The sequence below is a fragment of the Oncorhynchus keta genome, chromosome 11 (assembly GCF_023373465.1).
Source record: "Oncorhynchus keta strain PuntledgeMale-10-30-2019 chromosome 11, Oket_V2, whole genome shotgun sequence".
In the NCBI taxonomy this organism is placed as follows: Eukaryota; Metazoa; Chordata; class Actinopteri; order Salmoniformes; family Salmonidae; genus Oncorhynchus; species Oncorhynchus keta.
The window spans coordinates 50,641,428-50,713,516 of NC_068431.1; the positions used below are offsets into that span (position 1 = coordinate 50,641,428).

General features: G+C 42.6%; 2 protein-coding genes across 6 annotated transcripts; one reads left to right on the top strand and one right to left on the bottom strand.

Moving 5' to 3' along the window:
* Nucleotides 1-2,269: 2,269 nt before the first annotated feature.
* LOC118390534 (short transient receptor potential channel 5) lies at nt 2,270-36,365 on the top strand. Of its 2 annotated transcripts, none has more exons than XM_035781192.2 (12): nt 2,270-2,757; nt 17,114-17,548; nt 17,781-18,098; nt 18,609-18,812; nt 26,206-26,284; nt 26,621-26,760; nt 26,900-27,222; nt 27,817-28,012; nt 28,721-28,930; nt 30,241-30,282; nt 34,302-34,391; nt 34,589-36,365. In XM_035781192.2, the coding sequence occupies exons 2-12, from the start codon at nt 17,159-17,161 to the stop codon at nt 35,456-35,458; spliced, it is 2,862 nt and encodes a 953-aa protein (XP_035637085.1). In that variant the 5' UTR covers nt 2,270-2,757; nt 17,114-17,158; the 3' UTR covers nt 35,459-36,365. The 2 variants fall into 2 exon arrangements, with proteins under 2 accessions (XP_035637085.1, XP_035637084.1); XM_035781191.2 differs by having other exon boundaries at nt 2,271-2,757; nt 25,948-26,284.
* Nucleotides 36,366-38,584: 2,219 nt separating this feature from the next.
* Nucleotides 38,585-46,536, bottom strand: alg13 (ALG13 UDP-N-acetylglucosaminyltransferase subunit). 4 transcript variants are annotated; one of them, XM_035781195.2, is made up of 24 exons: nt 45,997-46,536; nt 45,572-45,655; nt 45,268-45,318; nt 45,116-45,162; nt 44,886-44,958; nt 44,454-44,535; nt 44,117-44,285; nt 43,854-43,932; nt 43,611-43,719; nt 43,320-43,384; nt 43,109-43,209; nt 42,760-42,875; nt 42,398-42,629; nt 42,075-42,164; nt 41,819-41,957; nt 41,572-41,716; nt 41,441-41,476; nt 41,125-41,180; nt 40,838-40,909; nt 40,429-40,606; nt 40,226-40,345; nt 40,089-40,129; nt 39,320-39,470; nt 38,585-39,134 (listed from the first exon to the last, which is right to left on the bottom strand). In XM_035781195.2, the coding sequence occupies exons 1-24, from the start codon at nt 46,114-46,116 to the stop codon at nt 38,869-38,871; spliced, it is 2,622 nt and encodes an 873-aa protein (XP_035637088.1). In that variant the 5' UTR covers nt 46,117-46,536; the 3' UTR covers nt 38,585-38,868. The 4 variants fall into 4 exon arrangements, with proteins under 4 accessions (XP_035637088.1, XP_035637086.1, XP_035637090.1 ...); XM_035781193.2 differs by having other exon boundaries at nt 41,819-41,975; XM_035781197.2 differs by having other exon boundaries at nt 42,081-42,164; nt 45,997-46,535.
* Between the last annotated feature and the right edge of the window lie 25,553 nt (nt 46,537-72,089).

Consider the following 72,089-nt stretch of genomic DNA (forward strand, 5'->3'; position numbering starts at 1 on the left):
AGTTATTCACGCTCAAATTTTCTGTGTTTTTGTCTTATTTCTTGTTTGTTTCACAATGAAAAATGTTTTGCATCTTCAAAGTGGTAGGCATGTTGTGAAAATCAAATGACACAACCCCCCCCCCAAAAAATAAATCTATTTTAATTCCAGGTTGTAAGGCAATAAAATAGGAAAAATGGCAAGGGGGTGAATACTTTCGCTAGCCACTGTAGTTACATCACACTGCTGATGTCATATATATGCTATTCTCTCTTGTGGTATAGTTCATTGTACAATGGTTTGGAATGGTTATCTAAAAGTCTGTCATTGCATGCTCACGCGTGGATACAGCACACAAACCTACTACTTTCTAATCAGACTTAGCCATGATAGCTCACAATCACCATAGACATTTGTCCGGCATAAGAAGATAATTGATCAATCAAAATAGTGTCTGGGGGGGTTGGGATAGAGCTCTCATCTCATCCTCCTCAAATCCGTGTGTGTGTGCTTTGCTCTCTGCCAGAAGCTGCTTAACATTTTCAGATACTCGTGTACAAACCACTCTAAACCAGCGTAGACTAGAGAGAATGCAGGAAAGCTTCTGTGTACCCATGACAGCATAGCCATTTGTCGCAGTATGCCACACTGTGTTAGCATCTCGTGTCTCCACCCTCTTACAATTGAGAAGAGCTCGGTCTCTATTCCTTTTTCTCTCTTCACTCTTTTTGTCCTCCTCCCTAGATCCCTGTCTTTAAAAAAAAAATAACAGTCAAACTAATAATCTAATAATAAGTCGGAGTTGACAGCATTGAAGAAGCAAAAGATACAAGGGTTATTGATGTTAAATGCGTCTGTTGTTTCAATCTCTTTGTTTACCGAAACAAGTCTTTCCTGCGTCAGACAAACAACGAGAGCCATGGAAAAGCCACATCATGCGGGATTTATTTCTACAGGAATAAATTAGAGAACAGACCCATACATTATGAATGTCCAGACCCACAAGCCGTCGAGACACAGAGATATTAATGAGGAAACGGCACCATGGGGAAGACAACTTAGCCACAGGCCTGGCTGAATCTTGTTTTGAGGACTAAACCACATCTCCCATTTCTAATTACAGGATTGTCTAATTCATCAAGTAATTCAATGAATCACTCTTGACTGGGTGTGGTTGGCTGGATTGCAGATGAACCAGAGATATATATTTATGCTACTGAATAATCCCCAAGTGTGATGGATATTCGATGATAATTGTTAATATGGGTAATCAATCAGGGGTTTAGGATGGAGTCCTTCAAAGAGCGACAAAATGATTACTTTTTGTTGAACGGCAGCAATGCAATCTTTTCATGTTGAAGAATCCCCGCTGGCAGCACATTTGCATTCTTATTAAAGACAGATAATGTATTTAAACAGCAGAAACTGATAATGGTATGTCAGTGAGATACTGAATCTAAATTGGCCTGTTATTGTTTCTAGCAAGTGTGTGTGTGTGTGTGTGTGTGTGTGTGTGTGTGTGTGTGTGTGTGTGTGTGTGTGTGTGTGTGTGCGTGCGTGCGTGCGTGCGTGCGTGCGTGCGTGCGTGCGTGCCAAAGCATTTCTAGAGCCCCTTGTCTCCTGTGTGCTTCATCTGCAGTGCCACAAGCCAGCCATCCCTGTACAGGTAACGTCATCTGACTGGGGAAAATGAACACCACAGTGAATCAATGCTAACCCCCTCTCCCCACACGTCACTCTTGTTTCCCATGAGGTTGAGCACATCGCTGGCACATATCATCTCTCCTGTTGTCACTCCAAGGGTGCTCCATTCAACCCCGCAATGGGACTGGATCCATGTGGAGAGTCACCAGAACACGTGGGGCCTCCTTTCAATTAACATGATTCGGGTAGCAAAATGTGGTTAGTTGCAACTCAAGGTACACTACAACTCCAGACAGGTTTGTGTATTGATTATGCATGAGAACGGGAGACTGCAGCAGTGTAACTCTGCAGGGTTGGTGATAACGGGTGGGGAGGGGTAGGCCATGTCAAATCCCTTGATCCTTGATTAGCCTCGGATGACAAAATTGCACCTGCAATCTGGGGAGCAGGGGAGGAAGGGCTGACATCAACAGCGACGAAACAGGTAGATACTTGAGAAGAATGGGTGCATGGGGAGAGAAGGCTGGTGCTGGAGATAAATGAGGGGAGATTGGGAGGAGGGTGGGAGGGAGAGCAGGAGGGAGGGTGCAGAAAGGAGAGAGAGAGAGAGAGAGAATGCAAAGAGCCAAAGAAGAGAGTGTGATGTGAAGAGCAGAGGAGCTGGCAGTGTTGACAACGCAGCGAGAGACAGAGAGGGGTTGGAGAAGGGCACCCGCCGCCGCCACCGTGACTACACTCCGTTCGACACCATGACAACCGTAGCAAATGCACGGCGAGCCCCCGGCCCTGCTGCCCCACCAATCAGAGGGGAGAGAGTGGCGCGCGGCAAGCTGTGAGGGGAGAGACGCAGCACAGGATAGCAGAGCAGAGGTAGAACACCACAGACCCTCCTACTTACACAGAGAGAAGATACCCAGTCATTTCTCTGCCTCTTACCTGAACACTGGATGCCAGAGAGAACCTCTTGGATAATCAGCTTTGCTCTTGTTATTTTCCCCCAGAGTGGGGAGGAGTGTAAGGATGGATATACTGATTCTAACAGGACCACCCAATCACTATTACAAGCTAGGAGTTACCAGACTGGTGGGTGGGGGGAAACGCAAAGAAAAAGACCATGTCAAAAATCTGCACCAGGTAAGTTTGCCATTATCTTTTCAACGTAAACATTGCATCTCCATAAGTCAAACTAAGTAGGAGCCAGACTCCAGGGTGGACGGTGGGATTTGTGTGTGCCGTTCTCTCTCCGACACACTGGAGACGATGGCACATTTGTACATATTTAGTCTGCAGGAGATAAGTCAGCTGTGTTTGAACTAAATGCACAATCCATGCGGAAAACACTCGTCTGCAATTCTAGTTGAAATGGAGTGTGTATCTCCGTGGAAATCATCAGCCCCTGTTTTATTGGTACATCGCATAATTGCTGAGATATACAGTAAAGGGGCGTCATCTATACTCATTTAGCAGTAAGCCTTTCCGACCACAGACAAGAATCCCACTCACTGTAAAAACAGCACAATGTGTTGAGGGGTTTTGAAGCAAAGCGTTCAGCCAGGCTTCGGCACATTGTGCTTATTTCAACAGGGACACCGGTCCCTCCCAAGAACTTTAACATGGCTTGTCCTCCACCTTTTAAATGGACAGAAACGCAATTCAACAGAGTGCTGGCCTGTGACACAGCGATTGGACCTGCTTGTTATGATTTGTTCAAGGCCACCGAGACACCGCATAGATTTATGGACAGAGGGAAGATATACACAGAGGGGCAGACAGAAGAGCTGTGTTCCTAATTTCTAATGCACATAACCAAACTAGGAGGTGTGGTAGTGTGCCCTTAGCAAGCCCTAATCTAATATCGCTGCGCAGCACTGAATAAAAACAACCAATCCCACATCATGTATTTTTCTTTCCCTAATCTCTTCCTTCAGTGCAGGATATTCAAAGTTCTCAGAACAAATGTAGAATTGTGAATGTATGAATCATCGCTGTTTATTTTAGGGCGGCTAGTAGCCTAGCAATTAGAGTGTTGGGACGGTCACCGAATGGTTGCTGGTTTGAATACCCGGGGAGGAAACAAAGGGACAAATCTGCCGACGTGCTCTTGAGCAAGGCATTTAACCCGCATTTTCTCCAGGGGTGCGGTACTACTATGGCTGACCAGGTAAAACAACACATTTGACAGAACCTAGCTGATGTGACAATAAAACATAATTCATCACTATGTGTAAAATATAATATATATATATATATATATATATATATATATATATATATATATATATCTTCATATGGTTTATTTTCTCAGATTTTTGTGTACCCAATTCCTTCCTGTGTATTGTTAGGAAGATGTCTAAATTCAGCTTTAATGATCGCAATGCACGTATGCCATGGTATCTTCTGGATGATTCCACAGGAAATGCAGTCATGCACGCACGCCCTCACACACAGCACGGAGAACAGGTCAGAAAGAGGAGCAGACTAAAAGTAAAATATCCACGCCTGTTACCCGTCAAAAGAGTCATAACAGCAATGTGCTTCAGGGTCGTATCACGCAAATTGTACGATCCAATGCTGCAGTCTTCCCTCCATCCATCTGTGTGCCTTGGGTGCGCTTTGAAGTCACACCTGTGGTTCTGCACCTGAGACCCACTTTGAATCCTACCCTCAAAACAAGACGCGTGTTAAAAACCAATGATTATGCCTCGTACTGTAATTAGTTCCTCATTGTGAATACGGTGGATGGTGCAGGAGGAATCAAATGTTCAGGCTTTAGTGTTTCAAAGAAACAATCCTCTGTCATAATTCGCTGTCGGGGTTGGATGCACCACACAGAGTTCTGGGTTTGTGGATGGCAAATGAACCCAACGGTGGGTGACGATTAGAGAAAGGAGTGTTTAGAATAACTCATGTCTGTCTGAGGAGGTGTATTAGCATTGTGGTAATAATCATTTGAGTCATTGTTGACAGCACAGAGGATATAATCTGGCTAAATAGCAGCTTTGTGTCTCTCACACAGTTGATGGGCTGGGAGACACAACATCCCAGGTGTAGGGAGTGTGGACGAGTCACATGTAGTCAAGTGGGAGATTACAATTTCTCACAGTGCTGCTGGCGGATTCCATCTCTCTCTCTCTCTCTCTCTCTCTCTCTCTCTCTCTCTCTCTCTCTCTCTCTCTCTCTTCTCTCTCTCTCTCTCTCTCTCTCTCTCTCTCTCTCTCTCTCTCTCTCTCTCTCTCTCTCTCTCTCTCTCTCTCTCTCTCTCTCTCTCTCTCTCTCTCTCTCTCTCTCTCATCACGTCTGGGCTGTAGTAAACAATCACCTTTCCTCCAATTAGCATTTCCTCTAAGTGGATGTGTTTTCTGTGTCTGCTTCAGTATTAACAGCACAGTCAGTGTTGGTGCACATCTGCCTGCGAGACACAAACACACAGAGAGAGAGAACTGATTGCTAGACTTCTGCACTGGCTCCCTATTGTGGAGGTTTACATGCTGTTGCCTAGTGTTGTTGCCTCTCTCAGACTCCGAGTCAAAGTACAAACACGTCTGTCTTTTGCTCAGCTTTCCAACTAATGGCCATTGAAGCTGCACATTCTGATGTATATGATAGGTCCCTATACCAATTGTGTTTTTTTCTCATATTATTACTGATTTGATCATTTTATGAATGACATTAGGCTAACATCATGAGGATATTTTCATCGTATTGACTTGCTGAATTTAAAAGGAATGTCGTTTGGACAGTAGTTGTCAACCTCACTGCCACTCGGGGCACAGACATCGACAACAGATCTCCTTCACTCCCAGATGTGTAGTTCTCACCATGGCGATAGAGCCACAAGTCTCACTCTCCAACTGTCCAGTTGACCATCGATTGACAAACTTGAACACAATCGAAGGCGGTACCTGGAAAACAGGTTCACATTTTTTTTTAACTGTTGTGATGTTCACGTCTTTGATTGGCTCGGCTCCTGTGACACATCCTGAATTGTATTTATAGTACTGAGGTTAGTGTTGCCGCACCAGACCTGTCCACACCCCACCTGTGGACTTTTCTCACCAGCCTCTCCTCTTCGGGCTTAGGTCACCGTTTAAAATGACAGCTTGTGAAGAAATCCTTACATGCAGGTGCATTCTTTGAACAGAAAACCAAACCTCCCTAATTCTGTCACACTCTGCTGGATTTCCAATCAGCCTGAGCCTCCCTACAGCTCTACCGTACTGGTGCAGTGGAGGATGCTCCAGCCTTCAGCAGCTCCAAGGCCTTTGCTCTACGGCAACAGGTTGATGAAGCGCCAGGTATCCAGCCCCCCCCCCCACCCCACGACGGAACAAGCTGAACCGGAGTATCTCTGCATTATTCATCCTGTGTGTGTGCATGGCCAGCGGGCTCCCTCCCTCCCTGCTCCCCCTCACCTTGCCTCGCAGAGGAAGACCAAGAGGAGACAGAGAAATAAAGAACTACCGCGGGGTCCAAGTGTTCATCTTAAGTATGGATGTTCGTTTGAATGTCAGGAGAAGGCTCTTATGTAAGCTAATCAATGAGCGCGATGCCGCTTTTATCACTGGGCATAGCAATGAAGCATCTGCACAAAATATCCATGTCCTCTCCATGGGTTCCCTTCCCCCCCCACCACTCATAGCAGTGGAAGTTTCATCGCTCCTCCATCTTCAAATGACTCCATGTTTAGTTCTTATATCACACAACACGAGTGCACTACCCACATACAGAGCCCCGAGCCCGAGCAGTGAGTGTACGGGCAGGCAGGGCCACTCTAGCAGCTCACAAGACTTCAGAAGCGCACTGAATCCGTGGTGTTAACCATTACATTACAGAGCACCCACAGGTTTGGACGCCCACAGCTTGTTCCATTACACTCCATCATCTCTTTCATCTCCCCCTGCTTCACACATCCTGCACAGCTAATATAATATCCTTTTGTTTTTTTAAACAATCAAGTCATTTTCATATGGAACTGCGGTGTATAGGTATATAGAGCTCTTAGTGATTAAATATATAGTTGTTTGAAGCAGTATTCCCCTCAGTCTTGTTGTTGGTTGAAAAGCACGAGAGAGTGAAAAAAACACACAAAAAAAACAATACATTGTAGGCTATTTGTCTTGCGGTGAATATAATTTCTTGTGGTGCAGATGTGTGCAACAGTCAGCAGAGCAATGAGAAGCTGTGCAAATCAGTGACATGAGGTGAGGTCGTTGACTGGATAAGCACCGGCTATTATCAAAGCTCACAAATAAACGTTCACCAAATGTAAACACCAATGTAGCCAAGATAAACAAGTGATAACCTCTGATAGCGGCATATCTCATATCATCTGACAAAATGACACACTGCTAAACTCAGCTCAGTCATAGAACCAATGTAGCATCCATAGTTACGACTGATGTGGCACTAATTTAATCAAAATAATTTGCAATGCAAACGCCATGGCCTTTCACAACGGATTTACAATTCTTCCAATGGGTGGCGCGCAAACACACACACACATAATATTATTACGTGAAATATTATTACACACACATATATAATAAGGTTCTAACAGAATGTTCACGTTACAGAATTTCGTCTTTTTTTCATCCAACTTTTAACCTAAATCCAATGTCACGGTGACGTCTTTTGCTGATTTTCACGTTGCATTCGTGTTAGTTGCCAACTCAACTCAACCAAATGTAAATCAAAAAGAGACTTGTGCCCCAAGTCTGAGTAGAGAGTGTTGATTGGTGGTGACATTTTGGACGGGCAGACAGTCCAGTGCTGGCTGTTTGCCTGCCTGACGGCTGGCAGTGAGGGAGATGGTGGTTGCCTTGCCTGTCATGAATAAAGTCACATCTTGTATGCTGTGTGATGCCGCTGTCTGGTCTTGACTTTCATTGTGGTCGACCTTCCATTCTTCGAGCCTGCCAAACAGCTCCTTGCATGATAGTTCCAACTTGGAGAGTTGTTTGGGTTGGAGTATAGTGGTGTCCATTTGTCGGGTTGTTTTTGCTGGCTAGCTGGTTTTGTTGAGTCCGAGGGATGCGAGCCCCAATTTAGGAGGATACGCCACACAACATATTTAGTCAATACGCTTGCACAAAATATGAAATCGGCTCAGGCTACTTCAAGACAGGCAAAGCAGCGACGCCTATACCGACCCTGCCGTTGACAGTGACTGGAGTCAGGAAAGCCTGCATGCGTCAAGGATTTTAATGCATTCGAATGGATGGAAAGAAAGGAATGAATACCCTTTATTTCATTTGTTGGGGGGTTACAGGTCCAATATCAATTTCAATTCAAATATGCAGTTATATAACATGTACACATGGGCTGCACTTCAAAAAGGGAAATAAATATAAGAGATACATACAGAGAACTGATCATACTGATCAAAAATGATTTTGTAAGAGTACACTTGGTATGTAAAGAAAAATAGATACTTGTGTACCTGTTTCCTTCCTTCACAAGGTCCTTTGCTGTTGTTCTGAGATTGACGTGCACTTTTCGTTCCAAAGTTCTGCCCACACCACCCTTCTCACCCCCTCACCACTTATCCCCTATCCCCTTGTTCCTTGACTAGCACCATTCATCCTCGCTGTCGATAATTCTAATGTTACAACTTCTAATAGTAACTGTATCCCCTGTCGAATTGGGAGAGAGTTGGGCCACCTAAGAGCCAACGATTTCATCATAACATTTTTACTTTGTGTTAAATACAGTCTGTGAACAAACTTAAAATGGATCAATTGATTGCTCAGATTACAGGATGCCAAAGTAATGGCTAGCTCAGGATATGAGCTTTCCAAACGTTGTGTATATATTATAGAGCTCAGTCCTTTCCGGAGATAAAGCAGGGTCCAAGATGGCGTAGCAGTGAAGACGTGTTTGTTTTGTCCTCTCGTGTACTTTTGTATTTTTTCGTATTTTTTGTATATATATTTCTATTTACTTTCAATCTCTTCTCGATTTTTTTATGCGATTATACCTTCTGGTAACCTGCTTCACCCAATTTGATACGGAATCACTATTATTTTCAATTTTAGAACCCATTCAAGAATCTCCAGAAGCTAACCAGCTAATAAGCTACAAGCTATTTAGTCATTTTCAGCCACTGCTAGCAGCTCTTACCTTCTGCACAGATACCAGCCCTGTTTTTAGCCTGGATAATATTCGCCTGTCTACCAATATCGCTTGTCTACCAATATCGGACTGTCTCTCCACAACAACGCCGGATTTCTGCCATAATCCCTGGACCACTATTTCTGATCTTCACAGCTAGCTTGCAGCTAGCTAGCTAGCTCACAGCTAGCTTTCACTCACCGTGGCACCTAGTACCCAAGCTATTCCCTGAGGCCCACCTTCCGGCCTACTCAGCTGTTCACCCAAACCCCACTCATACACGGCTAGAGCCCAAAACTCCACTGGATCCTTGCAGTAAACGCTGGACCTTGGCACCGGATCACTGCTGCTACCGATTGGATATAGTGGCTAACGCCACGAAGCTAGCACCAGTTAGCCGTGAGCCAGGCACATCTCCCGGCTAGCAAACTAAATTCTACAATACCTCTTTCGCCATCTGGCTTGGATTCTCTGTCGACACGGCGTCCCGCCGCAACACCACGACTGGTCTGCCAACGAATACTCTATCCGCTGTGCCTTCATCCGGCCTCCGTCGGAGCAGACGCTACTAACTTTAAACGCTGTGTCGCTAGTGTAGTGGGGCTCCCCTGTTCCATCTACTACTGCCCCCTGGACACTATGATCACTTGGCTACATAGCTGATGCCTACTGGACTGTCCATTAATTAATCACGGTACTCCATTCTGTTTATTTTATATCTGTCGGCCCCAGCCGCGAACTCAGGCTCTGTATGTAGTTAATCCGACACTCTCTGCCTAGTCATCGCCATTTTACCTGCTGTTGTTGTGTTAGCTGATTAGCTGTTGTTGTCTCATCTGTTGTTTTAGCTAGCTCTCCCAATCAACACATGTGATTACTTTATGCCTCGCTGTATGTCTCTCTCAAATGTCAATATGCCTTGCATACTGTTGTTCAGGTTAGTTAGCATTGTTTTAGTTTACAATGGACTCCCTAGTTCCACTCTTCATACCTCTGATACCTCCTTTGTCCCACCTCCCACACATGCGGTGACCTCACCCATTACAACCAGCATGTCCAGAGATACAACCTCTCTTATCATCACCCAGTGCCTGGGCTTACCTCTGCTGTACCCGCACCCCACCATACCCCTGTCTGCGCATTATGCCCTGAATATATTCTACCACGCCCAGAAATCTTTGTCCCCAACCAGTTTTGATAGCCTTTAGCCGCACCCTCATTCTACTCCTGCTCTGTTCCGCGGGTGATGTGGAGGTAAACCCAGGCCCTGCATGTCCCCAGGCACCCTCATTTGTTGACGTCTGTGATCGAAAAAGCCTTGGTTTCATGCATGTCAACATCAGAAGCCTCCACCCTAAGTTTGTTTTACTCACTGCTTTAGCACACTCTGCCAACCCTGATGTCCTTGCTGTGTCTGAATCCTGGCTTGGGAAGGCCACCAAAAATTCGGAGATTTCCATACCCAACTGTAACATTTTCCGTCAAGATAGAACTGGGAAAGGGGGAGGAGTTGCAGTCTACTGCAGAGATAGCCTGCAAAGTAATGTCATACTTTCCAGGTCCATACACAAACAGTTCGAACTTCTAATTTTAAAAATTAATCTCTCCAGAAATAAGTCTCTCACTGTTGCCGCCTGCTACCAACCCCCCTCAGCTCCCAGCTGTGCCCTGGACACCATTTGTGAATTGATCGCCCCCCATCTAGCTTCAGAGTTTGTTCTGTTAGGTGACCTAAACTGGGATATGCTTAACACCCCGGCAGTCCTACAATCTAAGCTAGATGCCCTCAATCTCACACAAATAATCAAGGAACCGAACAGGTACAACCATAAATCTGTAAACAAGGGCACCCTCATAGACGTTATCCTGACCAACTGGCCCTCCAAATACACCTCCGCTGTCTTCAATCAGGATCTCAGCGATCACTGCCTCATTGCCTGTATCCGCTACGGGTCTGCAGTCAAACGACCACCCCTAATCACTGTCAAACGCTCCCTAAAACACTTCTGCGAGCAGCCCTTTCTAATCGACCTGGCCCGGGTATCTTGGAAGGATATTGACCTCATCCCGTCAGTTGAGGATGCCTGGTCATTCTTTAAAAGTAACTTCCTCACCAGCTTAGATAAGCATGCTCCGTTCATAAAATGCAGAACTAAGAACAGATATAGCCCCTGGTTCACTCCAGGCCCGACTGCCCTCGACCAGCCCAAAAACATTCTGTGGCGTACTGCAATAGCATCGAATAGTCCCCGCGATATGCAACTGTTCGGGGAAGTCAGGAACCAATACTCTCAGTCAGTCAGGAAAGCAAAGGCCAGCTTTTACAAACAGAAATTTGCATCCTGTAACTCTAACTCCAAAAAGTTCTGGGACACTGTAAAGTCCATGGAGAACAAGAGCATCTCCTCCCAGCTGCCCACTGCACTGAGGCTAGGTAACACGGTCACCACTGATAAATCCATGATAATCGAAAACTTCAACTAGCATTTCTCAACGGCTGGCCATGCCTTCCTCCTGGCTACTCCAACCTCGGCCAACAGCTCCACCCCCCCCCGCAGCTACTCACCCAATTCTCCCCAGCTTCTCCTTTACCCAAATCCAGATAGCAGATGTTCTGAAAGAGCTGCAAAACCTGGACCCGTACAAATCAGCTGGGCTTGACAATCTGGACCCTCTATTTCTGAAACTATCCGCCGCCATTGTCGCAACCCCTATTACCAGCCTGTTCAACCTCTCTTTCATATCATCTGACATCCCCAAGGACTGGAAAGCTGCCGCTGTCATCCCCCTCTTCAAAGGGGGAGACACCCTGGACCCAAACTGTTACAGACCTATATCCATCCTGCCCTGCCTATCTAAGGTCTTCAAAAGCCAAGTCAACAAACAGATTACTGACCATCTCGAATCCCATCGTACCTTCTCCGCTGTGCAATCTGGTTTCCGAGCCGGTCACGGGTGCACCTCAGCCACGCTAAAGGTACTAAACGATATCATAACCGCCATCGATAAAAGACAGTACTGTGCAGCCGTCTTCATCGACCTGGCCAAGGCTTTCGACTCTGTCAATCACCATATTCTTATCGGCAGACTCAGTAGCCTCGGTTTTTCTAATGACTGCCTTGCCTGGTTCTCCAACTACTTTGCAGACAGAGTTCAGTGTGTCAAATCGGAGGGCATGTTGTCCGGTCCTCTGGCAGTCTCTATGGGGGTGACACACGGTTCAATCCTCGGGCCGACTCTTTTCTATGTATATATATCAATGATGTTGCTCTTGCTGCGGGCGATTCTCTGATCCACCTCTACGCAGACGACACCATTCTGTATACTTCTGGCCCTTCCTTGGACACTGTGCTATCTAACCTCCAAACGAGCTTCAATGCCATACAACACTCCTTCCGTGGCCTCCAACTGCTCTTAAACGCTAGTAAAACCAAATGCATGCTTTTCAACAGTTCACTGCCTGCACCCGCACGCCCGACTAGCATCACCACCCTGGATGGTTCCGACCTAGAATATGTGGACATCTATAAGTACCTAGGTGTCTGGCTAGACTGTAAACTCTCCTTCCAGACTCATATCAAACATCTCCAATCCAAAATCAAATCTATTTTCTATTTCGCAACAAAGCCTCCTTCACTCACGCCGCCAAACTTACCCTAGTAAAACTGACTATCCTACCGATCCTCGACTTCGGTGATGTCATCTACAAAATGGCTTCCAATACTCTACTCAGCAAACTGGATGCAGTTTATCACAGTGCCATCCGCTTATACCACCCACCACTGCGACCAGTATGCTCTCGTCGGCTGGCCCTCGCTACATATTCGTCGCCAGACCCACTGGCTCCAGGTCATCTGCGCTCCAGCAGGTGTATCTCACTGATCATCCCTAAAGCCAACACCTAATTTGGCCGCCTTTCCTTCCAGTTCTCTGCTGCCGGTGACTGGAACGAATTGCAAAAATTGTTGAAGTTGGAGACTTTTATCTCCCTCACCAACTTTAAACATCTGCTTTCTGAGCAGCTAACCGATCGCTGCAGCTGTACATAGTCCATCGGTAAATAGCCCACCCAATCTACCTACCTCATCCCCATACTGTTTTTATTTATTTACTTTTATGCTCTTTTGCACACCAGTATCTCTACCTGCACATGACCATCTGATCATGTATCACTCCAGTGTTAATCTGCTAAATTGTAATTATTTGCCTACCTCCTCATGCCTTTTGCACACAATGTATATAGACTCTTTTTTTTCTACTGTGTTATTGACTTGTTTACTGTTTACTCCATGTGTAACTCTGTGTTGCTGTCTATTCACACTGTTATGCTTTATCTTGGCCAGGTCGCAGTTGTAAATGAGAACTTGTTCTCAACTAGCCTACCTGGTTAAATAAAGGTGAAATAAATAAAACAATTTAAGAAGATCATTTATTTTGAAATCCCATCGTTGGATTTGTTCGGCGGTTAGGCTATCACATCTGAAACGAAGTACTAAATATAGAAGTATTTGAGATTTTAAACAACAAAAGCGCAAGAATCCTTGATTTAAAAAGAACATTAGATAACAGAAACTTTTCTATATAATAACGTTTTTTATTTGGCTTTTCATAACAGCTTTAAAAAAAATCTGATTATTGCTCGGTAAGCACTGCATACCCTGCCAACCCTGACTTGCATGTCACTGGTGCACATGGACAGGGAGGATCAATAACATACCTCACAGTCTGTAGCCTAATATCACCCATTACTTTACCACCCTGGTCACAACACTAACCGCAGAGTTGAACATTTACTGTGGACACAATCATCCTTCAAGATGAATGTGACAGAGTTATGCAAGGTCCACTATGCTATAAGATGACACACAATAGATGACGAGGAGTCATTTGCTTTCGTTTTTTACGATGACTAACGCGTTTATTTTGCCTTCAACACTACAATTGATGTAGAGGATAGATTATATAATGCAGACATCATCTAGATTCTTCCCAGGGACGAAAGCATCGTGGGCTAAACACAAGGATGCTCACAGCGATGCTCAAGAGGCTCTAAAACAAAGACAATACCTGTATGGACAACTTGAAAAGGTCCAAATCGTTTGTGTTTTTGTCAGCATATTAACACAGAGCACGGTTTGGTCGCTCCTGGTTGATCTCGAGTGTACAGTGCCTTCAGAAATGATTCACACCCCTTGACTTTTCCCACATTTTGTTGTGTTACAGCCTGAGTCTTAAATGGTTTCAATTTAGATTTGTGTGTCACTGGCCTACACACCATAATCTCCAAGTGGAATTATGTTTTTGAAATCTTTACAAATGAATAAAAAAATGAAAAGCTGAAATGTCTTGAGACAGTAAAAGCATTCAACCCCTTTGTTATGTCAAGTTGAAATAAGATCCGGAGTAAAAAGGTTCTTAAATGTGCAGTCGATGTGCAATAATAGTGTTCAACATGATTGTCGGATGATTGCCTCATGTCTGTACCCCACGCATACAATTATCTGTAAGGTCCCTCAGTCGATCAGTGAATTTCAAACATGGATTCAACCACAAAGCCCAGGGAGGTTGCCTCGAAAAGAAGGATACCTATTGGTAGGTACAAACAAATAAATCAGCACTTGAATATCCCTTTGAGCATGGTGAAGTTATTAATTACACTTTGGATGGTGTTTGAATACACCCAGTCACTACAAATATATAGGTGTCCTTCCTAACTCAGCTGCCAGAGAGGAAGGAAACCACTCAGGGATTTCACGATAATGGCTGCGATAGGTAAAAGATGAGGATGGATCAACAGCATTGTAGTTACTCCACAATACTAACCTGAATGACAGAGTGGAAAGAATTAAGCATGAACAAAATAAAAAATATTCCAAAACATGCATTCTGTTTGCAATAAGGCACTAAAGTAAAACTGCAAAACATGTGGCATGGTGGTGGCTGCATCAAGTTATCGGTATACTTGTCATCGGTAAGGACTAAGAAGTTTTTTAGGATAAAAAGAAAAGGAATATAGCTAAGCACAGGCAAAATAGTAGAGGAAAACCTGGTTCAGTCTGCTTTCCAACAGACACTTGGAGACAAATTCACCTTTCAGCAGGACAATAACTTAAAACACAAGGCCAAATTGTACAAAGCTTGTAGAGACTTACCCAGAAAGAATCACAGCTCAGGGAGTTGAATATTTACAGCATCTAATCAAGATATTTATTTATTTATGGGAAAAATGTACACGTTACAATTTTTCTTTAACTTTGACATTACAGAGTACTTTGTGTAGATCGGTCAGATTTTTTTTTTTAAGTAAACATTTTTTAATCCCACCTTGTAACACAACAAAATCTGGAAAAAGTCAAGGGTTGTGTATCTGTGTTTGAGGCACTGTATCTGTGTTTGAGGCACTATATCTGTGTTTGAGGCACTGTATCTGTGTTTGAGTGTGTGCATGTGTGTGTGTGTGATTGTGTATTCTCTCTCCGACTCCTTCACTCTCCATCACGGTAGTGGTGCGTGGGCAAAATCACCATGGAAGCCAAGCCCCCCCCCCCCCAAAGCCCTGTCTCATCCAAGTAAAAGAAAATGATGTTGGACACATCATGGACCTGGGAGGGGGGGCAATAGACATCATGGACTAAGCAGTTCATATTTTATATGGGATGTTAACTGACATTGTACAGGGGGCGATTGATGTAATTGTTTCGAGAGGCTTCAGTCCTCTCCGTTGGGACAGATTGGGGATATGTGCTAAAGATGGACAGAAGGTTGTCTTTGGCTTGGTTTACTCGCATTTAATGCCAATTAGTACTCACATTGAAAAACTGTGCGGTCTGTGCACTGCAGCTGCCAGCTTGGTCTGATGAAGAGATGGAGACCAGCATGGGCGTTTCAGCACAGTAAACAGCCATGCTGGAATGGGTGATATCAATTCTTATCATGAAAGAACAGTGCTTTAGCATTAGATTTGATAGCTGTGTTTTATTACAATCTCCAGTTTGTGTAAATGGAGGTTGATGTCTGTATTCTGCGGCTTGTCTTTGCTAGGTGATACTATACACGTCCCTCCTCATTGACCGGTGACACAGGAACGCATTTCCAAGGGGGCAATTTGTTCGCGAAACAGGATCGAACTCTTGCGTGCCTCCTCAAGATGCCTTGACCAAGAACGTCTCTGTCCATGTGGAGTGGTCCGGTCCAATATGCAGGGAATGTAATACTGGCGTAACGAGGACAGAGAGTCGACACCAGCAGGTCAAACACAGTTGTATTGATTAAGTCAATGGTTGGTTCGATTACCACTTGAAGTGATCAGGGGGCTAACAAGCTTGGCTTCTGTGTGGACATATCCACCCTCTCTGGCTGACCAATCCCTTTGCTGCGTTTGTCAAATTCTAAGTGATTTGAGAAGGTCCCCAGGTATCAGAGGTAGTGACCATCTTGCCAAGGCCATCCCCAGGAGATTAAGCTCCCACCAGCAGCACTTAAACCCAGCCATCCACACACTGCAGAAAATACAGTGGGAGAGTGTTTTATCACCCGTGACTCAGCTTGGAGTGGACCCATATCTCCTGCAGAGCCCCTGAAGCAGAGGGCTCACTCGTGCAAGACAGGCTGAGGGAAAAGCATTCACAGTCCTCATGTGCTCTAACCTCCCTTCCATCCATGGTGTTTTTTATTTTACCTCTATTTAACTAGGCAAGTCAGTTAAGAACAAATTATTATTTTCAATTTTTTCAATTTTCGGCCTAGGAACAGTGGGTTAACTACCTGTTCAGGAGCAGAACGACAGATTTGTACCTTGTCAGCTCGGGGGTTTGAACCTGCAACCTTCCGGTTACAAGACTAACGCTCTAACCACTAGGCTACCCTGCCGCAGTGCCTCCATTCCCTCCCCATGGTGCCATGAATATGGATGTGTCTCAGAAATGGCAGGCCCTGTGGGACTACAGCAATGGCTCTGGCTGGGTGGGTGGTTAATGAGAACCAGGGTGATGAGGTTTGGCAGAGGGGCTAAACTAGATCTGCCACATATGGGCTTCTTCCCCTCGGCTGTCAGTTTCCTGAAGGGGGAAAAAAAACACTGCTTGCAATGATCAAACAGAGAACCCCGTACAATGTGCATCCTACTAATACATTCAGCTGTGTGGAGTGACATCAAAGGAAGAGGCTGAAGAAATGACAGAATTACTATGGGTCCAATAGCCTGCTTGGAACAGGAGTGGAACCCTCTATTGTCATGTTAATAGAATAGAAATCCAACACAGGAATAAAAACATTGCTCACTGTGCTGTTAATGTGGCAATTCAACACCCTTAGGCTATCAACACTAGATTCAGGTGTAATTTGTGGAGAACAAAACTATGCTGTTTTTCTTTCGCCCCAGATTCCAATTCCCCAGTAGGCCGTGAGTGACGCCGACCGTGTGCACATGATGAATCCCATGGCCCAGCTGTACTACAAGAAGGCGAGCTACTCGCCGTACCGCGACCGCATCCCGTTGCAGATCGTGCGGGCGGAAGCGGAGCTGTCAGCGGAGGAGCGGGCGTACCTGACGGCGGTGGAGAAGGGCGACTATGCCGGGGTGAAGCTGGCCCTGCAGGAGGCGGAGATCTACTACAACATCAACGTGAACTGCCTGGACCCGCTGGGGCGCAGCGCGCTGCTCATCGCCATCGAGAACGAGAACCTGGAGGTGATGGAGCTGCTGCTCAACCACGGCGTGCACGTGGGCGACGCACTGCTCTACGCCATCCGCAAGGAGGTGGTGGGCGCCGTGGAGCTGCTGCTGTCCCATCGCAGGTCCAGCAGAGAGAAACAGGTATGTAAAGACTTTAGGTATAGCACAGGCATATTTCAGCTAGTGGGCCTACATGGTCCTTATTGTAACTCAATAAGCATGATTTGACAGACATGCTATGTATAGGTTAGCACGGTTATGTACATGTTATGCACGGTTATGTACATGTGATGTAAAGTTGTACAGGTTACTCTCTTCTCTGGGCCCACTCAGTAATCCCTCTCCTCCCCAACCCCCCTGTTCTCTTCTCCAGGTGCCCAACCTGATGATGGATACCCAGTTCTCAGAGTTTACCCCTGACATCACACCCATCATGCTGGCAGCTCACACCAACAACTATGAGATCATCAAGCTGCTGGTCCAGCGCAAGGTGACCATCCCCCGGCCCCACCAGATCCGCTGCGACTGCGTGGCGTGTGTGTCCAGCTCCGAGGTGGACAGCCTGCGTCACTCACGCTCCCGCCTCAACGTCTACAAGACCCTGGCCAGCCCGTCCCTCATCGCCCTGTCCAGCGAAGACCCCATCCTGACTGCCTTCCGCCTGGGCTGGGAGCTGAAGGAGCTAAGCAAGGTGGAGAACGAGTTCCGTCAGGAGTACCAGGAGCTGTCCCAGCAGGGTTTATAAAGGGCTTATAACAAGTTTATTGCTCTTCCAGGTGGAGAACGAGTTCCGTCAGGAGTACCAGGAGCTGTCCCAGCAGGGTTTATAAAGGGCTTATAACAAGTTTATTGCTCTTCCAGGTGGAGAACGAGTTCCGTCAGGAGTACCAGGAGCTGTCCCAGCAGGGTTTATAAAGGGCTTATAACAAGTTTATTGCTCTTCCAGGTGGAGAACGAGTTCCGTCAGGAGTACCAGGAGCTGTCCCAGCAGGGTTTATAAAGGGCTTATAACAAGTTTATTGCTCTTCCAGGTGGAGAACGAGTTCCGTCAGGAGTACCAGGAGCTGTCCCAGCAGGGTTTATAAAGGGCTTATAACAAGTTTATTGCTCTTCCAGGTGGAGAACGAGTTCCGTCAGGAGTACCAGGAGCTGTCCCAGCAGGGTTTATAAAGGGCTTATATCAAGTTTATTGCTCTTCCAGGTGGAGAACGAGTTCCGTCAGGAGTACGAGGAGCTGTCCCAGCAGTGTAAGCTGTTTGCCAAGGACCTGCTGGACCAGGCCAGGAGCTCTAGAGAGCTGGAGACCATCCTCAACCACCGCGATGACCTCAGTGAGGAGCTAGACCCACAAGACTGCCGTGACCTGGCCAAGCTCAAACTAGCTATCAAGTACCACCAGAAAGAGGTGAGCTGAGAGGGCCGAGCAGAAGGGGTCTAGTATAGTGAACACTGGTAAACCCCCCAACCCCCCCCCCTAGGCAGGTGGGCCCACGGGTCTCCAAAAATGAAAAAGAATAACATTTTACAGCTAATAACCTGTCATTCCCCCCACTCCCCAGATAGCATATGAACACGGACGAAGCCATGGCTAAAGGTGACTTATAGTTTTATCTACAAAAGGTATTGCACAACTAACTTAATTTGTTTTTATCACTTTACACGTTTATTTTTGGGATCCCATCCCTGTAAACGTAATTTGCCTCTCCTCGCCGCCTCTTCTCGATTTCCTTTTAGTTTTTTCAAAAGGAGGCGAGAGAGGATGGAGGAGAGAGGATGCAGGATTTGAGCAAACCAATTCAGAAAAGCCCCCAATTCAGAAAAGCGAAAGAAATCACAGTTGAAACCAAAGATGGTGGATAAATGAAGATAGTTCATTCAGGCCCTTTTTCGATTGAAAAGAAATGGTCAGTTCCGGTCTTCTTAACGGGGTGGGTCTGCCATAGACACCAATGAGATAGCAGCTTGGTCTGGTCTGCTTAGTTAATTGACTTCCATTGAACCAGAGGAAATTAGGGATTAGAATGCCTTGCTTCCTCTATCGTCTCTGGGTCAAACAAAACCAATAGAAACGTCACAAGCCATGACTCAAATGAACCCCTTGTCTCCCAGTCCAGAAGTGAGTCACAACTGGTCTTAGTGGTGTTGAGATTTTTTTTCTGAGAGGGTTAGAGGTGAACTGAGGGCAGCATTTAGTGTCAATGAAGTGCGAGACACAGGCAGGTCAAAGGCTTGGGTGATCAGGTGGTGTAACGGTCGTCGTAAGAAGGAGAAGAGGAGGACCAATGCGCAGCGTGGTAAGTGTCCATATTTAATAGAACAAACTGAACACGACAAAATACAAAAATAACAAAGTGAAATAAGAAACCGAAACAGTTCCGTGTGGAACACACAGACACAGAAAATAATCACCCACAACTCAAAAGTGAAACCAGGCTACCTAAGTATGGTTCTCAATCAGGGGCAACGATATAACGCTGCCTCTGATTGAGAGCCATACCAGGCCAAACACAGAAATCCCAAATCATAGAAAAAAGAACATAGACAACCCACCCAATTCACGCCCTGACCATACTAAAACAAAGACATAACAAAAGAACTAAGGTCAGAACGTGACAGGTGGCTTGTGTTCTCTCTCATTGCCATCTAAAAGGGGTTAATTCACAGTCTACTGTCCTACTGAGAATTCTTCCATTCCATTGCTCCTTTTCGCTCATATAAAATACATGTTTCTTGCTGTTTTTCTTTATTCTCTCCTTGTTCTCCCTCTGGAGAGGTCTGACGCATGCATGCACACTCTCACAAACACATACTCTGTACGTGTGCTCACGCACAATAGCACACACACACACACACACACACACACACACACACACACACACACACACACACACACACACACACACACACACACACACACACACACACACACACACACACACACACACACACACACACACACACACACACACACACCTTTCATCTTCGTCTTGATTTGAACACTGGCATTCTGCTGCTCCTTTGTTGTGAGCTGAAAACTCCATATTTTCCTGCACTGTAATTAACTCAGTCTTCTTGAGCTCTGCGGGGCTGTTCAGACAACCTAACCAACCGAACCTGGGAAAAGGCCAGGTAGAATACTCATGGCTCGGTCATTAAGTACAGACCTTTCATCCTTCATCCTCAGACCACTACAGTCAACAATCAGTTCAGTCAGCCTTCTGACATTTTATGATTGGCTAAAGTTACCTTGTTCAAAACAGCAATCGTTCCAGAGATAGTAGGTTTGTAGAGATGCATAGAGATTCTGTGCAGAACAGGACAGCACAGTCACGTGGGAGTTGAGGGCCTGGTTGTCAGAGAGCGAGCGGGGGAGATGGCGGCCGGGGACATGGCGGCCGGGGACATGGCCGCCATGGACACGGGGGAGAGGACAGTAGGTTTAAACTAGTCTAATTCAGCATATGCATCAAATATTCACACATCAGGAAGGAGGGGGAACTACTGTTTGGGCTTTTATAACCAGCTTTTCTGCTGGGACTGATTACCTAATTGCATGCTACAGTAGGTAAAGTAATTAAAAGCCTGTACTTGGTCCCTCATCCGTATGCATCCACAATCGCACAGGCATTTATGCATAAAACCACCTTTAATTTATTTATTTTCCGGAAAGTAAGAATAGGGCTCATGTAATTTATTCATACCCTTTACCTTCAGAAATGGCAGGGGGGGAAGCACTCTTCACAAAGAGTTCCCGTGTTATCTTTTCAGTGGTCTCTCAGGATCCCCTGTCCAGGGATTTCAATGTCTATGTCAACCCTTTTTTTTTTGTTGGTGGTCTGACAGGAGACTCCATGGTAATATTCGATTATTTCATCCCAAGTGACACTCAATAATACATCTAGATGGAAAGAGGAACACAGAACAATGGAAAGTTAAAGTTAAACAAAACATTCTTATTTTGTCAATATATACTTTCATACTTTCGAAGTAAGTTGAGGTTCTTCATTCTTAAATCTGACAGAGAGAGGGGTTATAGGCCATAGATGGGTTATTAATGAGTTATACATGAGTTTATAGATGGTTTATGTAGATGGGTAATATTTTAGTTTATAGATGGGTTATAGATGAGTTTATATATGGGTTATATATGAGTTTATATATGGTTTATATATGCATTTATAGATGGTTATAGATGGGTTATATATGAGTTTATAGATGGGTTATATGTGAGTTCATAGATGGTTATAGATTAGTTCATAGATGGTTATAGATGGTTATAGATGAGTTTATAGATGGTTATAGATGGTTATAGATGAGTTTATAGATGGGGTTATAGATGAGCCAATGTAGATGGGTTATAGATTAGTTATAGCTGGGTTATAGATGAGGTATAGATGGGTTATAGGTGAGTTTATATATGGGGTTATAGATTAGTTAATGTAGATGGGTTATAGATGAGTTTATAGATGAGTTTATAGATGGGATATAGATGGGATATAGATGGGTTATAGATGAGTTATAGATAAGTTATAGATGGGTTTATAGAGGGGTTATTGATGAGTTTATAGACGTTATAGGTGAGTTTATGGAAGGTTATATGTGATTTTATAGATGAGTTTATAGAGGGGTTATAGATGAGTTTATAGATGGTTAAAGATGAGGTTATAGATGGCTATAGATTAGTTTATAGATGGTTATAGATGGGTTATAGATGAGATTATAGATGAGTTTATAGAGGGGTTATTGATGAGTTTATATATATATATATAGTTTGTAGATGGTTATAGATGAGTTTAGATGAGTTTATAGATGTTATATATGAGTTATCGTAGATGGGTTATAGATGAGTTTATAGATGGGTTATAGATAAGTTATATATGAGTTTATAGATGGGATATAGATGGGTTATAGATGAGTTATAGATAAGTTATAGATGGGTTTATAGAGGGGTTATAGATGAGATTATAGATGAGTTTATAGATGAGTTTTTAGAGGGGTTATTGATGAGTTTATAGATGGGTTATAGATGAGTTATAGATGGGGTTATAGATGAGTTAATGTAGATGGGTTATATGGGTTTATAGATCGGTTATAGCTGAGTTTATATATGGGGTTATAGATGAGTTAATGTAGATGGGTTATAGATTAGTTTATAGATGGGTTATGAATACGTTTATAGATGGGCTATATATGAATTTATAGATGGGATATAGATGAGTTATAGATGAGTTATAGATTAATTATAGATGGGCTATAGATGAGGTATAGATGGGTTATAGATGAGTTTATAGATGGGGTTATAGATGAGCCAATGTATATGGGTTATAGATGAGTTTATAGATGAGTTTATAGATGATGGGTTATAGATGAGTATATAGACGTTATAGGTGAATTTATGGATGGTTTATATATTAGTTTATAGAGGGGTTATAGATGAGTTTATAGATGGTTATAGATGGTTATAGATCGTTATAGATGAGTTTATAGATGGTTATAGATGAGTTTGAAGACATGTTATAGATGAGTTATAGATAAGTTATAGATGGGTTATAGATTAGTTTATAGATGGGATATAGATGGTTTATAGATGAGTTATAGATAAGTTATAGATGGGTTTATAGAGGGGTTATTGATGAGTTTATAGATGTTATAGGTGAGTTTATGGATGGTTATAGGTGAGTTTATAGATGAGTTTATAGAGTGGTTATAGATGAGTTTATAGATGGTTATAGATGAGGTTATAGATGTTATCTATGAGTTATTGTAGATGGGTTATAGATGAGTTTATAGATGGTTATAGATGGGTTATAGATAAGTTTGTAGATGGTTATAGATGAGTTTATAGATGTTATTTATGAGTTATTGTAGATGCGTTATAGATGAGTTTATAGATGGGTTATAGATAAGTTATAGATGAGTTTATAGATGGGATGTAGATGGGTTATAGATGAGTTATAGAGGGGTTATATATGAGTTTATAGAGTGGTTATTGATGAGTTTATGGATGGTTATGGGTGAGTTTATAGATGAGTTTATAGAGGGGTTATAGATGAGTTTATAAATTGTTATAGATGAGTTTATAGAGGGGTTATAGATGGGTTATAGATGAGTTATAGATAAGTTATAGATGGGTTTATAGATGAGTTTATAGAGGGGTTATTGATGTGTTTATAGACGTTATAGGTGAGTTTATGGATGGTTATAGAGGGGTTATAGATGAGTTTATAGAGGGGTTATAGATGAGTTTATAGATGGGTTATAGATGAGTTTATAGATGGTTATAGATTTGTTTATAGATGGTTATAGATGGGTTAAAGATACGTTTGTAGATGGTTATAGATGAGTGTATAGATGTTATATATGAGTTATTGTAGATGGGTTATAGATGAGTTTATAGATGGGTTATAGATGAGTTTATAGATGGGGTTTGGGGATAAATCAGAATTAGTTGGGTAACATAGATAAGATGTTTTATTTTCATTATATGCTTGTGATTTACTTCTCATCAGAATGTATCTTGTTGTACTATAGTGGTGGCCATTTGCAGTTATCTGTTCTCTGTCAGGGTTCAGTTACTTGGGCCGCAGAGAGGGGAGAGGTCAAGCTTGTCGTCATGTGTAAACGTATATTTTAAACCATGTACCAAGAACGAGATAAGAGCTTTGTTTAGGAGACCAAACTGAATGATAATTTATAGCCAATGCTGTCTGGCTATGGGATACTCCTCTCTGAAGTAAAGTCTTTCTTTGTGTAAGTTCCTAAGACCTGTGGTTTGTCATGTCGACTAGGGGGGAGGGGGTGGATCTTTGCTATAAAAGATCTCAGTTGCCATTATGTTGACCACTCTCAACTTTTCATTAGAGATACTGAACTGTTGAAAGTCAAAATGCTATTGCAAAAGCTTAATTATTATTAAAGGTGAAGATTAAGCATAACTCTGACTGGTGTGTAATTTGCTCTCTCATCATTTGGTAATTAAGGACGTTTCCACGACAGGTTATAGATGAGTTAATGTAGATGGGTTATATGAGTTTATAGATGGGTTATAGCTGAGTTTATAGATGGGTTATAGATGAGTTAATGTAGATGGGTTATATGAGTTTATAGATGGGTTATAGCTGAGTTTATATATGGGGTTATAGATGAGTTAATGTAGATGGGTTATAGCTGAGTTTATATATGGGGTTATAGATGAGTTAATGTATATGAGTTATAGATTAGTTTATAGATGGGTTATGGATATGTTTATAGATGGGCTATATATGAGTTTATAGATGGGATATAGATGGGTTATATATGAGTTATAGATGGGTTATAGATGGGTTATAGATGAGTTCTAGTTGGGTTATAGATGAGGTATAGATGGGTTATAGATGAGTTTATAGATGAGTTTATAGATGAGTTATAGATTCGTTTATAGATGGGGTTATAGATCATTGTAGATGGGTTATAGATGAGTTATAGATGGGTTATAGTTGAGGTATAGATGGGTTATAGATGAGTTTATAGATGAGTTTATAGATGGTATAGATGAGTTTATAGATGGTTATAGATTAGTTAATGTAGATGGTTATAGATGGGTTTATAGATGTTATAGATGGGTTATATATGAGTTTATAGATGGTTATAGATGAGTTTATAGATGGGCTACATATGAGTTTATATATGGTTATAGATAAGTTAATATAGATGGCTTATAAATTAGTTTATCAATGTTATATATGAGTTAAGGTAGATGGGTTATGGATGAGTTTATAGATGGGCTATATATGAGTTTATAGATGGGTTATAGATGGGTTATAGATGAGTCATAGATGAGTTTATAGATGGGGTTATAGAAGGTTTATGTAGATGGGTTATAGATGGGTTATATATGAGTTAATGTAGATGGTTATAGATTCAACTTGTCCTGATGGATTTGTGATACAGTAAACTATCTGAAACAAGCCTGTTTCCAGTACTACTGAATGAGCAAGCCAATGCTGTTTATAACATATCAGATATCAGAAATACAAACTACAGCAAATAGTTCTGCACACGGCTGCATTCCATGTGCAACTGGCAGGGCTGTTTGTTTGGGTATTGTTCATTTTTATTCCCTGTGCAGCTTGCAGGGATGTTTGTTTGGGTATTTTGGGGGATATAAGCTGCAGTGCCAACCTCAGGGGTCATCAGTGGGAGGATAGCGCCGGGGACTAACACTGGGAAGTTAGTTTTACTGCACGGAAGCTGGCAAGAGCCAGGAACTTTATAATCTGTAGCACACATCAACTTTATATCCGAAGCACTGGAAGAAGCCTATTTGAGATGTGTACAAGATCCATCGTGGTATTCTTACCCCAGGCACTTCTATTCTATTTGTTGACCTAATAATTTGACCCATGTTGGCTGGCGTTTAACTGTTATCTATTACCAATGAAGGAGAGTTGTGGCATAGGTTGAGTCTCACCCTGTATAGCACTTGCCAAGGGTGATACTGCCGTTCCGATTTGCCTTACCGATGTTCTTCCCTCCATCTCTGATACTCTCTTCCTCTCCAGTTTGTGTCCCAGCCAAACTGTCAGCAGCTTCTGGCCACCCTGTGGTACGACGGTTTCCCCGGGTGGCGCAGACGCCACTGGGCGGTCAAGCTGGTCACCTGCTTCACCATCGGCCTGCTCTTCCCCATCTTCTCCCTGGTCTACCTGCTGGCCCCTAGGAGTGCCCTGGGCCTCTTCATCAAGAAGCCCTTCATCAAGTTCATCTGCCACACAGCCTCCTACCTGACTTTTCTTTTCCTCCTCCTCCTGGCCTCCCAGCACATCGTGAGAACAGACCTGCACGTCCAGGGCCCGCTACCCACCGTGGTGGAGTGGATGATCCTTCCCTGGGTGCTGGGTGAGCAGGGGGTGGGGTGGCAGCCAGTGATGGGGGAGGTTTTATAGCGTCCAGCACTGTAAAGAGGAGTAGGGCTCGAGAGATATCCTTTAACGGTCAGTGTCGTACCTTTTTACATGATCACACACAGGCCTTATCATTATAATCCATCTCGAACAGGATCTAACTGGTAACTGGGTGGATATTGAGAAATTGGATGCTGCATTTGCTGCCATTAATCTGTTTCTGATTTGGACTAGTTGTGCTGATAGGAAAAAAAAATATCATGGCAGGTGACATTAATTGTAGTGTGCAGTGCCATGTGTCTTACTGACTTGACACCTGTCTGCCCTTCAGGCTTCATCTGGGCTGAGATAAAGGAGATGTGGGACGGCGGCTTCACTGAGTACGTCCATGACTGGTGGAACCTGATGGACTTTGCCATGAACTCTCTCTACTTGGCCACCATCTCACTCAAAATAGTTGCTTACTTCAAGGTAAGTCCCACGTTTATCTTTTCAAGATGAGGGCTACGGAATCCCTGTCTGTTTCTTTTTTGCCCGCTTTACACGTTGCAATATGGTAACCGTGGCCAACTGGCAGGTAGCTAACAGCCTCTCTCCGTTTCAACAACAGTACAACAGCTCTCGGCCGCGGGAGGAGTGGGAGATGTGGCACCCGACGCTGATCGCCGAGGGCCTGTTTGCTATCGCCAACATCTTCAGCTCCCTGCGCCTCATCTCCCTGTTCACAGCCAACTCCCACCTGGGGCCTCTGCAGATCTCCCTGGGACGCATGTTGCTGGACATCCTCAAGTTCCTCTTCATCTACTGCCTGGTCCTGCTGGCCTTCGCCAACGGGCTCAACCAGCTGTACTTCTACTACGAGACCAAGGCCTCGGACGAGCCCAACAACTGCAAGGGCATCCGCTGTGAGAAGCAGAACAACGCCTTCTCTACGTAAGTCGTCTGAGGACCCTTGTCCTAGAAAGAGTGTGTCATGACAAAAGGAGGGGTTTGGATAGACAGAGAAAGAAGAGCAGATGGAGAAATGAACGAGACGAGCACTTTCTGAGACAAGGAGGGGAGTAGTAAAGAGGTAGAGGGCAGGGTAAAGGAAGGAGCTTGAAAGATATTGGGAGGGGAGCAGAGACGGAACATGAGGAGATACGAATTGTTCGGGAAGAGGGTGGCAGGTTTGGAATAGGTGTCAGGTTCCACACAGGGTCTGATACTCCAATGCCTATTTTAATTGAAAAGCTCTTTTTCATGTGTTCCCCGAGGTTTCACACAGAGACCAGCAGTATTGCATATAATCCTCTCCCTGTCCCGTAATGAATAAAAGATACTGCTGTGTACTAAATCTCACCTGCTTCCTCCAGCCCCTGAGTCATTTTGGAGATTGAGTAGTTTGCATCTCTTGCCTCCATCTGTTTTCTAGGTTTTAATATTACATTGAGTAACTGTAATGCAAAACATCTGTTTAGGATTCAAAGGCTTCTGCTGTTTGGCTTTAAAAAAATAAATACATCGGTCTATCTTGTTCTTTCCCAGGCTGTTTGAGACGTTACAGTCCCTGTTCTGGTCGATATTCGGCCTGCTCAACCTGTACGTGACCAACGTGAAGGCACGCCATGAGTTCACAGAGTTTGTGGGAGCCACCATGTTCGGTACCTACAATGTTATCTCCCTGGTGGTGCTGCTCAACATGCTCATCGCCATGATGAACAACTCCTATCAGCTCATCGCTGTGAGTCACGTGGCGTCGTTTCTCTCTGTCCAGCTCTCTCTCAGCTGTCTGCTAGCTCCTTTATCAGGGGAAGTCACATGGCCCTTCCATCTTTTTCGTGGAGCTCTTGCTGGCGCTTAATGATCAAGCGGCGCTTGCAGTTGATCTCAAGAAGTTATGCAAAGTGTCTCTCAATCTAAATATCTCGAATAAGAACCGGAATGAGTCATTGCGATAAAATGTTTTGTAGATCATGAAAGGCAGGTCGCACATCTCTGAGAGTTTGTAGTTATGGGGCTGCAGGCATCACACAGAGACGTATTTATATCTGTTTATTTTCCTCCAACTAACCTTTCTGCGAGAGCTTATTTAAGCCGATGGTAGAGGGCCTCCCGCCCATGTTTCACTCTCCCTGGGAGCTGTGTGAAAATGCACAGCTCCCAGGGACAAAACACACACACACACAGATCCTACAATCCACCAACCAAACCCCACCCCTCCCATCAGAGAACAGCGCATTGCCTAAGGCACATCTAGGGAAGGGAAGACAGGATGTAACTACATGTTAAAGAAACAATTTATTTCAAGCAGATCAAATGTTAATTTAGCCCTGCTATTAAGTGGGTTTTTCATCACACTCAGTGATAGTAAATGTGATCGCATAGGATGTAAGAGAGATTTAATTCTGATGGTGCAGCCCTCCTTTAATATCTAAATACCCTTGCACAGGATCATGCGGACATTGAATGGAAGTTTGCTCGCACCAAGCTGTGGATGAGTTATTTTGACGAGGGAGGAACTCTCCCTCCGCCCTTCAACATCATCCCCAGCCCCAAGTCAGTGTGGTACCTGTGTGTGTGGACGCACAACCGCCTGTGTGGACGGGACCATCCCAGTCCTGACAACCCGAGGAAACACGAGAACTTAAAGGAGTTCACGGTACAACATTTACAAACCTGTACAGTCAATATAGTATACAGTGTACACACACTCACTAAATTCTCACCTGGCAGTTTCCTTTTTGCTGTGTCAGATCAGTGAAAGACATGAGATTGCTTTACTACAATCATCGCCTTGCTTCCTCTATTTCTATATAATAACACAACCGTATACGTTTTATGGGATCCTTTCTCTGTAAATGTTATGGAGAGCTTGAGAATAGTGTTAGGGCTATCAGTTTCCCCCAGCTGTGAAGTTACTGACAAGGGGCTGTATATCCTGGTTGTCCAGCTGCAGTGGGCAGGCACATGTTGCCAAGCAACTCTTCCTCAGGCTCCAAATTCGTTGGATGTCTCCCAGTCAGCTAAACTTCTCTCCTCTACCAGCTGCAATCGCCTGTTCTACCGTTCTACTGCTCTACTCCACACTCATGCTTTACACAGAGGCTTTTTGCGTTACCTTCACCCACTCACCAAACACAACAGACACATGTTTTGGGATATAACGTTGGATAATAATGGATATGCACACTTTTGAATCAGAAGTTTGGTTTGAAGAGGAGAAAATATAGTGGAACAAAGTCTGAAATGATTGTTATATGGGTGCAATATTTTTGCCTCTAACTTTCTCACTCATCATTATTCAAGATTCATACATGACTATCTGTGATCATGGTAGCATCCACATTACTGTAGAAGTGTTTAGAGACATATTCTATTCTTATTTACAATAAAAGTGACTGCAGAATGGCGCAATACATTATTTATCATTCACTTCAATTGGTCACAAAATAATCTCAAACACGACCAAAACAAGCAGCCAATGCATCCAACAAGTTCGTAGAATCACAAACTTGATCATTGCGCGCTAGGAATATGGGACCAAATACTACACTTTTGACTACTTTAATACACATAAGTGAATTTGTCCAAATACTTTTGGTTCCCTAAAATGAGGGGGACTATATACAAAAAGTGCAGCAATGTCTAAATGAAAATATCCTCAAATTAAAGCTAACAGTCTGCACTTCAACCCCAGAGTTATTGTATCATTTCCAATCCAAAGTACTGGAGGACAGATCCAAAACAAAAAAAAAACATTTACTATCCAAATACTTCTGGACCTTAATAAATTCCTTAGCTCTTTAACCACTGTTTAGAACATGTGCGTTGCGTCACTCTAACAGTACAAATGCAACAGGCATCAGCAGAGACACCACAAGAGTGATACCAATACATTTGTGCGGCTAATATAAATGCAGCGCACGAACAAAAGTAGTTCCATTCTTCTGCTTTTTCATTTTGTTCTAGGAGCGGCATGCTGACAACCTGATTCAGAACCAGCATTATCAGGTAAAAAAGCTGCTATCATTAAAAACTATGGACAAGAGTGTATGCATGTCTACACACACACACACACACGCACCCTCTTGACGCCTCATTGTTGAGCTGCATGAAGGACATTTGCACAGCACACTGTGTATTAGAATCTATTACTACGCTGTTGACATTTCAGCAAAGTGGGGAACAGGTGTCAGTTACTGGATGTGTCGTCGTTATGGTGGTGGTGAGCTTGGCGGTAGGTTTCATTTTGATCCCAGGCATGTCCCAATTGGAACACGCTAGTTGAATCAATGTTGTTTTAACATAATTTCTCAACCAATTGTGATGTGGAATCTAAACATGGAAAAACACATTTGGATTTGAAAAAAAAAGGAATCAGCCAGTACTGTTTTCATCTAATTTAAACATTGAAATTAGGGTCAAATTTCAACACAATAACTTCGCATGACTAACAGGTTGTGACAATCAAATTTAAACATAATCACAGAACTATGTACAGTATATGTTTAAATTTAAATTCCACACAGAAATGTTTCATCTTTTTCATCCCATATTCAATATACAGTAGTTGGTTGAAATTGTTGTATTTTATATTTCATTAGATCTTGTTTCAATGTTGATAGTAAATGGAATGTTTGAATCAACGTCATTGTTTCAATGGCATGCCTTCATAAAGAGGTATCTTGAAATAAAATACAAAGCCACAGTCCAACGATTCCTGCCTGAACAGTGACTCCTGCAGGTTTATGAGGGGTAATGCACATCAGTGAGAACAAGTCTACCATCCAGATACCTACCTCTATGTACCCTGCTGAGCTACTACGTCAACACATTTAACCACTTATCAGCTTCCATACCTATTTGCGTAGACACCCTAAATAACAGAAGAGTTGAAAGTAAATCACTTTGTTATTTCACACATGTTGTATGTGAGTGTACATTTGGAGTGAGGTTGGGTTTATGTAAAGCTACATTGACATCTGATTTGCCCAAAGGACACCATCAATTTCAACATGTATGTGATACTATGTATGGTATTCAAACATGGTTCAATTAGATCTGTGGAAGTTTATAAGTATCATTAGGCCTATGAAAAGGATGCCAAATTCATTATATTAATAATACACTTTTACCTTTGGATATTGTCTTCTATATGAATGATGATTGGTTGGTTTCAAATGTCTAAGTTAATAATGAATATGTTGGATTCACGTCTCCATCTCAGCCAAACATCTAAGTTGAAGAATAGGACTAAATCAAATCCAACTGTATTTGAAGTGCATTTAAAGTTTGATTCGATTTAGTGCTATTCTTTAACTTAGATTGTTGGTTGAGACGGAGACGTGAATCCAACATATCAATAACTAATTTGTAGACAAACTGGATGTTTAATTGTGAACGCAACCAAAAGATCAACATTTTGAAGGAGAGGTATCTTCGGTTTGGATAGTATATACAGTAGATATTATGAATAACACATATAAAAGACAATATCCAAAGGTAAATGTGTTATTGATATTGTGTATTTAGCGTAACATTTAAAAGGCTAACGTTCCCAACTTCTAAACTTCAAAAGATCCCAATCAGCAATGGAGGAATGATAATAGTCCTAGCTTCACGTTGAAATGATGGTGTCCTTTGGGCAAATCAGATGTCAAAGTTGCCTACTTAAACCCAACCCCACTCTGAATTTACTTTCACATACAGCATGTTGTTGAAACAATGACGTCGATTCGAACGTACCATTTTAGTATCGACATTGAAATACAGTAAAAATATGTCTAATCAACAATTTCAACCACCCAACAATATATATATATATATATATATTGAATGTTTTAAAAAATATATTTTAAAAAATGTATTTAACCTTTATGTAACTAGGCAATGATGAAAGGATGAAAAAAGATTTGAACGTTTCTATGCGGAATTTAACACAATTTCAACGTTTTACACAGTTCTGATAATCATGTTGAAATAAGATTGATGTAACAACTTGTTAGTCAGGTTAAGTCATCGTCTTTAAGATGAAGATTCCACGTTACAATAGGTTGACAGATGATGTTGATTCAACCAGTGTGTGCCCAGTGGGATGTTCATTTGTTTATTAGTCCGTGCTCACCATAGAAATTGCAATTAGCTCAACCTTTTGGCGGCCCTCTTCTCCTCTCCCCCTCCCCTTCATTTCCCCTAGTTAAGGCCTTGTGCAGCTGGGGCTCCTCAGCTGACTTGTAAAACCGAATGCATTGACTGGAGCCTGCGCTGTCTAATGAAACTGCTCAAAAAATACAGCTGCCACTCCAAATGAAGGAGTTTGGGGAATAGGGCAGAAAGGGATGCACTGAGGCAACTCTTAGTGCATATGTGGTGAGGTGAGTGGTATGCCTACATACATTACATGATCCAAAGTATGTGGACACCTGCTCGTCAAACATCTTATTCCACAATCATGGGCATTAATGTGGAGTTGGTCCCCCATTTGCTGCTATAACAGCCTCCACTCTTCTGGGAAGGCTTTCCACTAGATGTTGGAACATTGCTGCAAGGACTAGCTTCCATTCAGCCACAAGAGTATTCGTGAGGTCGGGCACCGATGTTGGGCGATTAGGCCTGGCTCTCAGTCGGCGGTCCAATTCATCCTAAATGTGTTTAATGGGGTTGAGGTCAGGGCTCTGTGCAGCCCAGTCAAGTTGTTCCACACCAATCTCGACAAACCATTTCTGTATGGATCTCGCTTTGTGCACAGAGGCTTTGTCACGCTGAAACAGGAAAGGGCCTTCCCCAATCTGTTGCCACAAAGTTGGAAGCACAGAATTGTCTACAATGTCATTGTATCCTGTAGCGTTAAGATTTCCCTTCACTGGAACTAAGGGGCCTAGCCCGAACCATGAACAATAGTCCCAGACCATTATTCCTCCTCCACCAAACTTTACAGTTGGCACTATGCATTGGGGCAGGTAGTGTTCTCCTGGCATCCGCCAAACCCAGATGATGAAGCATGATTCATCCCTCCAGAGAATGTGTTTCCCCTGAGTCCAATGGTGGCAAACTTTACACCACTCCGGCCGACGTTTGGCATTGCACATGGTGATCTTAGGCTTGTGTGCGGCTGCTCGGCCATGGAAAAACATTTCATGAAGCTCCGGGCGAACAGTTATTGTGCGGATGTTGCTTCCAGAGACAGTATGGAAATTGGCAGTAAGTGTTGCAACTGAGGACATACAATTTTTTACATGCTTCAGCACTCGGCGGTCCCGTTCTGTGAGCTTGTGTGGCCTACCACTTCGCAGCTGAGCCATTGTTGCTCCTAGACGTTTCCACTTCACAATAACAGCACTTACAGTTGACCGGGGCAGCTCTAGCAAGGCAGAAATTTGACGAACTGACTTGTTGGAAAGCTGGCATCCTATGACGGTGCCACGTTGAAAGTCACTGAGCTCTTCAGTAAGACCAATCTACTGCCTTTGTTTGTCTATGGAGATTGCACTGGCTGTGTTCTCGATTTTATACACCTGTCAGCAATGGGTGTGGCCGCAGTAGCCGAACCCACTAATCTGAAGGGGTGTCCACATACACTATATAAAAGTATCTCTTACCCTTCCAGTGCAAACTATTAGATGCGATCTACAAACACCTCCACAATTCATTAAATTGTTATTTTTACACCAAATTATTGTTCTGTAAAAGAAAAAGTCTGGTTTGATTTCAACCATTGGTCCATTGTGTCCTAAACATGCAAATGAATGCAAAGTTATGTACGTCCAGATTTTCAACTCCAGCGAATACAAATGTCATGAATATGCCTAAACAGTTTTTCCTTATTAAACAAAACATGCAAATGTGGGAAGAGCCTTTTCCCCCAAATCTCAGATCATTTCCTACTTAAGGAGGTACAAGTATACAAAAATAGCTTACCAAGAAAAAATATGCTTGTTTCTAGAATGTGCCCAGGACTTCACCACTCATTTCATACTGTAGTGGTGTATCTCATGTGATTGTTTCTCTGTTGTGTGTGTCTTTGTGTATAGGAGGTGATCAGGAACCTGGTGAAGAGGTATGTAGCAGCCATGATCCGCAGTGCTAAGACAGACGAGGGTCTGACAGAGGAGAATTTTAAGGTAGGTATCTCAGAGGTTGTGCACTTAAGCTTTCATCCCCAAAATGTGCGTGTATGTATGTATGTATGTATGTATGTATGTATGTATGTATGTATGTATGTATGTATGTATATATATCATAGTCATTGAGCAATATCTAACAGTCCCTTGTTGTGGATCTGTCCTTCGCCTCTATCCCCCTCTTAACTGATCCATAGGAGCTCAAGCAGGACATCTCCAGTTTCCGCTACGAGGTGTTAGACCTGTTGGGGGACAGGAAGCCTCCGCGGAGGACCTACTCATCCAGCAGTGAGGCTACCCAGCAGGACGAGGCCAATGAGGAAGAAGCGGCTGGACAGGCCCAGGGTCAGTCCAGGGACCAAGGGGCTAAGGGGGTATCCTTCAGCACGTCTATCGCTGAGAGGAAGAACAAGGACTCTGGGTTCAGCGTCTCTGCCCTCTTTAAGTCCATGTCAGGGGCAGAGGGGGCAGTGGACAACAAACCAAAGTGCAACGGGCTCAGGTTCTCCTCCTCCCCCCCGCCCTCTGCTGCGTTAACCCGCAGTAGTGGCCGGCTGCAACGCTTCTCCAAGTCCAAAAGAGACTCCATCAGGCGGCTGGGCCTGCTCTTCTCCCGCATGAACGGACACGTCCCAGAGCCCAGGTCCCCTCCTCCCAGGATGCACCAGCCCACCTACAGCATCTCAGGCGGTCTGCTTCGGCAGCCCACAACCTGGCCGGACATCCAGATCCCCCCCAATCCCCCGGTTACACACAGCCTGTTCCACCTGGGGGTGAACCTGAACGAGCTACCACATGCCCCTCCCCAGGACCTGCCATTGGGGTCACCCCAGCAGGCTAACGGAAGTGACAGTCTGCTCCTGCGAACCGCGGGCCACTCTTTATCACCGGCAGGCCACTCCCTGCCACCCCTGCACTGTGCTTCCAGCATCACGGCCTCCAGCTCCCGGGCTGTCCTCCTGGGCTCTAGTGAGGACATGTTTGAGGGCTGGATAGGACCTTGTGACGAGCTGGACTCCTCTGAGGGGGGGGCTGAGCAAGAGGACTCCATCACAACACAGCTTTAGAGATCCCCCTCCCCAGGAATAATGAGAGAATACTACTATGTTCAGGTCACTCTGCTGAAAGGACAGAAAGAATAAGTGGCTGACCCAAGTATACAAAACCCAGGACTCATTTTCACAAAGATATCATAGCAAAGTAGGAAGATTCTAAACATATAATGAAAAAAAAAAAGCTTTTATCTATTGCAATATAACTACGTTTGCATACTGCCACCTACCAGTGATCCTTAGATCATTGGGTCTGTAAGCTCACCATCTTCTCTTAACACTTGTTTTCATACAGTTCAGACCCAGTTATTTATATTTTACTCATCAAAATATCACTTGAGATTAAAATGGGTTCATATACACAGCCGAGGTATCACCGTTGTCCAAACTTCTACTCTCTTACACATATGTTTCATCTCGTTGCAAGTTTGTCTTTTACCAGACTGTTTTGCAGTGTTGTTCCATATGCACATGTTTTCCTCATGTGCCAAATTTCCCCTACAGGGTGTTCTGTTTGGTATGTCATATAACCTAAACATGAACGGTTATTATCATGGTAGACAAGGTCATTTATTTCAGGCTTGCAGGTTGAATCTTTACAAGTTGTTTTTGGACAATTAACTAATAATACTGTTCTCTGTTTTTCTATGAAAGTTGTATTTTTCTAGATTTTCTTGGAAATAAGACACTACCAGTTTTGGGCTACCAGGGCTATTGAGACAGGTAAAGCACGATATTAGAAGAGTAACATTTATCCATGGTTTTATGTTTACTCTTAATCTAATTTATTTTTCAAGATGGCTGTGAATTATAATACTCAAGATCAAGTTATGAGAGAACCTACGAAAACAATGTTTAATTGCTGTCAAAAACAAGCTTGTATACAAATACATCTATTTGATCATGCGAATGATCTAAAATACATTACATCTGACTGATTCTTAGAACTAGGATTCCAAGATTGGGCCATCTAATATGATGGCGTCTAACTGTGGTCACACAAAACGCCACTGAAATGTCCAAAAATAGCTATACTCTGGGCAATTGTGACAGCGCAATGCATTCGCTAGTTGCAGTATTCATGGTTTACCTTAATGTGCCGTCTCATCAATTAAAAATTAACACTTTTACGAGTTCAGATTCTCGTCATCTGAGGAAGTAGTAGTTGATAAAAGTTTGGTATTTTGGCGTGGACGGTGGTCGGGGAAGCCAGCCCCCGGTCATGGATCCGGACCTGATCAACTCTATGCGACGGAGATGTGTCCCACTGCATCAGGCAAATAGTGGTCACACCAGATACTGACTGGTTTTCTGATCCAAGACCCTACTTTTTAAAAGGTATCCATCCGTGACCAACATATGCATATCTGTATTCCCAGTTATGTGGAATCCATAGATTAGGGTCTAATGAATTTCTTTCAACTGACTGATTTCCTTATATGAACTCAGTAAAATATTTGAAATTGTTGAACGTTGCGTTTATATTTTTATTCAGTATATTTTCCAATCGGTTCGTTCTGAACAGAACCATAATTATCGTTCCGTTTTCACTGTTCTGACCAGCAAAATAAAGTCAAGAACAGCTTGGAACGGTTTTTTTGCGTTTTATTCCTGGGACTGGAATAAAATGCCTGGAACGTAAAATAACGTTAACCTGTTCATGTTTTTATTAAATACTATGAGGGTGGATGAATAAGCCATGGAGTTCAGGTGGGTAACAGCGTAAATCTATATACGGCTCTAGTTCCGTGCTGATATGCCGCATTACGATATAGGTGTCTGGGCCCATACAGAGTTCCAGCTCCAATATGAAGTTCCTATTCCAAGGCTGCATTCCAATGCAGAAAAGACCATTCCTATACAGTACAATGAAGTTCATGCTGTGGATTAGGCTAGTCCTTTGAAGCTTAAAAGATGACTGCCATTACAAAGTGTAAATAGGATAAAGTCAATCGTCCCAAAATTGAGATTTGTGAAATGATAGGAAAATATTGTATGTATCGGAATCAAATGTACCGTAACAGTTTTCCTTGGGTTGTGTTTTCACGCCTGCCCACAGCACCAAAATAACCATCAATTCGGAGCGCAGCTGCACAAGACCCAATCGTAATGCCCATGGTCAATTTGATTTGACATTGATATCCCTATGGGGCTAGTTAGGGACAATCAGTAAATTACACAAAGTACACAGGACAATATATAGAAATACATAAAAGTAGTCCCATTTACATTGTGTAATATACTGACGGTCCCTAACTAGCACCACAGACTGGATAGCCTATGTCAAACCAAATCTGCCAGGGTTGCACACCAGCCAAGTGAAGCTAATTGGCGAAATAAATTGGCTAGCCTGGGCAACTTCAAGACCTGTTAAATTATCTAGGATACAGTAGGTGACACTATACTGCAGAGATGTCTAACTCAATCCACGGAAGTTCGACTGTCTGGAGGTTTTTAGTTTTTCGCTTCCAATTAAGAGCTAGACAACCAAGTGAGGGAAGTTAATTACTACTTCCTGAACATTATTCGATCAAATGCAAGGGTGGTGTGAACTCTTTCTTATGTCTATTAACTAATATCTGGTAATATCACCAGGCAGGCCAAAACTACATTCCACCAAAACAGGCTAAAATTTCATGCAGCCTTTTCCGACAGCTCTTACACTAAATTATTATTACACTAGCACATTATAATCTTCACAGTATTCCAACCTTCGTGATTTTCCTATGTGTTATATTTTCACACTGACTGCCGCTGGGCCTTTAATGACAAAGCTGAAAAACAAGGCACTCAGTTCAGCCCTGCCAGCTCTCCTCCCAAAACTGAGTTAAACTACACATTTTAACACTACCCGAGTACCAGTGAGCGCTTTCCATGGTGCTGATCATGACAAAGGGTAGCAACATCAGCCGTGTGCTGGCCAGGGTTCTGGAACCTCATACCACCATCATACCAAATGACTTCTCTAAAGCAGGGCTCTCCAACCCTAATCTAGCACACATGATTCTAATAACCAGCTCATAGATGAGATGAAATCAGGTTAGTTACAACAGGGGTTGGAGCAAAAACCTAGACTGAGTGTAAGCTCTCTAGGAACAAATTGGGGAGCCCTGCACTAAAAAGGTGACAAATTGTTACAACTTCTGGGAAACATATTTTTTTTAATTAAGCAACAAAAAATTAATATTAACATAAACATCCCTGAACAATGTGGGGATGGAACCGTGGCTGTGTCTGAAATTACACCCCATTCCCAACGTAGTGCACTACTTTTGACCAGCCCTATGGATGCCATTTCAGACACAGCCACTGACTAGCAAAGTGCAATAAACTTGACACAAATTAACATTTACAGGCATAGGGTGAATGTGAGTGGGTGAATAGTAGAGGGATCCTGCCTCCCTCCCCGCATCCCCAGTGCTTGGTTACATGCTGGGAGGGATAAAGTGCCCTTGGTGTGTGGGTGCAGTGACATAGTTGACTGGGTGATTGGAGGGGCAGTAGGATGCAAGCACACGGGGTTGGGCAGGGCCTGAGTTCCAGGGTGTGAGGTAGTGGTAGGTGGCAGAAAGCATCGGAACATAAGGCTCGTAGGTGTGGAGGGGGGGTTGGCTGCACTGGTCCTGAACCAAGGGGTAGAACACTATGCCTGGGGCTCCTGCAGAGGGAGGGTCCATGACCAGGGGGTTGCCTGGTAGGGAGGAAAAGGTTGGGGGTGAGGACAAATGTGAGATTAAGAAAAAAAAATAATAATTTATGGATCACAGAGTCACGTTTGATACTTGAGGTCTTAACATCCTCGTGAAGTCAGATCTTATTCAATGCAGATGTGCCATTTCATAATGCAGAGGTTTGAGGCAGAGGGGTGGCACTGACCGTTGGCAGGAATGTCTCCCTGGCCATCAGGCACAGTTCTCCCAGGCTCTGGGTAGGACTGGGAGACTGTGTGATCAGAGGGAGGGGAGGCAGCGGGCTGCTGATACACCTGCTGCATCTGCACCACGGATTGCCAGCTCTGCTGGTACCACTGTTTCAACACATAAATATAGGCACACTGTTTTCATTCAAAAGTCATGTCTTGTCTCATGACTAGTTACCCATACTACACTGAAAAAAATGTACAAATGCAACAACGGTGTTGGTACCATGTTTCATGACCAGAAATAAAAGATCCCAGAAGTTTTCCATACGAACAAAAACGAGATCCTGAGGCCCATTTTATTTAAGGTATGTGTAACCAACATACAAAAATATCAGTATTCCCAGTCATGGTGAAAATCATAGATTTGGGCATAATGAGTTTATTTCAATTGACCAATTTCCTCAAATGAGCTGTAACTCAGTAAAAATCAATGAAATTGTTGCATGTTGAGTTTATATTTTTGTACAGTAAATGATACAGGGCCCTCCAACCCCGTTCCTGGAGAGCAACCCTGTAGGTTCACTCCAACCTGATACAGTTTACTAACCAGATAATTATTAGAGTCAGGTGTGCTAGATTAGGGTTGGAGAAAAAAAAAAACTACAGGACTTTAGGACCAGGGTTGGAGAACCCTGCCATCTATATTCGGCCGTCATTGTGAATAAGAATTTGTTAACAGACTTGCCTAGTTAAATAAATATTAATTTGATCCCCTTTACTTACCTGGACTCCTAAATTAAAGTAATATTGGATGACCTTGAAATCTATAAAAAGAAATACATTTAGTTACAATTACTGTCACAAATTCAACCATTAGAAGTTTACAACTTGAACACAATTTATGGGGCAGCGTTTCTGACCTCGTGGAAGGTCATTGCCGTTGGGGTCATAGGAGTATGGTGGAGGGGGTGAGGCGCTGACTGCTTCCCCCATGTCATTCACAAACCAGGGAGAGGAAGGAGGAAACGCCATGGATAAAACTAAAAACAAGCCAAATAGATATCCGTTAGACAACTCATAACCAACTCATTATGTCCAACCATAACTTATATAGAGCGGGTACCTGGTCTGCCCATAGTGTGTGGGGGCATGGGAGCCCCCTCTGGATGGCTTGAGGGTGGAGCCATTGGTGCTGGGGGGATCTGAGAGCTGCTAGCGGAAGAGGAGTTGGTGGTGAAGATAGCTGCTGGAGCTGTGCTTACAGCCTGTGAAGAGCTGATAACTGCGGACTTCACCACCACCTGAGGAAACAAAACATTAAATAACCCTCAGACTACAACACAGACAATTCATGCTTAAATTCAATGTCATGTTTAAAAAATAATAATTTAAGAATAGTTTTGCCTAATCCAAAGACGTACATTCCACAGTTTATAAAAATGTTTTAAAGCAGCTGCGTATAAATTAAACACTTGTTCTCCTGCCAAAATGCGACAACAGTTCTGTAAAGCGGATGGTGAGGGATCCAGTACCTGCTGTGAGTAGCTGTAGGTAGCTACGCCCTCTTGTGGTGAGCCGGCACGAGATCCTCCCTCTTCAATGGTCTAGAAAGGCAGGCAAAAAAAACAAATAAATGTAAATACAGGAACGCAGTCAAAACAGATCAGCCCCAATAAGCACATTAATTGGAAATTACACAATACATATCATTCCACGTGTGAAATGAACTTTTATTAACCTTAGTTTCAACCCCCACAAAAAAGTGAAGGGCAATTTGAGGAGATATATGGGCATAGAGTACAATGGATATTTTGAGTACCAGGTTGGCAGTGGACTCTGCCGCAGCATACATAGACGGGCTCTGGAACCCTGGGTCTGCAAGATGAAGAGACTTCAAAAGATAATTGTGCACTTTTATCCACATTGTACAAGGGGTCTCCATATCATGAGCCTTTACTGCTGCCAAATTGCATAAGTTGGGAAATGGTATAGCCTAATCTGTCTCTACATAACCAGTTAAAATAATGCATCTACAGATCATAATGAAAATGGTGAACAAGGACTGTCCTACCAATTCTTCCTACGGGCTCTCCAAGTACTTAATGGAAATCTCCACAGCAGGTAAAGTCACTCACCTTGAGCAGTATAGATGTACTCCTCCGAATATTCACCTGAGACAGAAACAGATTTTCTCCATTTACATTCAAATCCGGTTTCAAGTTGAACAAATACATTTGATCAAGACAGCGTCACCGGACAGGCCTACCCTGGTCGACACCATTGCTCCTCTCATCAGCGTCCTCCTCCGATGAGTTCATGGCCTGTTTGCCAGACATGGGAATGGGGCTCAGCCCCCGCTGCATCCAGTAGGTAGGGGGTGCTGGAACCATGGGGTTTGCTACAGCCTGTCCCTAAAGAGAAGGTTACAAAGCAGACAGCAGGTTGACTGTGGAATACGCATGTTCCCAACTATCGAAGTCCGAAACCTGAGGGCTTATGTGCTACTTCGTTACCGGCAAGGGAGGGAAAGGGGTCTCATCTCCCTCCTCAATCTCGTAGAAGGTGATTGTTCCTTCCATGTCCTGTGCCTCCTCGTCAGCCTCGGGGACATAGCTGAACTGGCACTCTTTGTTGACAGCATGCATCTGGCGCCTGCTTCGGCTGCAAGAGCTCAAGTGAATACACATTTATAACCACAAACACTCATAACCACAAACACTCAGTCACTGCTCAGCATTGCTTAGGAGATGATTAAAAGAAGTCTATTACCGTGACCTGAATGAGTAGTTGTCGAAGCTCTGGTAGCAGCGTTTTCCTGGGTGAGGGTAGTATGCTGCCTCTGGCCCAATAAAGTGATGCCTGTTCAAGAAAGACTAAACGTTTGAACAGAACCCAGATTGGCAACATCATTCAGTAGATACCAAAATTAGATAAATCAATGGTAAGGAACATGGCCTTATTTCCCAAAAAGCGTATATAGAATCAAAATAAGTAATAATGCACTACAGGAACTTTCAATTGTGTATAACAGCAGCCATGTGAATGAGTTCTCAAACCTGCTGTTTTACTATTTAAGTAGCAAGCACACAGACCTGGGTGGGCCATATCCTCGCAGGGGCCTAGGTGGAGGATGTGGGTGATACTGTTCATAGGGCAGTGTCCCTGGGTGTGGTGCGGGGGCATACATGCCAGGGGCACGCCCAGGGGGTATGCCGCCAGGGCCTGGCCGAAAGCGGGGAGGCTGGGATCGATTGTAAGTCACCATCAGCATCTCCTTCCCTCTGGGCTTCTTAAAGAAGCGCCGCCGGCCTCTCACCTCGGAGTCTGGGGGAGGGGAGAAGAGGTAACACACAAAGTTGTACAAGTCAACTTTAATGGTCTGAAGCCAATACATGTCACTGCTATTAGAAGTTCACTAGCTAAAACCATCTATAAATTTAAAGGGTATACAGACCCATCTCTCCAGGATACTGCTCAGGCCTGCTGTATGATGGTCCCTTGCGGCTTGGGGTGATGTTCCAGGCAGGGACAGGGTTCACAGGCTTCAAGTTAGTCAGAGACACAAGATGTCTGAAAGTGGTGGGGTAGAGAGAAGTCTCAAATCAAATATTAAAAACAGCACTGTGTCGAAGGTAATTCACCATATATACACTATACTGTATGACTGACAATAGGATGATGCAAGGCCATTGGCAATCATTCATGCACCAGAATACTAAAATAAGCACACATTGATGAGTGTTGTGCAGTAGTGCCGGTTTGTAAGTCAATTCGGGGTGTTTTAAAAGAGACCGGCATCTCACTTTTCTCCAAGCTCTTCGATGAACACTGTCACAGCGCTGGGGTGAGTGCCCACCTCCTGAATGAAGGCATTGTAATACTTCCCTTTGGGGTCGAGACGAACCTGCATAGGAGACATGGGCTAACCTTACGGTCATGGAGTATGTTCGGGGAGTACGTTCTGCACAAAAAAAACTCACTAAGAATCTTAAATGAGTGGATAAATTAGATTACCTGACACTTATCTCCCAAGAAGTACTGTCTTCCAGCAAACACCATGTAATCAGTCTTCTGCATTTCTGTTTCAGAGACAAGACATATGCCATTCCAGAATGCCCAATTATACGTGAAAAAAAACATGTGGTATGAGCATATCAACCCCATGTGAATATTCAGCACAGATAAGTTCTACACTGCATGGATCTTGAAACATGTTCTTTATAACTAAAGTTTGTCACCTTAACAGTTCCACTTTATCACAAGCATTCCAACTCAAGTTATCCCAAAAGGGGCAACATGGCATACCTTTGCGACTGTCATGCCATACATCGAACTCTACATTTCTGTACATCTCAGAATCCAGTGCTTTGAGCACCTTATACGGGAGAGAAAGTTTTGCTGGTCCATCTGGAGTCTTGGGAAGAGAAAGAGAGGAGAGACTGTATGTGCTCCTAGAATCTAGTCTGTCTATCTCAGTAATGTTATAAACTACAACACCTCAAGAGGTGGTAACCAGACCGCTTTCTAAAACATAGAAAACATTGTCACCTTTGCTTCCTCTGCTCCAGGCCTGGCTTTGTCCTCTGTGAGATTGTACCCATTGTACCCATTGAGCTCCCAATCGTCCCTACAAGATTAAACAATTATACTTGACAAAAATTGCAAGTAAAAATAAAAATTCACAATGACTATTCCAATATATAGATGCAGGGGCAATTTATACATACTGTAGGTAACTGGAAGACCATAAGGCAGGTTTAGTCAGGAGGACTTTCTGTAATTCAAAAGGATTGTGCAGAACAAGACTTCACCTCTGAGCCTGACCCCTGTCCTCAGGGGTGTCATAGCCTGCATCCTCACTGCACACTGATAGGCTGTTCCTATAGCGACGACCTCCTCCACGGAACCCCTCCAAAGCTCCCTGCAACTCCCCCTCCTCAACACCAAGGACTTGTGTGTACAGCAGTTCATACAACAGAGCTGGATTCAATTGAAAAAATGAAAAGTACACTTCCTTTAGACCACACATGGAACTATTGCTCATTACAATTTTGACTGACTACAATCAATGAGTAGCTAGTTATAAGACTTAAGAGTGAAGACATCCACTGGTTCCTCAGAATTCTGATGGACTGTGAGAGTACTGACCCTGACACAGCGCTGCATCGATTGGGTAGTTCCTGGGATACACAATGTCGTAGTGGCCATTGTTGGAGCAACACAGCAAAATCTGTAATACAGTCAAGAGGAGTGTTATGCATTTTATCCCCATCACTCGTTTAACTATTCAATGGTGAAAATGATAGACGCAAATTGTCTACATAGAGATGGAAGCAAGAAAAGATAGAAGCTGGTAAACTGAAAATGTAGATGTATTGACGGTATTCTTCAAAGGATAAAATGAGAGCAGCACCATCTAGCGGACAAACCAAAGTCTCACACGGCATCTCACCTTTCACACACCTGCTTTAATTAGCAATGTGATTGAGTTTTTCCTGGTAATTACTTCACTAGTAAGGCATTTGAGATGCTTCAGGGGCTGGGTTCAAGTGGGCTGTGCTGAACCACACACATTCTTACCTTCTCCACGTACTCTTTCTCAGTTATCTCAGTTGGTGGCTTCCCAGGGTACCTGTATATGAGGAAGCACCGCCTTCCACACAGTGAAAATGTGAGAACACACTCATTTCAGGTTCCATAAAAAGCACCAAAAAAATGAAATTCACAAATCTCATTTTACAATGTCCTGTCAGCCAACAAAGGTAGTACAACCTGGGGGTGTATAGCTCAATACATTGTGGAGCACGTACCTGTACAACAACGACAATGCCTTTATCTCAACTTGTCCAGCAGTTTCCTTTAGAAAAATATATTTAAAGGGTATGACCCTTTTCATACAGTCCATGGTCTGAATCTGAACCATGTATTGTGCAATGAACTTGTATAGTAGTTTTAAACATACCGTAGGGTCCTCCAGACGTTCCAGATACTTCTCAAATGACCCTTCAACAAACTGAGAGAAAGCATGTAATTTAGCAGAAGCCCTTATCCAGCGCGACTTAAAGAGTATAGTGAGTGAGTGAGTGAGTGCATACATTTTCGTACTGGTCTCAACCCACAACCCTGGCTTTGCAAGTACTATGTGCTACCAACTAAGCCACAGCCCAGGCCTACTGATAAAGCATGTCACGATAATGTAATTAAATACTGATTTTTTTTTAACTAGACTTGCTCTGTACTGTGATTACATTGTGTTTGCAACTTACAGGTTCAAAATCGCATCGGTTTGCCCTCATGAAGGTGACACAATCTTTCCTTATCTTTTGTTGAAAATTCTGTGAGTAATAAAGCTTGAGAAAAGGAAAGAAATACCGGTACATTATTACCACATGTTTTTGTATTTGGTCACTTCGCGCCCTGTGAAGCATTATTGTGTGCATTCTGTTTCAACTCTGGCCACTTTATCAGTATCAATAATTTAGCGGTCAACCTAATGAACACATGAGTTCCCAAACGACACTTTCCAACAACAAAAAAATAAAACTTTTCTATTTTCACACCATGAATTCAGTCGAAGTTAAGAACAGTAATATTTTCTCTTTATTTTCAAAACGTTGGACGTGAAATGCAATGCAATTGTTGTTGTTTTTTAAAGTGTACAGTAACGTTTGCGAAATTGGCTTTAGCCTACCTGCTCAGAGACAGCTCGAAATAGACAGGACGCGTCTCTTGCCATCATTTTCCGGTAGAGACCGATGCTGGCTAGATACTCGTCCATGTTGACAAAATACTTCTTCAGAGCTTTCTGCATCTTTTTAAAGAGATTGAAAATAAAAAACGATAGCTATGCAAAGCTTCATAACTTCACGCGTAGAGGATAAAGAACACGACGGTCGAAAGTTTCCTTTCGAATCGCAATAAGAAAACAGCTGCTACAAATGAGCCTGATTGCGGAGGTCATTTCGCCGTCACTCGGCCAAACCGTTGAAAAACGTATTGAACATTCTTGTATTTGATTGGTTACATTAAACTTTTTAATATATATATATATATACTTTATCCTCGAAATAGTACCCTACATTCAATTATGATTGCCCATTGTGTCTATATACTTGTAGTCTCCCATGAGTAAAAAAAAAAGAAAAGGCTACTCCACAGTAGGAAGAGAATTATGAACCTGATTTAGAGGAAACACAATTGTAAACAATTTGTACATGTTGTCAAACTGGCAACCTGTGGCTGCGGTACAACATAGTAAAGCAAAGTTTTCTTGATTTAATCACTAGTCAAGGTAAATTTGAAGAACAACAGTTTACAGTCTGAAAACAATATGCTGTCACATTAGAAAGTGTCTTGCCTCAAATGTATTTCCCTTCCTTCTCCCCCCCTCTCTAATTCATTTTTTCCCGCCTTGGATTGGAACCTACAGCACCCATCTGGAATGGAGACAGATTATAGGCTACATCAATATTGTGAGTTAAAATGTTGTTGCCTACTGTTTAATAATACAGTGCATTCGGAAAGTATTCAGACCCCTTGACTTTCTCCACATTTTGTTATGTTACAGCCTTATTCTAAAATGGATTGAATTGCTTTCTCTCATCAATCTACACACAATACCCCATAATGACAAAGCAAAATCAGGTGTTTAGACATTTGTTCAAATGTATACAACCCCCCCGAAATATCACATTAACATAAGTATTCAGACCCTATACTCAGTACTTTGTTGAAGCACCTTTGGCAGTGATTACAGCCTTGAGTCTTCTTGGGTATCTCACACCTGTATTTGGGGAGTTTCTCCCATTCTTCGCTGCAGATCCTTTCAAGCTCTGTCAGGTTGGATGGGGAGTGTCGCTTAACAGCTATTTCCAGGTCTCTCCAGGGACGTTTGATCGGGCTCAAGTTCGTGCTCTGGCTGGGCCACTCAAGGACATTCAGAGACGTGTCCCAAAACCACTTCTGCGTGTTCTTGGCTGTGTGCTTAAGGGTCGTTGTCCTGTTGGAAGGTAATATCAGGAAGTGGTTTGGGACCACTGTCGCTGGGAGACTAGAATTGTTGAAGACGCATGTGGTGCATAGATGCATATGGAGTGGTGTGGGTGTGAATAACTAGGTATAGTTATATAGGGAAAATAATGGATAACCCAACCAGTTCTTTGTGAGCTGAGTTTTCCCATCTATTATGTTACCTAGGATTCTGTCTGCCACAGCCCATCGGTCTACAGGTAGTGAGCACTGACAGGAAAAGACATTGAAAAGTTTCAAAGGGTAACAGCTGAGATGGATAAGGTCTGAGATGCCCCCGGACACTGAGACTTCCTTAAGAGCATGAAAATGTGTACCTCTCGGGCTGCTGCGATGTGATCGTTGCTGCGGTGTGGAGGTGAAAACCTAAAGGTGTATAATGTTATAAAGGGATTCTGTATGGAGATATGAAAAAAGAGAGTATTATTCCCGAATATGCTGTTAAATAGAACATTAGCGTGGATATTCAAACCCCTGTATGAATAAAACACTGGTGTAGGGGGAGGAATTTGTGATGTCACACAAGTGTATAATGGGTTACTAGAGATAAAGTACCATAATATCAAATCAAATCCAATTTTATTTGTCACATACACATGGTTAACAGATGTTAGTGCGAGTGTAGCGAAATGCTTGTGCTTCTAGTTCCGACAATGCAGTAATAACCAACAAGTAATCTAGCTAACAAATCCAAAACTACTACCTTATAGACACAAGTGTAAGGGGATAAAGAATATGTACATAAAGATATATGAATGAGTGATGGTACAGAGCGGCATAGGCAAGATACAGTAGATGGTATTGAGTGCAGTATATACATATGAGATGAGTATGTAAACAAGTGGCATAGTTAAAGTGGCTAGTGATACATGTATTACATAAGGATGCAGTAGATGATATAGAGTACAGTATATACGTATACATATGAGATGAATAATGTAGGGAACATTATATTAGGTAGCATGGAGTATAATGTGTTATTATGGCGATCTGTGTTATTATGGCGATCTGATGAAGTAAGACGAGAAAAATAATAATAATACCACGAGTGGTGACAAAGTATTCTGAGGATTGTTCAGAGTGGTCCCTTTACGGATAATTTCTATGATAAGGTTAAAGCATTGTACGGGACTTGACTTACCCCTAACCAATAAAACTATAAATAGAACCAATGAATGTTGAACATGGTTGTCTGTTAACTAAACTTAAGGCTACAATTTATTGTACTCCTGATGTAGTTTTTATTGATATCCCAAACGATGAGATATTAAACCAATGAGTAAGCAGGCAAATTGAACCACTCCCCCAGGAGGAGTGGGGGTCTGACACTGCCTCCCAGTTTATTTTGTCTCAGGCGGCAGAAATATTATGGATAGAACATTCCAATGACAGTGGACTGATAGGCAGTGCTAGCCCAGTTATAATAACTGTTTTTCTCTCCCCTTCTGAATTGACCAATGAATTTGATAAATTTGGCACGTTACATATTCATCTTTTAATTATTTATTTTTTTAAACATTTAATAAGTGTGAAGCAGAAAGTGAATATCCAACAGAAATTTGAAATAAATATATTGAGTAACATTGTGTAACGGCTCTCATCCTCCTCTTCTGAGGAGGAGTAGCGAGAAGGATCGGAGGACCAAAACACAGCGTGGTAAGTGTTCATGATGAAATATTTAATGAATCACACTGAACACTGAAAATACAAAAACAATCAAGTGAACGAACGAAAACCGAAACAGTCCTGTCTGGCAGCGACATACACAAAGACAGAAAATAAACACCCACGAAACCCAGGTGGAAAAAGGCTACCTAAGTATGATTCTCGATCAGAGACAACTAACGACACCTGCCTCTGATTGAGAACCATACTAGGCCGAACACAAAAACCAACATAGACTGCCCACCCCAACTCACGCCCTGACCATACTAAAACAAAGACAAAACAAAGGAACTAAGGTCAGAACGTGACACATGTAATATTTGTGTTGTGGAGAAATGACCAGGCAGGAGATGGGACAGATAGTTTTAGTTTAGTCCAAACCCCTCGTGCTCTACAGTTCCCGGCACCCTAGTGCGCATGTGCATTTCCTATTAGGTGTAGTAACGTAGCACTGCCGTAATACATTACTGCTTAGTAACAGATTAGTAACTAATATAAACAGATGTAGATCCCAGATACTACAACACATTGTTAGAGTAGGCAAAATTTTGAACAATGCCTTCCAATATGGAGCAAGTTATCATGTTTGTTTTGCTTTGTTTTAAACCTTGCAATAGGGGTAAAGCAGAACATTGTTTGAGAGTGATCCGTGTGTATTAGGAGTAGCGATTGAGAATGTTTTTTTCCTACTGGAAAGAGTAGAAGGGTCTTAGTTGAAGGAAACAGATTATGGAGACTCGTGAAAGTAACAAAGTGAATGGTTATTGGATTCAGATAGCATTCTAATAATGCAATATTTTAGTCATTTGAAGAAGATTGAGCATTCTACAGTTGAAGTCGGATGTTTACATGCACTTAGGTTGGAGTCATTAAAACTCTTTTTTCAACCACTCCACAAATTTCTTGTTACCAACCGAATGTTTTGGCAAGTCAGTTAGGACATCTACTTTGTGCATGACACAAGTCATTTTTCCAACAATTGTTTACAGACAGATTATTTCACTTATAATTCACTGTATCACAATTCCAGTGGGTCAGAAGTTTACATACACTAAATTGACTGTGCCTTTACACAGCTTGGAAAATTCCAGAAAATTATGTCATGGCTTTATAAGCTTCTGATAGGCTAATTGACATCATTTGAGTCAATTGGAGGTGTACCTGTGAATCTATTTCAAGGCCTACCTTCAAACTCAGTGCCTCTTTGTTTGACATCATGGGAAAATCAAAAGAAATCAGCCAAGACCTCAGAAAATAATTGTAGACGTCCACAAGTCTGGTTCATCCTTGGGAGCAGGTACCACATTCATCTGTAAAAACAATAGTACGCAAATATAAACACCATGGACCATGCAGCCGTCATACCCCTCAGGAAGGAGACTCGTTCTGTCTCCTAGAGATGAACGTACTTTGGTGCAAAAAGTGCAAATCAATCTCAGAACAACAGCAAAGGACCTTGTGAAGATGCTGGAGGAAACCGGTACAAAAGTATCTATATCCACAGTAAAATGAGTCCTATATCGACATAACCGCTCAGCAAGGAAGAAGCCACTGCCATAAAAAAGCCAGACTACGGTTTGCAACTGCACATGGGGACAAAGATCGTACTTTTTGGAGAAATGTCCTCTGGTCTGCTGAAACAAAAATAGAACTGTTTGGCCATAATGACCAGCGTTATGTTTAGAGGAAAAAGGGGGAGTCTTGCCAGTCGAAGAACACCATCCCAACCGTGAAGCACGGGGGTGGCAGCATCATGTTATGGGGATGCTTTGCTGCAGGAGGGCCTGGTGCACTTCACAAAATAAATGGCATGGGGAAGGAAAATGATGTGGATATATTGAAGCAACATCTCAAGACATCAGTCAGAAAGTTAAAGCTTGGTTGCAAATGGGTCTTCAAAATGGACAATGACCCCAAGCATACTTCCAAAGTTGTGGCAAAATAGCTTAAGGACAACAAAGTCAAGGTATTGGAGTGGCTATCACAAAGCCCTGACCTCAATCCCATAGAAAATATGTGGGCAGAACTGAAAAAGCATGTACGAGCAAGAAGGCCTACAAACCAGACTCAGTTACACCAACTCTGTCAGGAGGAATGGGCTAAAATTCACCCAATTTATTGTGGGAAGCTTGTACCTGAAACATTTGACCCAAGTTAAACAATTTAAAGGCAATTAATAAGGTATTTCTGTTCTGTCATTATGGGTTACTGTGTGTATATTGATGAGGAAAATGTTTTATTTAATCAATTTTGGAACAAGGCTGTAGCATAACAACATTTGGGAAAAGTGAAGGGTTCTGAGTACTTTACGAATGCACTGTATGTATAAAATATTAATAGATCATTGTATCCTACCAGTGTTTAGGCCTTAGGCCTTAGATTGCGTGTTTAACTGGGGGTTAAAGCTACAATCCTGAGTTTGTGTGTCAACCCAATGGCAGCCCCACCACTTCATTTGGTAGCCTAATGCCGAGGGATGGGGCTGGGTATCACTTAGCCTAAACATCAGATTGTTAACATGGTTATTCCATGGATTTTCAGTCCGACCGAAGTCGCCCTAAAAAAAGATGGCTAAAATGATATTTACACTTACTTCACTGGTTGCACATGCTGTTGGTCCTTTTGCCGATAGGAGGTGGAGATACGGTGTCTTCAGCAAGTATTCACACCCCTTGACTTTTCCCACATTTTGTTGTGTTACAGCCTGAATTTAAAATGAATTAAATTGAGATTTTGTGTCACTGATCTACAGACAATACCCATGATGTCAAAGTGGAATTATTTAAAAATGAAAAGTTGATAAGTATTCAACCTCTTTATTATGGCAAGCCTAAATCTGTTAAGGAGTAAAAATGTAGTTCCATGGGCTCTGTGTGCAATAACATTGTTTAACATGATTTTTAAATGACTACCTCATCTCTGTACCCCACACATACAATTATCTCTGTAAGGTCCCTCAGTCCAGCAGTGAATGTCAAGTACAGATTCAACCACAAAGACCAGGGAAGTTTTACGATGGTTCGCAAAGAAGGGCACCTATTGGTAGATGGGTAAAAAAAAAAGAAGCAGACATTGAATATCCCTTTGAGCATGGTGCAGTTATAATTTACATTTTGGATGGTGTATCAATACACACAGTCACAACAAAGATACAGGCACTGAAGGAAACCACTCAGGGATTTCACTGTGCAGTCACCACCATGCGTGATAATATGAAGAGTGGTACTCAGTTATGTGTTATGTTGGATTTGCCACAAACATAACTCTTTGTATTCAGGACAAAAAGTTAATTTCTTTGCCACATTTTCTGCAAAGAACAAATGTGGCAAATTCACCATTGGCCTCATGCATAATGTTATTGGTATGCTTGTCATCAGCAAGGACTAAAGAGTATAAAAATGAACTAAATTGTGCTAAGCACAGGCACAACCATAGAGGAAAACCAGGTTCAGTCTTCTTTACAACAGACACTGGGAGACAAATTCACCTTTCAGCCGGACAATAATCTCAAACACAAGGACAAATCTACACTGGAGTTGCTTACCAAGATGACATTGAATATTCCTGGGTGGCCTAGTTACAGTTTTGACTTAAATTGCCTCGAAAATCTATGGCAAGACTTGAAAATGCCTTTCTAGCAATGATCAACAACCAACTTGACAGAGCTTGAAAATTTTAAAAAACAAAACAATAATGTGCAAATATTATACAATTCAGGTGTGCAAAGCTCTTAGAGACTTACCCAGAAAGACTCACAACTGTAATCGCCACCAAAGGTGTTTCTAACATGTATTATCTCAGGGGAGTGAATACTTATCTAATCAAGATGTATTAGTGTATCATTTTTCAAATTTTATTTTATAAATGTTAGATTTCCCCCCCCCATTTTTACATTCCAGAGTATTTTGTGTAGATTATTGACAAAAATTACAAATACATCCATTTTAATACCACTTTGTAACACAACACAATTTGGAAAAACTCAAGGGGTGTGAATACTTGTGTCCTCCTCCCAGAGCGCTAAGAACCTTGGCGTGATCCTGGACAACACCCTGTCGTTCTCAACTAACATCAAGGCGGTGGCCCGTTCCTGTAGGTTCATGCTCTACAACATCCGCAGAGTACGACCCTGCCTCACACAGGAAGCGGCGCAGGTCCTAATCCAGGCACTTGTCATCTCCCGTCTGGATTACTGCAACTCGCTGTTGGCTGGGCTCCCTGCCTGTGCCATTAAACCCCTACAACTCATCCAGAACGCCGCAGCCCGTCTGGTGTTCAACCTTCCCAAGTTCTCTCACGTCACCCCGCTCCTCCGCTCTCTCCACTGGCTTCCAGTTGAAGCTCGCATCCGCTACAAGACCATGGTGCTTGCCTACGGAGCTGTGAGGGGAACGGCACCTCAGTACCTCCAGGCTCTGATCAGGCCCTACACCCAAACAAGGGCACTGCGTTCATCCACCTCTGGCCTGCTCGCCTCCCTACCACTGAGGAAGTACAGTTCCCGCTCAGCCCAGTCAAAACTGTTCGCTGCTCTGGCTCCCCAATGGTGGAACACACTCCCTCACGACGCCAGGACAGCGGAGTCAATCACCACCTTCCGGAGACACCTGAAACCCCACCTCTTTAAGGAATACCTAGGATAGGATAAAGTAATCCTTCTCACCCCCCTTAAAAGATTTAGATGCACTATTGTAAAGTGGCTGTTCCACTGGATGTCATAAGGTGAATGCACCAATTTGTAAGTCGCTCTGGATAAGAGCGTCTGCTAAATGACTTAAATGTAAATGTAATGTACTTTCTGAAGGCACTGTAGGTTATCCACAGGAAAGGGTTGTTTCCCTGAATTTTTGAGACTCCTGTAGGTTTGGCTGTATTTTCAATGCCGTGATGCATTGCATGTGATTCACAATATGTTAACAATAGCTGAATGCAGGTTTCCAGGTAACCAGCTGGAAGTGTTTGCTGTTCGGTCTGTGGTTTGGTTGGGTTTGGCCATATTGTGCAAGTGTTTGTCATGTGCGAATTGTATCAGTATTGAAAATAAAAATGGAAATACCAACCGATATACAAACCAGCATACTGAATGTCGGGTTGATAACACTTCCATGTGGATATTTTGTATCAGATTACCTCCGACATAGGGACAAAAGCAGCGGCCAACAGGTAAAGTAAGTTGAAATTAAGTTTGTTCGACATGTAATTTGGGATGGGAATGTTCTGGAATGCTGAGCCTACATGTTAGAAACTAATGTGTAATTATTTCACTCTCAGATTCTAAAAGAGGCTTGGTGTCACTCAAATTCAAATCACTGGACAATCAAATTACTGAAATTCTTCACAGTGCTCTGGGTGCAAGGACAGACAGTACAGACAGTACAGGACAATAATGACAATAAAAACAAGCAATTGAGTAATACAACCTCATATTTTGGATTATTATAAAGATAAAACAAGTGTACTATGGTTACTAAACTCAGATTGTATGCCTTTTTCGTTTTCATGAATTTCCTTCACCTTAAGATGGGAGATCATTGATCATTGAAAAGAAAGCAGTGTCTCTACAATACCGTCTAGAGACGATTAAGGCAAATTAAGGCCTACAAATTTAGCCAACAAACATTAACATGCATCTAAAAGGGACTTACTCAAAGTTTTTGGAATTAGCTTATAACATAGGCTTTTGTTTTTGTAAGGGGCTACCTTAGGGGACGGAAGCTGCATTAGATAAGAACAGAGAACGAATACAGGCAAAGAGAATGAGAGAGTAAGATGATCTGCAGAATATTTAGGTTGGTGCCTGTAGTTAAAAGCAGAGCCATTAATTAAACTTGTTTGTGTACCATATATCAAGTACTAATTTGTGTGCTTCATCATACTTAGCAATATTAAAAGGGAGCTGAGAAGGCTCATTAAAGATCAAACATTTTTATTTTAAAGGTTCTTACAAAATATAGTTTGTAATTATTGTGTTTATTATGGGACCTACATTGCAGACCAATTTACTGTGCTGCATGAATTTGTTTTACATGAGTTAAAGGGCTCAAAATATGGCTTATTAACAACTGCTAGCTAATTAAAGGCAACAAGCTGATGAGAATGAAAGGCAAAATATTGTGTTTTGTACAGTCCTTTGAACTGCAACTTCTGAATACCTCACAAACTTTATGTGGCCTCCATACACATTATTCAGCTTAAAAATGTTCAGGCCTAAATCCTGTTTTGCGCAAGTGATTTTTTTAGAACATGGCTCCCTTTTATCAAAACCAAAATACTTTGGATATACATTATGTTTGAACTTTCATAAAAAATCATCACTTTTTAAACAATGTTATAATGTCTGCCGTGGCCAGTCTGTGACAGTTTTGTTTTTGCTGGGTCATTGGGTCCATCCAAAGCATAGTGGATTGCTGTGTGAAGATTGTGTCGCCAGTAAATATAGTTTGATGTTCATTTAACAGAACATTAGAATCACTGTCAATATGTTTTATTTTGAGTTGAAGTAGCGCTTTTTGTAAGTTTGTGTTAAATAATATGTTATTAGAAAGAGACCGTGAAGATTAGAATAATAATATGTGGTAGTTGCTTGAAATTTCCACACGGTGGCGGGAAAGCTCAAGACAACCTCGAAGTGCGTCTCGTGAGGGTTCAGCATCCTTTTCGCGGGCTCGTCCGTTTTTATTTTCTTAGGGAACGCCATACGGTTTTAAAAAACGGACATTTTGAGAAAGGTGCAACATTTTGCACTCGTAAAAATGTAACCCAGAAATCAATTGTTACTCAAATCCAGTGAAAACCTCATCTAAATGTACAACGTAAGTATGTTTTACATTTGTGTGTGTATTGCCCTAATTATACACAATGTAGGCCTATTGCCAGAGAACTGATTTGTTTGGCCTACTGCTGTACAAACCGTTAAGGAAATTATTCATTGGTGACGACCCCAAAAAAAAAAAAAAAAACAACTGTGAGGACACAAATAACACAAATCTTGTAGGTAGCCTACTGGTCAAAGGAGCATGTGTTCCAGGAAGTTGGCTTAATGGTAGTTTTCTGTACTTCCACGATGTATTTCTTTCATAAACGTGGTCTCTTACTCTCGATTCCAAAAAAACAGGCCTTGTTGAGAGTGAATTGCCTAATCTTTTTTCTTCTTCTTCTGTGCCATGATAATGAACATCTGGCAACAAGGTGCTCAAATTGAAAGAGAAAAGAAAATGAGGGAGGGAAAAAAAGCTCAATAAAACTTATGCCCCTTATTTTTTATGACTTTAATATTGAGCCGTTCTATTTGAATATAGCCTATAGCGCTTCATATTCCTAAAAAAAAGGATCTCATGATGAAGTACAGTTAAACTGTGGTATAGACCAGTGCGTTTCCTTTTATCAAATAATTATTTTTGCTTAATTAAAACTCATGCTTTGATGTCGAGGTAAAAGGCTTAATCAGTCTGATTATGAGGTTAAATGGTTTGTTTGTGAATTCAATTGTAGGAGTATCAAGATGGTTTGGTTCCCTTATGCACATAGTATGCATACTTGGTAAATATAATAAAGAGCAAAATAATTTTTGGAAAATATTTTACCATCTGAAAGAGGTTGATTAAAAACCATTCACAAATTAAAGCTTTTTCCAGCCCTTTATCTGGTACTGCAATGAGAGGTGCTTGTGACTGTATTTATTAAAACTACTTAAATGTAGACTATGTTAATGGGGCCGGCTGTTCTCTATTGAAGACGTTTCAAATCAAAGCTTTTCAGATGCAACTGTGTTTCTGATATACTTTAGGTGAAGAGCAGCCTTCCAGTGCATTTCCATGTAAGACAATCATTCGGATAGCCACGCTAGCTTCACCCTCGTGAGTGCTAGCAAGCAGGCTAGGTAGGTAGTGCTAGGTATCAACAGCCAATCCAGTAAGAGATGGAAGCTATAGTGAGCTTCCATTGGTCAATAGCGTCGCAAATAGGGGATTTGAATAAAGTTCCGCTTTCCCCAACTTTGGTCCCACCCTGTTCTGCTCCCTCGTCCATGCTCTCATCGCCCAATGGTCTCTCCATCCACTTCACTTTCATCCATTGGAAATGAATGGGGCTCTGTTGTTTCATTGCCCTCATTGAGTTGTGCACTGTTAGTTTTGGAGAAGTTGGGAGGGGTACGACCCAGTACATCACCGGGGCCATGCTTCCTGCCAACCAGGACGTCTATGCCAGGCGGTGTCAGAGGAAGGTCCTAAAAAGTGTCAAAGACTCCGGCCACCCTAGTCATAGACTGTTCTCTCTGTTACCGCACGGCAACCGGTACCGGAGCGCCAAGTCTAGGTCCATGAGGCTTCTAAACAGCTACTGCCAAGCCATAAGACTCCTGAACATCTAATCAAATGGCTACCCAGACTATTTGCATTTCCCCCCTCCCCCTTTCTGTTATTATCTCTGTATATCCCTCTCGCTGTTGTTATTTTACTGCTGCCCTTTAATTATTTGTAACTTTTATAACTTTGTTTTTAAAGGTATTTGTCTTAAAACTGCATTGTTTGTTAAGTGCTTGTAAGTAAGCATTTCACTGTAAGGTGACACCTGTTGTATTCGGCGCATGTGACAAATACGATTTAATTTGATCTGCTACCTGTGCCCTTTGAAAAGTAGCTCACTTTGACAACAAAATAAAATCCAAATTGAGGTTGCAATATTCCCAAAATTGTATCCTGAACTGTAGCCTATATAAAAACTTAGCGTAGAATCTTCCATAAAATATGTCTACATTATACGGTTGTTTCTTTTTCCTGTGGCAAATTTACAGATTACATTAATCTTACTGTATTTGTGAACTCAAGTCAATTGTAGCATATTAGTTGGATAACTGAATTATTCTTTCGGCAGCTCCAACACTTTTCCCCAGATTCCCACATTGGTATGCAGCTTCACCATCCCCTCGGCGAGGGAAGTGTGATTGAATTGCATGGGGCCGCGGTGTGATGCTGTGTATTTGCCTAAAAGCCGTACCCGACACAAGCATCATGGTACTTTCTCGTGTTCCCCTACCCCCTTATCTAATGGATAGTGAAACACTCCAAGACTCAATTCTTTTAATGAAAATACTGCATTAATTTTATTTTGTGGCGTTTCATTGTAATTCAAGAGATGTTTTTAATCTTCAGATTGCCTCCGTACAACAAGCCATCTAAAAAATGTTTGGCAACCGCCCATCTTTTTCTCTCAGTCAACTGCTCCCTTTATTGAATAGGCCTACAGTAAAGTACACTGTTTAAAATAGGAAGGAGAGTATTTGAAGATACATCATTAAGTTGTCTTTTGTCGCAATATAGTTTTTCTAGTTTATCTTTAATTATAGTATACATTTTAGGCTGGTAGGCCTACACTCCAACCTTGTTAAACATTATGATACACCGCCTGTAAAAGGAAAAAATAAATTGAGCACACTTGATTTGAATGAATGAACGTCTCTTGGCTATATAGGCAGTGCATCTCCCACAGTGAAAAAGAAACACCTCAAAATCATTGCATCATTGGAGCCCCGTGTCTGATCATTGATCCCTGACAATGACAATATTTGAACTTATACTGTAGGCAGAGCATGGACGTTCAGTAGTGCTCCTATTCTCAGTCCAGAGGTCTCGTATAGAAACTCAGTGTGAATTTTACAGGTGATATGTGAGATTGTTACACAAATTATTCTATTGGATATGATAGGCCTAATTGAACCACAGTGATGTATGCTGGTTGACTTGAGCCTAAAGGGTGCTGTGGAGAGAGCGCAGCCTGACCGGCAATCCAACACTCTCTCTGCTCAGAATCACTCTAGACAGTGGTCTTTCAAGCACTCTGCGTTTATTTCACCTTTTGACATCAGACACACTAGAACCACTCCATGCTCTCCAATGGAGGGGAATTAATAATTTAGAGAACAAACATCTCTTAGCCAAAGTGAAAACCTTTATTTCCTCCTCAGAAGTAAATAAAATGACAGTGAGGGGTTGTATTGTATTTGAAATAGTTTTCATTGCATAAAAGAAAAGTAGAATATTGCTGAAAGAAAAAAAGTGTGGCATAAAAAGAACACTCGGTTTTTGATGGGCAGTTTTAATCAGCATGAAATATTCACATTCGCTGAAGTACGGCAGGAAGTTTTTAGAAAACTTTTTCAAACAGGTTTTCCCACGCATGCATAGTTCTGGGGGTGGCACCGAGTGTGCCGGTTTGTTGGTTTTAGATGGTGTCACAAGGCAGTGAAGAGAATAAATTGTACATATATTAAAAATACATTCTTGACAAAACAAAAGGATGCTTTTAGCTAGCTTTTTTTGAATTATTCACATCCACAAGCACACACGCACACACACACACACACACACACACACACACACACACACACACACACACACACACACACACACACACACACACACACACACACACACACACACACACACACACACACACACACACACACACACACACACACACACACTATAATCCCAGGCACAGTTCGCCGAGCTGACATTCTCACAGCTATCCCCTCCCTCTCTCTGTCTTCTCACACACATACCCACTGAGTGTTCTGTATTTATATCACACTCAATGTGTTCATTCTTTTTTACAATAATAGCTCTAACTTGCAGTATCCATGTTTGTCCATTTCGGGAAATGTTCGCTTGGCATTTTCTCACAGACTGTACAAAACTTATTTTAGGCAAATTCATCATTGCCAACACAATTTAGCAGCCTTTCAATGTGCACTGGTGACATGTGTTCATATTGCTTTTATCCGGTCCCCAACTCTTTGCTGAACAGTCCCATTCCCTTTCTGGCTAGTGCATTTTTTAACAGACGCCAGTTGCGTTCTCCTTTACAAACGTGTGGTTTAACGGAATTGTATTGGCATTTACACAGCCACTCAATGATTCTTAGACTTTTCACTTTAAATGTATGTCGAACAACAACCAATGATTGCAAAGTTAAACAAGGACTACTTTCAACAATTTCCACAGAAAATGTTACGAAGATAAATGTACTTGAAGAACAGTGCAGTTTGGTAACAGAATGATGGTTCATGCTGTTGCTGCCGTCGTTCTGTTACCAAACGTTGCATCCGCACTGTTCTTCAAGTAAATGTGTTTTTGTAAAATGTTCAATGGAAATTGTTAAAAGTGTATGGTGTGTTTGACTTCGCAATCATTGTTTTCCGTTTGACATATACATTTTAAAGTGAAAAATCGGAGTCTCAACATCATGCTATTTCCATGGAATTGCCCATGTACAAAAGGAATGAGGCCAGAGAAATGAACAATTAAACTGAAGCCACTTTGATTTTAGAGAAAGAAGTGTGACATAGACAGACAGAGATGCAAGCTTCAATAGTACCGTAAAAAGATACATTCACATTTGTTCTGAGATGAAAAGAAAACAAGGACTTCATCATGTGTTTCACACTGCATTCATTTTCATTTCAAATACACGCTGCACTTGCCCTACATAAAATAACCATTGTACTATGCAAGCAGATGGTGTTGACAATGTTGAAAGACATTATTACACAGAAAATACATGTAATATACTGCACAAATAATGAAAACACAAATGTACGTGTTCTATATCCACTCAAGAGGAAGATCAGCATGGTGAGGATGTCAGCATTTCCAGAGCTAAGCCAGAGCCTGTGGAGTAGGCTGTGGAGAGCAGGGCATCGTGGGTAATTAGCAGAGATAACAACGGAGCAGGTCAGTGAGACATGGTGTAATATATTGTTGGGCCTGGGACAGGCATGTGCCCCACAGTCCTATCCCATTATTAATGGATGACCTTTGCAGATATTTAGTGGTCGCCAAGCAAAATTAACATCTCCCTTTGTTGGTGTCATTTCCCCAAAAATGATTGAGCTGGTTGATAAAGTTGGAATATTCATTTTTTTCATGAGAGCCTTTATTCGAAAGGAAAGAAAAGTAGAACAAAATGTGTTGTTTTACTTCCTGGATTTGCCACTTGTGCTGGCACTGTCCTATAGGACAATAGTGTAGCTTACAGGTGAAGGCAATGGCAAAATAAACTCCAGTTCGTTGGCCCTGCCTAGCGACTCCTCTGTTATTGTTGTTGTTGTGTTGTTTATGGAGAGTAAATGATTCTGGCTGTATAAACAAAATGTTCATAGCTACGGATTGTCTCCAGAACTGGCCAGACACCATTTGCTCACATCCACTTCAAAAGGCTGAAAAAAAAAGCTCTCTCCACGTGGTTTACTACAGAGTCTTGTTAAGGGAATGTGTACAGTAAAATGGCACTTCAAAGGTGCACCACTGCTGACTGTCTTGAAAGCGGCAGGATTGTTTTGAGTTTTACTGCCCTGTTGTAGGTTATTAATCCTCAGCGCACCTCACTAAATCTTAATTAGTCTGATGATAAAAAAAAAGAAGAAAAAGCTAAACAAGATCACAAGGGGCACTCTCGTCAAGAAACCTGCCAAATTATTCCCTGTTAAACGCTCATGGAGTGTGTAGTTTAGCACTCCGTTCCTTTACTTACTGGCTGCACTTGGACTTCTGTGGTTCAGCTCTACTATAGAGGCTGCTGAGGGGAGGACGGGCTCATAATAATGGCTGGAATGGAGTCAATGGAATCAAATCCTAAAAATCTAATCAAATGTATTTATATAGCCCGTCGTACATCAGCTGATATCTCAAAGTGCTGTACAGAAACCCAGGCTAAAACCCCAAACCGCAAGCAATGCAGGTGTTGAAGCACGTTGGCTAGGAAAAACTCCCTAGAAAGGCCAAAACCTAGGAAGAAACCTAGAGAGGAACCAGGCTATGAGGGGTGGTCAGTCTTTTTCTGGCTGTGCCGGGTGGAGATTATAACAAAATATGGCTAAGATGTTCAAATGTTCATAAATGACCAGCATGGTCAAATAATAGTAATCACAGTGAACAGGTCAGGGTTCCATAGCCGCAGGCAGAACAGTTGAAACTGGAGCAGCAGCACGGCCAGGTGGACTGGGGACAACAAGGAGTCATCATACCAGGTAGTCCTGAGGCATGGTCCTAGGGCTCAGGTCCTCAGAGAGAATGGTATCAAACACATGAAAACCAGATGTTTTATGAGTTCGATACCATTCCATTGATTCCATTCCAGCCATTACTATGAGCCCGTCCTCCCCAATTAAGGTGCCACCAACCTCCTGTGATGAAAATAGACTCACCTTGGTTCCCACTCTCCAACTGGGACAGAAAATGTCAAATCCCTGCATTTTGACTTAAGATCATGTATAATGCTAAAACTTACATCTGAGACTTTTTTGTACTCCTGGCATGCCCTTTTAAATCCACTTCCTTCTTCTGTTATCTAGAAGAAGGAAGTCATCTGAATAAACTAAGGACAATATTTTGTCATGGGTTTGGCACCGTGCTAAAAATAGGAGACAGAGGCACTTATTGGAGGCACAGCGTCTGCTCCTCGTTTTGTCATCAAACGCTTGTTTTGGAAAGCCCCACCCCATCCACTCCCATACTCCAGTCAAACGGATGGTGTGGACGTAGTCAAAGCAGAAACTGAGCATCCAAGAACAATAGCCTGGAATATGTACACCTCCTCAAATGGCCCTAAAGATAACATGCCTTTGCATTGGGTGCCCTGCACTGTTTTCTTGAGCACCGGTCACAAAGATGATGACTGAGTTGTAACATCAGAAATAGAGGTGGATGTGCCATTCAACCATCATCATCCTTCTATACTCATGGCCCATATGAGAAAGGTGAGAGTATGATGCGGATATTAGTAGTAGTGGCGTTACCTTGGACAGAACACAAACTGTCCCCTGCTACTTTGCTGCTGGTACTCTCAAGGGACAGCTGTCACATGTCCTTCTCTCAGACATCACGTTGTTGACTGAAGATTTTCCCCCCCTTTCAAATAGCCTCCTCTCCAAATATATTTTTATATATTTGGAATGGCTGCACATGAAATCATCTCGTGTGCCTCCGGAGAGGAAGTGTTCTTGGGCCAAATCAGTGCGCTCAGCATCGTCCTCCTCCCCCGTCTCTGTAACGTGTATTTTTATACATCTCGTGAGAAAGCTGCTTGAGAGCTCTTAATGCATTTTCCATGATTAGTTTGAGGGCGGGAAAGTCTTTGGAAACAGTCCTGCGTTGGAGTCGACCGGGAAGGTGGAGTGGAGTTCATGGAAATGTGACGGTGGGCTAATGCGTTGTCTGTGTCATTAGCAAGCCAAATACATGGCTCCAGAACTATTATCAAGGAACCATATTGTTTCTTATCATCTTGTTGTTTCGTAAAACCCCAAATGTAGATGAACTGGGGTGAGAAAGCATCACCTTCCGGTCTGATAGACCTTACGGCAGATCAACGGTCCAAAGCAGAGTATGGGAAATGATTTGGGAACATCTTTGTTCGTTTCTAAAGTCCCTTGGCTTTACACAAGTAATATTTGAACTGTACAGCTCATCATAGTTAGGGGACCTGGAGGCGTCCTCAGCCAAGTTGTGGTGGGGGCGACGGCCGGGCGGGGCAGACGCTGTCCACCGCTCCTCAGGGACAGATGGCAGATAGGCGTTAATGCGCTGCTGAAACACTGCCTGACAGCCCTGGCATATGCCACCCGCTAATTATGGGGGTTCCCACCCCCACATGCTGTTTACTCATCACTCATTGACTTCTGTATGTTCTGTGGACATGCCATTGCATGTTTTCATCTCCGAGATCACAGGACAGAGCAATGAGATCAGAACCTTGCTCATACCCCTGTCCTCCGTTCATTCGACTCTGAGGGGACGGAGGAAGAGGGAGAGAGAGGGAGGTTGTGGTTAGGTGGTCCATATTAGGTTGTCTCCTCTGTATTGTACTCATTGTAGTTGATGGCCGCTCTCTCTTGGTCCTGCAAACTGAGTCTCAATGAGCGATGAGTAAGGAGGAGGCGAGGGAGAGTTGCAATAGCAGGGATGAGGAGCGGACATGGGCCTCTGTGGCCATTCTAGTTGGGACCTGTTCCACTGGGCAAGCAGGCTCCGCAGGAGCTGATCAATAATAGATGAAGTCTGCCAGACACACAGCATCAGCAGATGGGGGGGAAAGCACAATGCTGGGTTGTCGGGGAGACATATGTGCAGACGCCAACCCCCATTCCACATCCAGAGTGGGACCCACCGTCAAGCTGCTTCCCCATGTAGCTCCCTCACTAAGTAGGGACAGACTGCAATTCCACCACTGATCAAATATGAGCCCATGTATTCCAATGCATGATCCAAGTGGTCCTATTTCATCATCATCCCTCAATAACTTCAAGCGAAGACTGGGGCTCAGCCTGATGAACCAAACTACTCAGTAATCTCCTCCATATGGACTAACTCTCACACACACATTTAAACAAAACAAATATATGTATTTTTGTGATTGCTGATCAATTCATGTATACATTTATAATTAGTAGGTTTTGTTATCTGTTTTAACAAACCTTTTTTAATTTGTGCACTTATGTATTGTATATCGTTGTTTTGTGGTGTGGTTTTCATTTAAGCCCTTCGGCTTCAAACCACACTTATATATATATATATATATATATATATATATATATATATATATATATATATATATATATATATATATATATATACATATTATTTTCTTCTGTGCAATAAATTGAACTTAAACAAAAACTGTGTTTTAATTGATCTTGCGCAGCCTCCCTAAAGGTATGGACACTAATCAGTATTGATACAAAAATGTAACAAGGCTGCGATGTGGATAGGTGATGAGTTTATTACATAGACATGAGGAGGAAGGCAACACTGCAAGGCTATGTGGGCTTTGCTTGTGAAAGTGTCAGCCATCTCCTTATTGTCCGCTGTTTAATCTCTCGAACCAACCAGTTCGTCTCCACAGTGAATGCAAACCAAGACCATTCGTCAATTGTCAGGACTGAATCAGTTCTGGAAAAACGTGTGGACTGGGCAGGATTAGTGTCCTCCTTGACACCATATTTCGACTGACGCTACGTCTCATAGTTGATTGGGATTTCGTCTGATGATGCGGTCATGCAAATCAGTTTCGATTTGAAAAAATATCTTTGGGTTCTCGTGCATGCCGGAGGGTCGAATGTCACTGTCTCCCGCTGAACTGACTGACAGACAGACTGACAGAAAGACAGACAGCTCTCTCCTCGTAATGATCATACTTCCTGCCAAAAAGCCTCGCCTGGAAGAAAAAGTTGCAGGATGTCTGGAAAGACGTTTAGATAAAGCAGGAAAGGTCCACAGAGACAAAAGATAGACAAAATGTGGTGAACCGGTTAACATCATTTTGAATACACACACTTACAGTAGCTATGTACCTGAACCGTATAGCATGGTGGTCAATGTTGAATCCTCATCAGTTACCCACTCTGAGGTATACAATATGCTGATGATATCAAGAAAGCAAGTGTAGTCCATAACCAAGGTGTTTAGGTGTGACAGCTAAATAGTTGGCCATCTGAAGAAGAGTCCCTCACTGGCTAAATCTCAAGGGTCTAGCGCTGCCTCTCTCCCAGTAAAAACACTCCAGGCAGGATATCCAGCCAGGCCTTAGAGGAGTGAACAGAGCGGAGAGAGGAAAGCCCTCTCTTCTCCAGAGCTGCTGACCAGAGCGTTATCGCCTGCAGACATCTCCGCCGGGCCAGCAGGCTTGTTCAAACCATTCCCATCTACTGAGTGGGAGAGCAGGAATAAACACGTGTTAATATGGTGGGAAGGCTGGTTGGAGGGTGTTGGTGCTGTTTGGTTTTGTGGTGATGATGTCATTTATCACAGGGTGACAGCCGCATACAACGCACTGGGAACCAGGGGCCGTTCCAACCCACTGTCCCGCCATATCAGCTCTTTGTGAGAATGTATAACGGAGAAGTGCAGGCCAAGTCGTTCTTCACACTCCCAGATCGCTCCGGTGTACAGAGACCTGCACGCACGTACACACACCTGCACGTACACACACTATAGAACACGAATACAATGTGCAACATAAACTTGCGAAAATAAATATTTTACTTGGACACTTCATACATGCACCTGTGCACGCACGCACGCACGCACGCACGCACGCACACACACACACACACACACACACACACACACACACACACACACACACACACACACACACACACACACACACACACACACACACACACTAAAACAAGAGGGCAACATCATACATATTGTAGATGTACTGTCATAGGCCCATGTCTGGAGTGTAATCTCTTCTTTTTTTTGCAAGCAAAGGTTTTTTTTTTTTTTAAAGCATAGAAAGGTCAAACTCTTCTCCCCTGTCCCTTTTCCAACTCGGTGTGTAAAGGTGTGTGTGTGTGTGTGTGTTCTCTGGGAAATAGTAGGCCTACAGTGTGTGATTCATGCTTCTGAGAGCAGCGGGATGCGACTTGACATTTTCCTGCTGTGGTGTAGCCCAATTCTGGCTCCATGCTTCATTACATGGCGTTCCCCATACGAGGGCCGACCCAGTAAAAATAGCCTGGACTGGTTCAAGTGAGAGAAAAATAAAGTGAACATTAGCACACTTCAGGTGCCCTTTGCCATCCTCGACCTCACCTCTCATAACTGAAACTTGAATTCAGACATTCTCAACACACAAAGTGTACAGGCAAAGACACACACACAAAGGAATGACCTAAACACGTTGTTATTTGACAAATTCCCATCCAACCGTTTTGACAGTCTCTAATGTGGAAGAGACATTTCTATCAACAGCTTTATTATAATGCAGTCACCCTCCCGTTTGTAGTTGAGATCTAATCTATAAATCATTAACGTGGGGATGTTTGTCTGCTCCAAATGGATAAACAAACTACAGTAAACAGTTCCTCCATTACCTCATCTACTCACTTATTGGGATGGGGGGGGGGGGGTAACTAGAGAGGAAACATTTCTAGACTGCTTTCTCTTCAAAATCCACACACCTATTATTCACTATTCCGTCTAGTAATGAAATTTACTGGCTGTTTTTTAATGGGGCCTGAAGGTAATCATTAGTTCCAAAGACACCCTGTAGACAGGCCCTTCAGTGGGCTGCTTTTCAAAGCTTTATCTGCTTGTGTTTATTTAAAGTTAAATGGCCTCAATTTAGTGCTAAAAAATATTTTCAATGGCATGACAAAAACAACGGGTGGTTTGGTATTGTTTTACCTTTATGTCTATAGTGTGTGTGTGTGTGTGTGTGTGTGTGTGTGTGTGTGTGTGTGTGTGTGTGTGTGTGTGTGTGTGTGTGTGTGTGTGTGTGTGTGTGTGTGTGTGTGTGTGTGTGTGTGTGTGTGTGTGTGTGTGTGTGTGTGTGTGTGTGTGTGTGTGTGTGTATGTCGTTGGTCTGTGTGTGTGTGAGAAGAAAATATAAGGAACACATGACATTATAGGTGTGGGGAAACAATCTGCCCGCTGTAAATATCGCACCACAAACCAGCCAAAGACACTTGTGCTGAATTGTTGTACAGTCTCTGAATGGTGAAGTCTCATGGGACTTATTTCTCCCCAAGCAATGACTGAAGACCATCTGATCCCTTCTCTGTCTCCCAGGCCTCCTCCCAGGCCTCCGTACACCAGACCAGTAGGGAGACAGCTGAGACAGCTGTGGTGTGGCGCTGGCTGGTTGGAGGATATAACATGTGCCAATGCATCCAATTAAACCATTTCCCTTTGCCAAAGTCCATCTTTCTCATTCCACTATGAACCATTATCTCGTGGTGGAGACTGGGTAGGCATGGCACCAATGGGAGGAGAATTAGTGAGGCGAAACATGTTCTTGATCATTATTTACGCATGCTTTATCTTGTTTTGAGGACGGATTGACAAGTTATATAATTAAATTGAAATTCCAATGCTGCCTCTGCCGTAATTCCAATCTAATTTCAGAACTTGTCAATAAGGCTGGGATTTTGGTCAACAATAAAGTAGATATGACCCACTGGGCACAATCTGGTTGAATTAATGTTGTTTCAATGTACACTGAACAAAAATATAAACGCAACATGTAAAGTGTTGGTCACATGTTTCATGAGCTGAAATAAAAGATACCTGACATTTTCCATATGCACCAAAAGCTTATTTCTCTCACATTTTGTGCACAAATTTGTTTACATCCCAGTTAGTGAGCATTTCTCCTTTTCTAAGATAATACATCTGACATGTGGCATATCAACTAGCTGATTAAACAGCATGATCATTACACAGATGCACATTGTGGACCACAAAAGGCCACTCTAAAATGTGCAGTTTTGTCACACAACATAATGCCATAGATATCTCAAGTTTTAAGGGATCGTGCAATTGGCATGCTGACTGCAGGAATGTCCACCAGAGCTGTTGCCAGATAATTTTATGTTCCTTTCTCTACCATAAGCCACCTCCAATGTTGTTTTAGAGAATTTGGCATTTCGTACAATCAGCCTCACTATCGCAGACCACGTGTAACCACACCAGCTCAGGACCTCCACATCTGGCCACTTCACCTGCGGGATCGGCTGAGGCCAGCCACCCGGACAGCTGAAGAAAGTGTGGGTTTACACAACCAAAGAATTTCTGTCAGAAATCGTCTCAGGGAAGCTCATCTGCGTGCTCGTCGTCCTCACCAGCGTCTTGACCTGACTGCAGTTTGGCTTCGTAAAGTTCCGTGGGCAAATTCTCACCTTTGATGGCCACTGGCATGCTGGAGAAGTGTGCCTTTCACGGATTAATCCCGGTTTCAGCTGTACCGGGCAGATGGCAGACAGCGTGTATGGCGTCGTGTGGGCGATGCGGTTTGCTGATGTCAACGTTGTGAACAGAGTGTCCCATGGTGGCGGTGGCGTTATGGTATGGGCAGGCATAAGCTATGGACAATGAAAAAACTTGCATTTTATCTATGGCAATTTGAATGCACAGAGATACTGTGACGAGATCCTGAGGCCCAATGTACGACAGCGTGTTCCAGTTCCCACCAATATCCAGAAACTTTGCACAGTTATTGAAGAGGAGTGGGACAAAATTCCACAGGCCACGATCAACAGCCTGATCAACTCTATGTGAAGGAGATAGGTCGCGCTGCATGAAGAAAATGGTGGTCACACCAGATACCGACTGGTTTTCTGAGCCATGAACTACCTTGTTTTTAAGGTATCTGTGACCAACAGAGAAATCTGTATTCCTAGTCACGTGAAATCCATAGATAAGGGCCTAATTAATTTATTTAAATTGTCTGATTTCCTTATATGAACGGTAACTCAGTAAAATCTTTGAAGTTGTTGCATGTTGCTTTTATATTTTTCTTCAGTGTAATTTGTCAAGGTATTGTGACGTGGAAGCTATGCAGAAAATACATTGGATTTGCAAGAAGTCACACACTGTTGTTTTAGAGGTGACCATAGGTTTATGTCATCATGGTAACCAATTTTCAACATACACAAACCTTGTATAAAATATGTTGAATTTGTACCTTCTGAAACAACATCAGATCTTCAACGTTATATCCACTATCATAAAACAAATATAGGCTGGGTAGCATCTCCTACTGGAGAGTTGATATATTCACAGTTATCCATTTGGTCTCTCAACCAAGGTTTTAACCATGCCCAGCTTAGATATTTGTCATTGACTTCTACCAATATGCTATTGTCACAATGATTATTGAGAGATCTCTTAATACCCAAATAGATTCACTGTTGCTATCGAAGTCATTCCAAAGGGTAGGTTTAACAAATTAAATGTAATCATACTTTATAAGTCCTATATGATAAATGATACTATTTAGGCGACAGTTGAAGTCGGGAATGGTTACATACACTTAGGTTGGAGTCATTAAAACTAGTTTTTCAACCACTCCTCAAATTTCTTGTTAACAAACTATAGTTTTGGCAAGTCGGTTAGGACATCTACTTTCCGCATGACACAGGTAATTTCTCAAAAAATGGTTTACGGACAGATTATTTCACTTATAATTCACTGTATCACAATTCCAGTGGGTCAAAAGTTTACATACATTTACTTGACTGTGCCTTTAAACAGCTTGGAAAATTCCAGAAAAGGATGTCATGGCTTTAGAAGCTGCTGATAGGCTAATTGACATCATTTGAGTCAATTGGAGGTGTACCTGTGGATGTATTTCAAGGCCTAACTCCAAACTCAGTGCCTCTTTGCTTGACATCATGGGAAAATCAAAAGAAATCAGCCAAGATCACAGAAAAAAAATTGTAGACCTCCAAGTCTGGTTCATCCTTGGGAGCATTTTCCAAATGCCTGAAGGTACCACGTTCATCTGTACAAACAATAGTACGCAAGTATAAACACCATGGGACCACGCAGTTGTCATACCTCTCAGGAAAGAGACGCGTTGTGTCTCCTAGAGATGATTGTACTTTGATGCGAAAAGTGCAAATCAATCCCAGAACAACAGCAAAGGACCTTGTGAAGATGCTGGAGGAAACAGGTACAAAAGTATCTATATCAACAGTAAAACAAGTCCTATATCGACGTAACCTGAAAGACTGCTCAGCAAGAAAGAAGCCACTGCTCAAAAAACGCTATAAAAAAGCCAGACTACGGTTTGCAATTGCACATAGCGACAAAGATCGTACTTTTTGGAGAAATGTCTTCTGGTCTGATGAAACAAAATAGAACTGTTTGGCCATAATGACCATTGTTATGTTTTGAGGAAAAAGGGGGATGCTTGCAAGCCAGAGAACACCATGCCAACTGTGAAGCACGGGGGTGGCAGCATCATGTTGTAGGGATGCTTTGTTGCAGGAGGGACTGGTGCACTTCACAAAATAGATGTCATCATGAGGCAGGAAAATTATGTGGATATATTCAAGCAACATCTCAAGACATCAGTCAGGAAGTTAAAGCTTGGTGGCAAATGGGTCTTCCAAATGGGCAATGACCCCAAGCATACTTCCAAAGTTGTGGCAAAATGGCTTAAGAAAAACAAAGTCAAGGTATTGAAGTGGCCATCACAAAGCCCAGACCTCAATCCCATAGAAAATGTGTGGGCAGAACTGAAAAAGCGTGTGCGAGCAAGGAGGCCTACAAACCTGACTCAGTTACACCAGCTCTGTCAGGAGGAATGGGCTAAAATTCACCCAACTTTTTTGTGGGAAGCTCGTGGAAGGCTACCCGAAACGTTTGACCCAAGTTAAACAATTTAAAGGCAATGCAACCAAATGCTAATTGAGTGTATGTAAACTTCTGACCCACTTGGAATGTGACGAAAGAAATAAAAGCTGAAATAAATCATTCTCTCTGCTATTATTCATTTAAGGCTATCTTACAAACTTATGTTACACATTTTAAAGTTACCGTAAATAAATACTGTAAACACTTCCATGGCCACATGTTGAGTGTACTGTAACTATGTATGTCTTCGTATGTAATCATAGAAAGTGTTGATGTTCATGATAGCATGCAAAGGTCTGTGGAGATCTTCACAATTGCCAGAATCATGAACAGCATTGATCACTTGAACTTTTGTACTTTTAATGTAATCTCAACCACAATCCAGGCCAGTTGGGTTCGGCTATTAGATGAAGCAAACTGATAACACATTAAGCTGTTGTATAAAATGCAGATAACACATTGGGAATTCCAAAAACTTCTGGCTGTCTTTTGGAGTGTGTAAATAAAGGCTGAAATATTACCCAAATGTCCATGTTGAAATGACCTGGGTGTACCAAGTGGGGAGTGCTTGCCAATTCCCGTATCGTCAGTCGCCGCTGCTGACAACTGTGGTGCATACACCGTGTATCTCAGCTCATTTCAATGCATTTGATTATTGATTTCTACTGTATTGATTTGAAGCTGTCAGGGGGGAACAAACTTTTTGTATTTCTCCCCGTTTGTGTTTCCGTCACAGCCTCATCACCATCTCTTCACACGCGGGCCGGTGACCCTGAGGAACGACATCTGAGAGATGGTGAACATGCGAAAACAGCTTTGGTTTCACTTGTCAATACTGGAGTAGAGCGCTAACCCAAGGAGAGCCTTGTGCAAGTAGAAACCAGGCTATGTTCCAACACCGTGTATTGATGACAGGCAATCGTTCAGGGCTACAGTGGCAAGATCT

Excerpts from the sequence above, each read along its gene's own strand:
- alg13 (XM_035781193.2), bottom strand. The coding sequence starts at position 46,116 with ATGCAGAAAGCTCTGAAGAAGTATTTTGTCAACATGGACGAGTATCTA. Across the intron at positions 45,163-45,267 it reads AACGTCTGGAGGACCCTACG|GAAACTGCTGGACAAGTTGA; the intron begins GTATGTTTAAAA and ends ATTTTTCTAAAG. Across the intron at positions 41,477-41,571 it reads GAGCAATGGTGTCGACCAGG|GTGAATATTCGGAGGAGTAC; the intron begins GTAGGCCTGTCC and ends TTTCTGTCTCAG.
- LOC118390534 (XM_035781191.2), top strand. The coding sequence starts at position 17,159 with ATGATGAATCCCATGGCCCAGCTGTACTACAAGAAGGCGAGCTACTCG. Across the intron at positions 18,813-25,947 it reads TCAAGTACCACCAGAAAGAG|TTTGTGTCCCAGCCAAACTG; the intron begins GTGAGCTGAGAG and ends CTTCCTCTCCAG. Across the intron at positions 34,392-34,588 it reads TGACAGAGGAGAATTTTAAG|GAGCTCAAGCAGGACATCTC; the intron begins GTAGGTATCTCA and ends ACTGATCCATAG.